At 37.6% G+C, this 72,089-nt stretch overlaps 1 protein-coding gene across 1 annotated transcript; it reads right to left on the bottom strand.

Annotated features, from left to right (window-relative positions):
* Positions 1-56,752: 56,752 nt before the first annotated feature.
* TBX22 (T-box transcription factor 22) lies at positions 56,753-65,012 on the bottom strand. Its single transcript, XM_066357373.1, has 8 exons — positions 64,841-65,012; positions 63,998-64,220; positions 63,090-63,191; positions 61,541-61,715; positions 60,562-60,726; positions 60,130-60,194; positions 59,659-59,744; positions 56,753-57,339 (listed from the first exon to the last, which is right to left on the bottom strand). Exons 1-8 carry the CDS (start codon positions 65,010-65,012, stop codon positions 56,753-56,755), a joined length of 1,575 nt encoding a protein of 524 aa, XP_066213470.1.
* Positions 65,013-72,089: the final 7,077 nt, after the last annotated feature.

Below are 72,089 nucleotides of genomic sequence, written 5' to 3'. Positions count from 1 at the left end.
CCCTCCTACCTTTAATTTTATATTGACATTTCTAGTATTTCTGTTTCACTCTGTTTTTAACCTCCCATACTCATTACTATAATTTTTGGTTTTGTCAAATGTTAATTCTTATTTCCATTTATCCATATATTTTCAACTTATTACTAATTGATTTGGCTCTCATCCTTTTCTTCTGAATTTGGTGTCTTATTGTAATATAACCTTCAATGGCTCTTTTAGCAAAGGTCTGTAAATGGTAAACTCTCTAATATTTTTATGTCTGAAAATGTTATTTAACAATCATTTTTTAATAGTATATCAGCTGGATATATAATTCTAGCTTTGTAATTGACTTCATTTTATGCCTTGGCAATACTATTCTATTTTCTTCTGTCAATTTTTTAATGATAAATATGCTCTTAGTCTAATTGTTCCTTTGTAGTAAACTATATTTTTATAATTGCTTTCAATATTTTCTTTATCATTTTTTTGTTCTGCAGTTATACCATAATATGTCTAAATTTATATTTATTTGTATTTATTCCACTCACAAATCAGTGTGCATTTTCAATTGGAGGACACACATCTTTCTTCAGGTTTGAAAAAGTCTAAATTTGTGCGTCTATTATTTATTAAACTTTTTTTATATACATTTTAGTTTGCTTGGACTACAGTAATAAAACACTACAGACTTAGTGACTTACACAACAGATTTTTTTTTTCCTCACAGTTCTAGAGCCTGGAAGTTCAAGATCAGGATGCCAGCATACTCAGACTCTGGAGAAAGTCCTTTTATTTGTTTGGAGATAGTTCCCTTCTCCCTGCATTTTTTTTATTTGTTTTGTTTTTGTTTTTGTTTTTGGTGAGAGAGAGAGAGAGACAAAGAGAGGGTCAGATAGGGAAATACAGATAGGAAGGGAGAGAGATGGAAGCATCAATTCTTCATTGCAGCACCTTAGTTATTCACTGATTGCTTTCTCATATGTGCCTTGACCAGGGGGCTACAGCCTGAGCCAATGACCTTGGGCTTCAAGTCAGTGACCTTTGGGCTCAAGCCAGTGACCATGGGGCTATGTCTATGATCGTACGCTCAAGCCAGTGAACCCACACTCCAGCTGGTGAGCCTGTGTTCAAGCTGAATGAGCCTGTGCTCAAGCCAGAGACCTAGGGGTTTTGAACCTGGGACCTCTGTGTTCCAGTTCAACGTTCTGTCCACTGCACCACTGCCTGGTTGGGCCTCACTGTGTGTTTACATGAAATTTTCAAGTACATTCACAGAGACAGAGAGGGAGAAAGAGAGAGAGAACTTTCCTCTTCTCATAAGAAAACTAATCCCATCATGAGAGTCTTACCTTCATGAACTAATCTAAACCTAATTATTTCCCAAAGTCCACACTTCCAAATACCATTAGGGCTTCAAAATATGAATTCTAAAGAACACAAACATTCAGTCTGTAACATGTATATTGAACTTTCTTTTATTTATTAAAAATATTATGCATATTTTTATTTTATTTTTATTTCTTTTATATATATATTTATTTAATTTATTGTACTTACATAGTTTCTAGTGTCACCCCAAATGCATCCCCCATCCCCTGTATTCCCCTTAACATCTCTCTAGCCCCCTCCCAACAATGCCCTCCCCCTTCCCTTCAAATTTATCGCCTCCTATCATCCCCTTCTGTCTGTCCTCTTTTCCTCTGGTCCCTTTGATTGCTCCTCTGTCTCAATTTCATTCCTCAGTTTACATTGTTTCTTGGATTCCTCAAATGAGTGAGGTCATATGATATTTTTCTTTCCCTGCCTCATTTATTTCACTTAACATAATAGTTTCCAGGTCCATCCATGTTGTTGCAAAAGGTAATATTTCCTTCTTTTTCATGGCCCCATAGTATTCCATTGTATATTTGTACCAAAGCTTTTTAATCCACTTGTCCACTGACGGACACTTGGGCTGTTTCCAGATCTTTGCTATTGTGAACAATGCTGCCATAAACATGGGGGTGCATTTCTCCTTTTGAAACAGTGCTATGGTGTTCTTAAGGTATATTCCTAAAAGTGGGATCGCTGGGTCAAAATGCAGTTTGATTTTTAATTTTTTGAGGAATCTCCATACTGTTTTTTTTAAATTTTATTTATTCATTTTTTAGAGAGGGGAGAGAGAAAGGGAGAGAGAGAGACAGAGAGGGAGAGAGAGAGGAGAGAGAGACATAGAGAGAAGGTGGGGAGGAGCTGGAAGCATCAACTTCCATATGTGCCTTGACAAGGCAAGCCCAGGGTTTTGAACCAGTGACCTCAGCATTTCCAGGTCGATGCTTTATCCCTGTGCCACCACAGGTCAGGCATCTCCATACTGTTTTCCACAGTGGCTGCACCAGTCTGCGTTCCCATCAGCAGTGCAGGAGGGTTCCCTTTCTCCACATCCTTGCCTGTTTATTTCTTTGTGTTGCAGTGTATCTTATTTAAAAAATTTCTCTTTCAAATTATTTCTTTTTTTCTCCAACTCTGTCAAACTGTTATTTATCATGTTTATTGAGTTGAATTTTGATGACAGTCATTTCTACAATTTCTATTTTGTTCGTTTTTAAAATCGCTCTTTTTTATAGTATTCTTCTATTTCATTTTGCTTGTATTCCTTCTTTATTCTCTTTATAATTTTAAGCATATTCACGTCAAAGTTCCTTTTAAAATATTCTGTTATCTCAAATTGTTGTCATTAATTTGTGTGTTTGTATGTCTACTCACTCTAACTCATTGTAGTTATTTTACTTATCAAATTAAAATTTTTTAAATGTAAGCTCACATTATTTATGGTTATTTTTTCTTATGCATGCCCACAGAGACCTAGATTGTTGAATAGTCCCAAAATAATGCTTCTGTTTTTTGTTTCTGCAATAGTTTCAGCAATTTCATTGTTTTCAGGTCAATATTTATTTATTTATTTATTTATTTATTTATTTATTTATTTTTGAGAGAGAGCCAGACAGAAAGGGACAGACAAACAGGAAGGGAGAGAGATGAGAACCATCAACTCATAGTTCTAGCACCTTAATTGTTCATTGGTTGATTTCTCATACATGCCTTGACCAGGCAATTCAGTCAAGCCAGTGACCTTTGGGCTCAAGCCAGTGACCATAGAGTTACATCTATGATCCTATCCTCAAGCCGGCGACTCTGCACTCAAGCTGATGAGCCAGCACTTAAGCTGGCAACTTCAGCGGTTTCAAACCTGGATCCTCAGCATCTCTGGGTAATGCTCTATCCCCTGCTCTTCCACCTGGTCAAGCTTAGGTCAGTTTTCATATTGATTTCTTGCATTTGGTTTCTGAAACTATAAATGTAATTTACATATTAATTCTATATTCAATCATAGCATAGCTTTGGGCATTCATTTATTGCAAGGGCCTTTCCACCTCTTTTACAGTAGTGATCCGATAGCTTCATGGCTGATTCCGTGACAAGTATGGGTAGGGTGTTTTAATCTGCTTTTCATAAAGGTAGTGGTCCTTCAATTTCTCAACTTTAGGCCAATGACTTCAGTTTTAGTTGTTAGTACCAATGCAAAGCCACTTTAGAACAATAGATTCTAGTTTTCTATGCTATTACAACACCAACTCATATTATGTATCCACCACCCTGGTTTTGAAATCCCTATTTATCCCTATCATTTGAGGATTTTATTTCTTATCTTTTCAGCTAACCTGTATCTTGAAATTTTTATTTGATAAAATTGTGTTGAATAGTTCTATGTTTGGAGAGTTAAAATTAATCACCTGATAGGCAGTCAACCTCTACTAAGGACACCCTGCTACCATTTAGTGACTCAATTAATTCTTTCTCCAGAGTAAAGGTAAGCTTTTAAAAATTCAAATAAAATAACAGTACAACACCATTTTTACACCATCAGATTGACAATATTAAAATGTTTAATATATTTAGAGTTCTCTCACTGTGTATTCTGTTCACCCAAAATTTTAAAGTATATATCTTTGAAACAGAAATTAATTACACTACTAAAATTTTATTTATGCATATACTCACTGAAGTACCCAATTATACAAATACAAACATGTCTATTTATAGTAAAATCATAGCAAAAAGTAGAATTGATATAATTATTATTCAAGGAGTGATGGCTTGAATCTTTGTGATATATTTACATTGTGGAATATGAAGCACCTATTAAAAAGTGTTAGGTTCATTTCTGTGATAGAAAATGTGGAAGATATAGTTTAAAAGAAAAAAAGGTGAGGTACATACCAAAATATGTACCATGATTCCTTTTTAAATTTTATCTATTGATTTTATTATTTTTTATTAGTTTTACTAGGGTGATATCAATAAATCAGGGTACATATGTTCAAAGAAAACATGTCCAGGTTATCTTGTCGATCAATCATGTTGCATACCCATCACCCAAAGTCAGATTATCCTCTGTCACCTTCTATCTAGTTTTCTTTGTGCCCCTCCCCCTCACCCTTCCCCTCTCCCTCCCCCCCCCAACCACCACACTCTTGTCAATGTCTCTTAGTCTTGTTTTTATGTCCCATGTATGGAATAATGCAGTTCTTGTTTTTTTCTGTTTTACTTATTTCATTCCGTATAATGTTATCAAGATCCCACCATTTTGTTGTAAATGATCCAATGTCATCATTTCTTATGGCTGAGTAGTATTCCATAGTGTATATGTGCCACATCTTCCTTATCCAGTCTTCTATTGAAGGGCTTTTTGGTTGTTTCCATGTCTTGGCCACTGTGAATAATGCTGCAATGAAAATGGGGCTGCATGTGTCTTTACGTATCAATGTTTCTGAGTTTTGGGGTTATATACCCAGTAGAGGGATTGCTGGATCATGAGGTCGTTCTATTTTCAGTTTTTTGAGGAACCACCATACCTTCTTCCATAATGGTTGTACTACTTTACATTCCCACCAACAGTGAATGAGGGTTCCTTTTTCTCCACAGCCTCTCCAACATTTGCTATTACCTATCTTGTCAATAATAGCTAATCTAACAGGTGTGAGGTGGTATCTCATTGCAGTTTTGATTTGCATTTCTCTAATAACTAATGAAGATGAGCATCTTTTCATATATCTGTTGGCCATTTGTATTTCTTCCTGGGAGAACTGTCTGTTCATGTCCTCTTCCCATTGTTTTATTGGATTGTTAGTTTGTTTGTTGTTGAGTTTTATGAGTTCTTTGTATATTTTGGATATTAGGCCCTTATCTGAGCTGTTGTTTGAAAATATCATTTCCCATTTAGTTGGCTGTCTGTTTATTTTGTTGTCAGTTTCTCTTGCTGAGCAAAAACTTCTTAGTCTGGTGTAGTCCCATTCATTTATTTTTGCCTTCACTTCCCTTGCCTTTGGAGTCAAATTCATAAAATGCTCTTTAAAACCAAGGTCCATGAATTTAGAACCTATGTCTTCTTCTATGTACTTTATTGTTTCAGGTCTTATTATTTAGGTCTTTGATCCATTTTGAATTAATTTTAGTACAAGAGGACAAACTGTAGTCCAGTTTCATTCTTTTGCATGCAGCTTTCCAGTTTTCCCAGCACCATTTGTTGAAGAGGCTTTCTTTTCTCCATTGTGTGTTGTTGGCCCCTTTATCAAAAATTTTTGACCACATATATGTGGTTTTATTTCTGGACTTTCTATTCTGTTTCATTGGTCTGAGTGTCTATTTTTCTGCCAATACCATGCTGTTTTGATTGTCGTGGCTCTATAGTATAGTTTGAAGTCAGGTATTGTAATGCCCCCAGCTTCATTCTTTTTCTTTAGGATTGCTTTGGCTACTCAGGGTTTTTTATAGTTTCATATAAATCTGATGATTTTTTGTTCCATTTCTTTAAACAATGTAATTGGAATTTTGATGAGAATTGCATTAAATTTGTATATTGCTTTGGGTAATATGGCCATCTTGATTATATTTATTCTTCCTATCCAAGAACAAGGAATATTCTTCCATCTCATTGTATCTTTTTCAATTTCCCTTAACAATGTTTTGTAGTTTTCATTATATAGGTCCTTTACATTCTTTGTTATGTTTATTCCTAGGTATTTTATTATTTTTTTGCAATCATGAAGGGGATTATTTTTTTGAGTTCGTTCTCAAATGTTTCATTGTTGGCATATAGAAAGGCTATGGACTTTTGTATGTTAATTTTGTATCCTGCGACCTTACTGTATTGGCTTACTGTTTCTAGTAGTCTTTTTGTAGATTCTTTGGAGTTTTCGATGTATAGGATCATGTCATCTGCAAAAAGTGATACCTTTACTTCTTCTTTTCCAATATGGATGCCTTTTATTTCTTTGTCTTGTCTGATTGCTCTGGCTAGAACCTCTAGCATCACATTAAATAAGAGTGGAGAGAGTGGACAACCCTGTCTTGTTCCTGATTTAAGGTGGTAAGCCTTCAGTTTTGTACTATTTAAAATGATGTTAGCTGATGGTTTATCAGATATGGCCTTTATCATGTTAAGATATTTTCCTTCAATACACATTTTGTTGAATGTTTTAAACATAAAGTTGTGTTGTATTTTATAGAATGCCTTTTCTGCATCTATTGATAAGATCATGTGGTTTTTCTTCTTTGTTTTGTTGATATGGTGTATTATGTTAACCGTTTTACCTATGTTGAACCATCCTTGAGATTCTTGGATGAATCCCACTTGATCATGATGTATTATTTTTTTAATATGTTGTTGTATTCAATTTGCTAGTATTTTGTTTAATATTTTAGCATCTGTATTCATTAGAGATATTCGTCTGTAGTTTCCTTTTTTCGTGTGCCGTCCTTGCCAGGTTTCGGTATGAGGGTTATATTGGCCTCATAAAATGTGTTTGGAAGTATTACTGCTTCTTCAATTTTTTGGAAGACTTTGAGTAGAATAGGAACCAAGTCTTTTTTGAATGTTTGATAGAATTCACTAGTATAACCATCTGGGTCTGGACTTTTATTTTTGGGGAGGTTTTTAATCATTTTCTCTATTTCCTCCCTGCTAATTGGTCTGTTTAGGCTTTCTGCTTCTTCTTGACTCAGTCTAGGAAGGTTGTATTGTTCTGGGAATTTATGCATTTCTTTTAGATTGTTGAATTTAGTGGCATAAAGTTTTTCATAGTATTCTACAATAATTCTTTGTATATCTATGATATCCATGGTGATTTCTCCTCTTTCATTTTGGATTTTGTTTATATAAGTCCTCTCTCTTTTTTCCTTGGTAAGTCTTGCCAAGGGTTTGTCAATTTTGTTGATCTTTTCAAAGAACCAGCTCCTTGTTCTATTAATTTTTTCTATAGTTTTTCTGTTCTCTATTTCATTTATTTCTGCTCTGATTTTTATTATCTCCTTCCTTCGGCTGGTTTTGGGTTGTCTTTGTTCTTTTTTTCCAGTTCCTTAAGGTGTGAAGTTAAGTGGTTACTTGGACTCTCTCTTGTTTGTTCATATATGCCTGAAGTGATATGAACCTCCCTCTTATCACTGCTTTTGCTACATCCCATAGATTCTGATATGTTGTATTTTTATTTTCATTTGTCTGTATATATCTTTTGATCTCTGTGCTTATTTTTTCTTTGACCCATTCATTTTTTAAAAGTATGTTGTTTAGTTTCCACATTTTTGTGGGGTTTTTTCCCTCTTTTTTGCAGTTGAGTTCTAGTTTCAAGGCTTTATGATCAGAAAATATGCTTGGTAAAATTTTGATTTTTCTGAATTTGCTGATGTTATTTTTGTGGCCCAACATTTGGTCAATTCTTGAGAATGATTCATGTACACTGGAGAGAAATGTATACTCTGTCACTTTGGGATGAAATGTCCTGTAGATGTCTATCATATCCAGGTGCTCTAGTGTTTTGTTTAAGGCCAATATATCTTTACTGATTCTCTGTTTGGATGACTGATCTAGAGCCGTCAGCGGTGTATTGAGGTCTCCAAGTATGATTGTATTTTTGTCAGTTTTTGTTTAAGGTCAATAAGTAGCTGTCTGATATATTTTGGTGCACCTTGGTTTGGTGCATATATATTAAGAATTGTTATGTCTTCTTGATTCAGCGTCCCCTTAATCATTATGAAATGATCATTTTTGTCTCTGAGAACTTTTGCTGTCTTGTAGTCAGCATTATCAGATATGAGTATTTCTATGCCTGCTTTTTTTTTGATGTTATTTGCTTGAAGTATTGTTTTCTAGCCTTTCACTTTGAATTTGTTTTTATCCTTGTTGCTTAGATGTATTTCTTGTAGGCAACATACAGTTGGATTTTCTTTTTTAATCCATTCTGCTACTCTGTGCCTTTTTATTGGTGAGTTTAATTCGTTTACATTTAGTGTAATTATTGATACTTGTGGGTTCCCTATTGCCATTTTATACATTGCTTTCTGTCAGTTTTGTGTCTTGTTTGATTCTTCTCTTTTGTTTTTCTATGCTTCATTTTTATTTCATTGTATTCCATACTTTTTTCCTTTATTGCTGTCTTTTTTAAATCATATGCTTCTGTGGTGGTTTTTTCAATGGTGGTTACCATTAAGTAATGAAAAGCGTTCCTACCCTGTTCATTGTAATGCACTATCTTGTAAGTACTGCTGTACTCCATTGTCCTTTGCTGTTAGTTTCCGTCCTCTCCCCCCACCTTTTTTTTGTTTTTGTTTTTGTTGTCACAGTTTAAATTTGGTTTTATTGTTTTCTTGGTGGAGCTTTTACTTGTGGTTTTGTTTTGTTTTGTTCCTTGAATCTGGTTGGAAAACTCCCTTTAGTAATGCTTGGAGTGGGGATTTTCTGATAATAAATTTCCTCATCTTTTCTGTATCTGTGAATGTTTTTATTTCTCCTTTGTATTTGAAGGATAGCTTTGATGGGTATAGTATTCATGGCTGAAAGTTCCTCTCTTTCAGGACTTTAAATATTGGGGTTCATTCTCTTCTAGCTTGTAGAGTTTCTGTTGAGAAAACCGAAGATAATCTAATGGGCCTTCCTTTATATGTTGTATTCTTCTTTTCCCTGGCTGCCTTGAGAATTTTTTCTTTGTTGTTGGTTTGTGCCAATTTTATTATGATGTGCCTTGGAGTAGGTTTGTTGGGGTTAAGAAAACTCGGTGTTCTGTTTGCTTCTTGAATTTGAGACTTTAATTCTTTCCACAGTCTTAGGAAGTTCTCATTTATTATTTGTTTGAATATGTTCTCTATTCCATTTTCTCTCTCTTCTCATTCTGATATACCTATTATTCTTATATTATTCTTTTTGATGGAGTCAGACAATTCCTGTAGGACTTTCTCATTTTTTAAAATTTTTGAGTCTCTTTCTTCTTCTCTCTCTTGTGCCTCAAGTTACTTGAGTTCTATTTCACTAATCCTACCTTCTATCTGGCCTGTTCTATTAACTAAGCTTGTTACCTCGTCTTTCAGCTCGTGAATTGAGTTTTTTATCTCTGTTTGATTTGTTTTTATAGTTTCAATTTCCTTGGTAATATATTCTTTGTGTTCATTGAGTTGTTTTCTGAGCTCCCTAAATTGCCTTTCTGTGTTTTCTTGTATATCCCTGAGTATTTTTAGAATTTGTATTTTAAATTCTCTGTCATTTAGCTCCAAGGTTTCCAATATATTAAATTTTTTCTCCATAGATTTTTCCTCATCTATCTGTGCTACCTCTCTGTCTTTTGTATCCATGATATTCGATTTCCTTCTCCTTAATGGCATCTGAGGATGGTTTTGTTGATAATACTAATGAGAATTAATAAAGAATTAAAAGTTAAAAAAAATAAAAAAATTATTATTTTCTTTTTTTTTTCACTCCTCTCCTCTCCCCTCCTTCTTGAAAAAATCTTGTAAACTGTGAATTATATTGTGCTAAATAGAACAAAAACTACCTATAATGGAAGGCCTAAATTGGGGAGAAGTGATAAAGGGGCAAAGAAGGGGGTATGGTTCCACAAAATGCAAAACAGGAAAATATTTGGGTCAAGAATAAAATGATTTGCTTTTAGGTGATGGTTAACTAAGAGATATAATGAGAGGAATAAGAAGGAAACAGGAAAAATGGAAAAAATTAAAAAATTACTATTGTATTTAGTGGAGCAAAAACTAGATAAAATGGACAGCCAGGGTTGGGAACACTGCTAGTGAGTTTAAAAAGTGAAGTAAAAAAAACCCCAAAGCACCACAAAGAAAAATTTGAGTCTCAAATAAAATAATTTGTTCGTAATTGAGGATTGAATGAGAGGAAAAGTAAAGGAGAAAAAAAGAAACTAATATAGAGGGGAAAAAAAAGAAAAAGGAAAACACAAAAAGAAGAAAAAAGAAAAAAGAACAAAAGGAGAGAGAGAATGTTAAGGGTTTTGGAGTGCAACCCTCATAGAGAGAAAGGAAGAGGAAATGAAAGATAATGGGAGATATAACACTTATGGGTAGTGTAGTTCAAGGAGAGGAGAGAGTAAGACTGGCAGAGTATTAAGTGACCAATTTGGAAAAGGAAAAAAATAATCAAGACAAGACGATAAGAGAAAGAAACGAACAAATATACTAAAATGGGATAGATTATAAAGTCTGTGGATTATTCTTGATTTTGAGAGGTTATCTTCTTGCTCTTTCTTTTCTCTCCCTCTTCTGGTCGGTGACTGTGTACCCTGAGTTCTGCCCCTGTGGCACACTCAGGTAGAGGTTTGCAGTTTTTAAGTCTCTATGGCGATGTCATATATTGGACTTCAGTCTTGTTGGCAGTCGAGGCTCATTAGCATTTGCAGGCTCCGACAATGAGAGAGTCTGTTTTCCTGAAGCCTCTCTCCTAGTTTTTCCTTCCTCAATTAGCAGCCTGATAATCCAGCTATGGAGTTGCTGCTGCCTCTGCCTGGAGAGTAAGAGGCTCAAAGAGCTGGCAAATCCCTACTCTATTCCCACTCAGTGCAGGGCTCTGGGTAAGGCTCAATCAGTCAGAGCCGCTAGCATAATCAGGCAGGGCTGGGAGCCTATTGTTTTCAAGGTGCCTTTCTATGCACCTCTAGACACCTCCTGAATACCTCAGCACTTTGTGGGACCCCTTTCCCCAGGCTTTTGGCACTTTGTAACCTGTTTTGGCTGGATAGAAGATGCTCTAGTCACTGTTTGCAAAGCAGGAGGACTTACAAGCTGCCAAATCCCTCTTTTTAACATATAGCCCTGAGTATGAAAGCTCTGCCAATCAGAGGTTGCCCTCACCCCTATGTGCATAGCATAACAAGAGGTACTAAAACATATTTCGCCTCTTGTCTTAGATCGCTGACCTGAGAAAGATCTTGTCAGTTAGGGTCGCATAGGTCAGTTAGGAGGCAAGCAGACTGTGGGTTAAGCTAATCCTTCACGGGTCTGTTAGCTTATATGGCTGGGTGAGGCACCCCATCCACCTGGAGAAGTTCAAGCATAGGGAATCTCACTTTCACGCACCGCTCTTCAGGGCACAGGGTCAGTGACACTGAGACTTCGGTCACAGCCCACGCAAAGGCCTCTGACTCTGCCCTTCTGTCCAGGAACATGGGCGCCCACTCCCAGGAGAATCTCTTGCCCACTATCTGCACTCACCAACCAGGATATTAGGCTGGCCGCCTCTCACTCTGGGTGAAGTGCTCCGCCCACACGGAAAAGTTCAAGCGTAGGGAATTTCGCTCCCGCTCACTACTCACGTGCCACTTTTCAGGGTGCAGGGGTGACCCTGAGACTCTGGTTTCGGCCCACACAAAGGCCTCTGACTCTGCCCCTCTGTCCGGTAACACAGGTGCCCACTCCCGGGACTCGAGGAAGAATCTTTTGTACACTACCTGTGTGCGCTGACCAGGAGATCAGGGTAGATGGCTGCCCCCCTTGTTTTTCTTTGTCTGGATTTGGCATGAGCCTTAGCTTGTGTTGACTGGGTTGCCACAAGCACAGTTTTTCCTCGGCTTGGATGTCCGTGCCACAGCCTGGTTCGGACGTTTGTGCTGCAGCCTGGTACTATTCACACCCTATGCCCGCCTCAGTTCCTATACTCTCAGTTCCCAGTGAAAGCAGCCCTTATTTAGGTTAGTGAGGAAGGCGGAGTGTTTCTTCCTCCGTCTTATTTCCTTCGGGGTTGATTATATATTTAGTCAATTTTTTGCTCGATCATACCTTTGCGTTTAGTTTGGAACTGCTGGAGGCTCCAAGGATAGATTTTTCTGTCTCTGGTTGAAGATCTTGTTGAATTTTTGGGGAGATTTATCGGTATCACTCCTTACAGAGCATTTCTCTGACGTCACTTATCTATCTATTGATTTTAGAGAGGGGGTGGGTAGGAGCAGGAAGCATTAACTTGCAGTAGCTTCTTCTTGTATGTGCCTTGACTGGGCAAGCCTGGGATTTCAGACTAGTGACCTCAGCATTCCAGGTCGACATTCTATCCACTTCACAACCACAGGTCTGGCCCATAATTCCTTTTTAATTGTTGTGGAAAATGATTGTAGCTGGCACGCTCCAAGGTGTCCACGATGATCTCTCTGCTTCCTGGTAATCAGGCTTTTGTTCAATCCCCTCCCTTTAAGTATGGAGAAGACTTGTAATGTACTTCTATTTAATAGAATATGGCAAAGGCCATTGGATGTAGCTGATTACATGTACACAATTACATTATATCAGATTGTAAGACTCATCCTGTAAAGGAATAGTCTCTCTCTTTCTGCTTTTGAGGAAGCAAGCAGCCATACTGGGATGATGCTGTGGACTGCATGTTTTTGTCTTTACAAAATATATGTTTTGAAATCCTACTCCCCCAGAAGGTGATGCTATTTAGAGGCAGGGCTTTGATTAGAGTGATTAAATCATAAGGGCATAACCTTCGTGATTGGGATATAGTGAGATAACAAATGTATATTGTTCTAAACCACTAAGTTTTTTGGTAATATTGCTATTGAGCAATAGCTAACTAAGTTGACAATGCATATGTTTCTTTATAAATCTGTACATAGAACATTTCTCAATGGATAAATAAGAAGTTGTAGTGGCTACCTTTGAAGAGTGGGAATTAAGAATCAAAGGTTTTTCTACTTTACACATTATTCTAAGATTTGAAAATGGTAATCATGAATCTGTATTAATTTATTTTAAAAATAAAAACAAGGCAAAAATAATATCAAAGGAAACCTTAAATCTTTATAATTACAAGATATCTACTAATACTTTATCTTACCCATCAAGTCAAATGACTTACTTATACTCTATATACTTCCAAAACATCTTTGTGCAGCATAAAATAACAGAGACAAGCATAATAATACAATTAGAAAAGAGCACAAGGCCCTGGCCAGTTGGCTCAGCGGTAGAGCATTAGTCTGGCATATGGAAGTCACAGATTTGATTCCCGGCCAGGGCACACAGGAGAAGCGTCCATCTGCTTCTCCACCCCTCCCCCTTTCCTTCCTCTCTGTCTCTCTCTTCCCCTCCCGCAGCCAGGGGTCCATTGGAGCAAAGTTGGCCCAGATGCTGAGGAGGTCTCCATAGTCTCTGCCTCAGGTGCTAGAATTGCTCTGGCCAAAACAGAGCAACACCCCAGATGGGCAGAGCATCGCCCCCTGGTGGGCATGCCGGGTGGATCCCAGTTGGTCATGTGGGAGTTTGTCTGCCTCTCCTGCTTCTCACTTCAGAAAAATACAAAAAAAAAAAAAGAAAGAAAGGAAAAAAGCACGAGCTATGTAATGGAAGAGGAAAGGACAGAAAATCAGGAACTGACTAAAAAGTAGTTGCTAAAACTCAGTATAAACCTTAGCTTTGAATTTCTAATAAGACAAAGTAAAAAAGGAAGTATTCTGTGTTATATAGTTCTTATTATCTGATAAAAATACCTCTTTGGGATCCAGAGGAAGTGCCCTCCTTCATAATATAAAACTCAAAAACACTTATGAATTCTTATAAACAGAACAACTATACCCACCACAAAACAGTGGGTAAGAATGTAGAATTTGCTGTTGGCAGAGCCAGAGTAAAAATCCAGCAACATCACATAGTGTTTCTTTTACATCTCAGTTTCATTTGTAATAATCAACATTATAATACATCTATCATAGTATATATTTAAGGATTAAATAAAATAATATAGGTAAGCATCTTAACACAGTGTTTGATTTATATTAATTATTCATTAAGTATTGAGATTTTGTATATGTGTTTTTAAAATGGAGGGCTTACAAAACATAAATATATTTTTATATGGCCATTTGTCATATTGATCTCCAGTAAAAGTTAAGGACATGATATTAAAATGTATTTTGTGCAGTAATATCAAAGAAAGACAAAGCTCACAGTCACAGAGTCAGAATATGATAAAGCCTGAACTAAATCATGATTTCTAGTTCAGTGCTCTTTTCAACATGCTTCTTGCCATTACTTGATGACATCATAACTTGACTGGATGTTGGAAATTGCTTTGCCTGCAAAAGTTGTCTCCACTCAAGCATTTGTTTCTGATTATTCCTAGTTGTGCAACAAGCAAAGATGATATTATAATTACTTATTATTGTAACAGTATTACAACCTGACTAGAGAAGGAATTTCCACTTGCTATACAGCCATTTTATTAGCTGTTTCTTCTCTGCAGTTCTGTGTCTGCCACGTTACACTATTTTACGCTGTTTTCTGTTAAACTGGTTCCAAAGCTTGTAATCTGAGGCTGCTTAAACCCCCCCCCCACACACACACAGGTAGAGTGTCAGGAGGGTACTCATTTGCCATGTGCCTTCCTTTTTGACAAATTCTTGTCAAACTGTCACTTAACCTTTCAGACCTTTAATTTGTTAGCAGATTTTCAACAAGCCTTATAAGGGCATAACATCCCTGATGGACCTACACATTTCTAGGGAGATTTTCAACTAAAGGAGCTTTATATCTGGAGGAACTAAGGACTGAATATTTTGTGCTCTTATTTGTGCTCTTATTACAGGTGGCTGGAGTATGTATGTACAGAAAACAGGCCTCTACACAAGGCCCAGAGGTCTAATAGTCAAAAGCAGCTTAGGCAAAGAGAGCATCTATAATAAAATGCTGCTTTAAGACAGCTAAGTGTAGTTATGCATGCATTTATTATTTGACAGATACCAAGGAAAGTTTCAGTGGAGAAGAATGGAGAGGGGTTGGAAACAGGGAGCATGGGATGTAGAAGTTAATGTAATGAAACAGTATTAGGCAGCATGATCAAAATAAGATTCATACCTGACAACTTGAATGCTTTACTGCAATCTATTTTCAACTACCAGCACGGATGGTAAGAGAACTTTAAATGGTAACGAGGCAAAGGACAAAATTTTTGAAAGTAGAACTTCTGCATAGGACATTGGAGTTACTGAAGATATTTGTAGGAAAGCATTCTACTCGAATTTAAGTCTTCTTTTTTAACAAGTGACACAGTTTATTTAATATATATTTATGTAGGTTTATATTCTGTTATTTTCCCAAAGAATTTAAAGTAGCTTATGAACTAAAACATAATACAAAGTAAAACATTAAAAAAAAAAAGCAGAACAGAATTATCTATATCTGTAATTCTCAAATTTGTGTTTCTACCAGAATCTTCTGAAGGGCATATTAAAATCCAAATTGTGGGTCCCATCTCCAAAGTATCTAATTTGGAATGTCTGGGGAAATTCGTGGGAGTCTGCATTTCTAATAATCTCACAGATTATTTTTGAAAAATAAGTAAGGGAGTTTATTGAGCCATGCAACTAAATGGTCCAAAAGAAGGGTGAGTTTTGCATGATGCTTTGTTTAGTAATTTAGCAGTGCTATCAAAGACAATCTCTTTACTTTATCCATGGTGTTGACTTCATCCAAAGGCTTGCACCTCTAGTATGGCATCCAGCAACTTCCAAAGCAACAATCTCTCTCCTCTCCAAAGGGAAATAGAGGATCTTTTTTTCACTTTTAATTTTCAATTACAGTTCGTGTGTAATATTATTTTGTATTAGTGTCAGGTGTACAGCATAGTGGTTAGACAATCATATATTTTACAAATTACTCCCCCAACCCCAATATTTCCAGTACCCACCTGGCACAATACATGGTTATTACAATATTACTGACTTTATTCCCGATGCTGTACTTGACATCCCCCCTATTTCATAACTACCAATTTGTACTTCTTAATCTGTTTAACTTTATCATCCAGTCTCCTAAATCCCCTCCCATCTGACAACCATAAGTTATTTCTCTGTATCTGAGGTTGTTTCTATTTTGTTTGTTTATATTGTTCTTTAGATTCCACATAAGAGTGAAACAATGTGGTATTTGTCTTTATCTGAATGACTTATTTCACTGAGCATAACATCCTAGGTCTATCCATATGATCACAAATAGTAAAATTTCATTTTTTATGGCTGAGTAATATTTTGTTGTATATATTACCACAGCATTTTTTTAATCTACTTGTCTATTGATAGGTACTTGGGCTGCTTCCATACCATGGCTATTGGTTTTTGTTTTTGTTGTGTTTTTTTTTTTTTCAGTGAGAGGAGGGAGGCAGAGACAGACTCTCACATGTGCCCTGACTGGGATCCACCCAACAAACCCACTAGGGAGTGATATTCTGCCCATCTAGGAGTTGTTCCATTGCTCAGCAACTAAGCTCTTCTTAGCACCTGAGGTGGAGGCCATGGAGGCATCCTCAGTGCCCAGGACCAACTTGGTACAATTGAGCCATGGCTGCAGGAGGGGAAGAGAAAGAGAGAGAAGAGGGGAAGGGCTGGAGAAGCAGGTGAGCACCTCTACTGTGTGAACTGACTGGGAATACAACCCAGAACATCCACACGCTGGGTCAATGCTCTACCACTGAGCCAACTGGCCAGGATCTTACCATGGCTATTGCAAATAATGCTATAATAAACATAGGTGTGTATAAATTCTTTGAAATTTGTGTTTTGGGTTTTTTTTTTTTTTTTGTATTTTTCTGAAGCTGGAAACAGGGAGAGACAGACAGACTCCCGCATGCGCCTGACCGGGATCCACCCGGCACGCCCACCAGGGGTGACGCTCTGCCCACCAGGGGGTGATGCTCTGCCCCTCCGGGGCGTCGCTCCACCGCGACCAGAGCCACTCCAGCGCCCGAGGCAGAGGCCAAGGAGCCATCCCCAGCGCCCGGGCCATCCTTGCTCCAATGGAGCCTTGGCTGCGGGAGGGGAAGAGAGAGACAGAGAGGAAGGGGGGGTGGAGAAGCAAATGGGTGCCTCTCCCATGTGCCCTGGCCGGGAATCGAACCCGGGTCCCCCGCACGCCAGGCCGACGCTCTACCGCTGAGCCAACCGGCCAGGGCCGTGTTTTGGGTTCTTTTGATATTTACTCAGAAGTGGAATTGCTGGGTCACAAAACAGTTGCATTTTCAATTTTTTGAAGAGCCACCACACTGCTTTCTATAGAGTGCACCAATCTGCATTCTCACCAACAGTGCATATAGGTAGGAATGTGGAAAAAAAAGAGAACCCTTGTTTCTTCACATCTTCACCAACAGTTGTTTGTTGATTTATTGATGCTAGGCACTCTGATTGGTGTGAGGTGATAGCTCACTTTGGTTTTAATTTGCATTTCTCTGCTGATTAGTGACATTGTGCATCTTTTCATATGTGTATGGATTATCTGTATATTCTCTTTGGAGAAGTGTTTGTTCAGGTTTTTTGCCCATTTTTAAATTTGATTGTTTGCTTTTTTATTGTTGTTGAGCTGTATGAGTTCCTTATAAATTTTGGATATTAAGCCCTTACTGGATGTATTATTTGCAAATACCTTCTTCCATTCAGAAAGGTGTCTTTTCATTTTGTGGATGATTTCCTTTGTTGTGAAAAAACTTTTTAGTCTGATATAGTTCCATCTGTTTATTTTTTTCTTTTGTTTCCTTTGCTCGAGGAGATATATCAGAAAAAATATTGCTAACAGAAATTTTTGACATTTTACTGCCTGTGTTTTTCTCTAGGAATTTTATGGTTTTGAGCCTTACATTTAAGTCTTCCATCCATTTTTATTTCATTCCTGTATCTGTTATAAAAAGTTAGTCTAATTTTATTTTTTGCACCTAACTGTTCAATTTTGTCAACACTTTTTATTGAACAGACAGTTTTTAACCCATTATATGCTCCTGCCTCCTTTGTTAAGTATTAATTAATCATATAGGTTTCTAGGATTTCTATTCTGTTCTATTGATCTATGTCTTTATTTTGCCAGTTCCATGCTTTTTAAATTACTATAGCTTGTAATATAGTTTGATATTAGGTAGCATGATACCTCTATCTTTCCAATAAGCCCTCAAGTGATTTTTATGCCTCTCGCCCAGCGACCAAAACTTAAGAAACACTGCTCTTACAGAAACAGAAGAGATGTTACTTAAGTCTCTAACATTAGTCAGTTACTAGAAGTTGATTCCAATTTTGAATAAAATTAATATTTATTGAGTATCTTTTTTGAGACAGGACTGGTTTGGATACTTTATCTTATTTTATATACTTTAACTTATCTCTAAGATTCTAGACATCTAAGTAAAAAGTAAAAATATTGTATTAAGTCATTTTTAATATCTAATGAAGAGACAGTTTGTCTTCATGTGCAGAGATTTGAAGCAATTTTTATTTTGAAATTGGTGACAAATGTTCCCTGGGAGAAACAGAATAATAAAGTTGGAGAAATTAGTCTTGGTTATAACACTATAACACTATTTCTCAATTTATATCTCCTAACCATATGTTTTCCTGCTGTAGGCCTTTTTCTAAAAATAGTCTGGCTTTCAGAAAGCTATCAACTACTTCATAATAAGGTATTAAATGATATAATTTAATTTATTAATAACATTTAATATGTAACTATTGTGGGGAAGAAGAAACTTTCCTCAACTGTTCTAGGTTTTTGTTTTCCTTTTGGTCAATATAATAATTACATTTAGAAGAGATATATTATATTAAAGAGAAAAATAACCAATTTTTATTATATATGTATTCCTAGAAATTTCACATAGATGAGAGAGTCAGAGGCTCTACATACATGAGAGGTTCAAAAACAGAGAATTAAAATTAGTTATATTTGGTATTCTAAGCTAAAGATGAGGCAAATCATCTTGGAGCTTCAGAGGGTAAGAAGCTCATTTTTAGGATGATAAGAATTGATGTTCTATAATTAGAACTTTATACTTCCATAAAGATAGTATATAGAAAGTTATTTCTGCTGACAACTGTTATCATGGGAAAGGGCCCTAATTTAAATTCTTTAAGAGAGATGTAAAAATTTCTTGTGAGCCTACAATACCTTCAATTCAAAATTATTTACATGCCAAAATGGCAAATCTTGGGGAGGCATGGTATGAGCCCTACTTTGTGGTAATCTCAATATTATGAGATGGCTACATAATAGATAATATAAGCCTATTTTTTAGGAAGAGAGGCATAAATAGAAGAAAAATCTGTTAAATGGGTCATGTTGATCAAAAGAAAAATATATTATCCTAGGGGAGGTAATGTTATCCAAGTTAGATTGTAGAAATAAATTGAGTTAAACTAGCAAATATAGAAGTGTGTGTAAATCAATGAGACTATATTTAAAAAATAAATAAAACAAGAAAACTATAGAACATTTTGCATTATTTAACCACAATAGTGAGGAAAGCAAAGAATACAGTGGAAGTTGGACAAAGAAAGTTGGACCAAATTGATCAGAAATGATTCCTGAGTACCCTGATAATAAGGTTTAACTTGTGATTATAGTCATAAAGTGTAAAACCATAGGCAAATAAAGTCAGCAGTAAGTACAAATAGAGCCATGTATAACTGAGCTAACTTTATCTTGAGAACAGGTATGGTAAGAAGTCTGAGAGCAGTTTGTGCCATAGACAATAGATGAAGTCACTAAAGAAATAATTGATTAATATGAAAGGATTAAATTAAGCTCACACTCTTGAAAGATTCTAAGTATGGTGATTACCAATTGATCCTGTCACTGACCTTGGGAAAATTCAATACATCTTATAAATCATGTGTTACATATTATTGCCTTGAAAGAATTTTGAAGTGGGGAATACCAGAAGCTCACTGTCTTGATGATTTTTAGAATCTCTTCTGGGAGCATAGCAACTTGGGCAGCTGGTTCTCAAAGCACTTTCTATGAGGCAGGATGATTGGCTTTACTTACATGAAGTAGTGGAAGGATAACAAAGAACCAAAAAGATAGCCTGTATATTTGAATAATGCCTTCTCCAGGGGTATTTTTATTTTAATTAAGAGTTTTTTTTAACTGACATTTTCTAGACTCCCTAAAATGTCTAATGCTGGTATTTCAAACACCCCAAGAGGGCACACAAATGATTCCTCTCAATTTATAAAAAAATGTAAGAGGCTGACATTCTTCTCCTCAGACTCTTTTTCTCCTAGATTTGCCTTTCTCATTTATTGATTGTATCATTGTTTTTTTGGGGTTTTTTTTTTTTTACCTCTTTCTTCACTAGTTTGTAAACACCATAATTGTAGATACCATGTATATCCCAAGTGCCTAGCACTTTACCTGACTTATAGCAGGTTTCCAAAAAATATATGTTTCAACAATAAATAAATTATCAAAAAGAAAAATAGAAAAAGCATTCTAAATCCATGACTATTGGCTGAGTCTTTTCTTTAAGATCTGGTCCCCATGTTCTTTAGTCTTAGTATGGTTTTTTGTTTTCATTATTTTGTTTTATATATATATATATATATATATATTTTTTTTTACAGAGGCAGAGATAGACAGGGACAGACAGACAAGAACGGAGAGAGATGAGAAGCATCAATCATCAGTTTCTCCTTGCGCGTTGCGACTTCTTAGTTGTTCATTGATTGGGTCTTCAGCAGACCGAGGAACCCCCTGCTGGAGCCAGCGACCTTGGGTCTAAGCTGGTGAGCTCTTTGCTCAAGCCAGATGAGCCCACACTCAAGCTGGCGACCTCGGGGTCTCGAACCTGGTTCCTTCCGCATCCCAGTCTGACGCTCTATCCACTGCGCCACCACCTGGTCAGGCTATTTTGTTTGTTTTTAAACGTACTACCAGATGACATCAGTGTAATGGCAGTGTGAGAGATACTCTTGATCACTCCCCCTGAATTTTCAACAACTCAAACACTTATAACTCAGCAAAGGAACCCCAGCTGGGCTCACAGGCTTGCCTAAAAGATCTACGTATCAAGTCAATCAAAGGTAGAAATGGTAAAGGCAAAGGGGGGGGGCGAGGGTGAAAGATAAGAAGCACTCTGGTGGGGCTCTGAAGAGGGGAGAAACCAGTCTGCCTGGATATACACTTGCAGGGGTTCTGAAGAGGGGAGAAACCCAGAGTGTCTGGATCTTCTGCCAGGAAGAAAGGAGAGATTAAGGGCACTTAAGTACTAAATCAAAGCAGCAGTGGAGAGCAGGGATTCTACCAGTGCCCCCACGGTCTGCCTGCAGCCCACATTCAGGACAGAGACAGAGAAATACAAAGTGCATCCCCTAACCTTCCAGATCTCGCCTCCCTCCCCTCATGTAGTACAGAGAGTAACAGTGGCAACCCTAGAATGAATTCTACAAAACCATAGTTTCACCTGAAGAACAGAGGTGCTCACTGCCTAGTCCCTGGTCTGTTGGAATATGGCAAGGATAGCCAGAAGGCTTGAGATTGCCATTACAAAGAAAGCTATAAGCCCTTGCAGCAAGCCTCACCCCATCATTGCAACAGCAGATCTGGCTCCATCATCCCATCTACAGCTTCTGAAGAGGGCATCCTGGGGATTTTACAGAGCTAAAATTTATAATCAAGTGCCACCAACTGGAAAATAATAGAAAAAACTCTTACAGCTATAATACCACATGCTTGTTTTTTTGTCTTTGTATTTTTTTATTTTATATTATTTTTTGTTTTAATTTGTTTTGTATTTTACTTTTGGTGGTTTTCCTTTTTATTCTTTATTTTTATTTATTTTTCTTTTTTTGAGCTTTTAGGTGGATTTATTTATTTCTATTTAGAAATTAAATTTAAAGGTGTGAGATTGATCAATAAGAGTTCATAAGTGTGAGGTAAACATCTCTATAACATTTGAACTGTTGATTGTGTTGTATATTCTGGGCTTGCCCGGTCAAAGCACATATGGGCGTTGATGCTTCCTGCTCCTTCCCCTCCTCACCTTTTCTCTCTCTCACTTTCCTCTCTAAAATGAATGGATAAAGTCTTAAAATACTTTTAAAAGAAGAAGAAGAAACTGGAAAGAAATGGAATACCAGCAAATAAAAACAAATGACAGAAATACAAAAAAGAACAAAATGAGACACAGAGCTACTGGAAAACAAAACATAAAATGGCTATAGGAAATTCTTAAGTGTCAATAATTACCCTAAATGTAAAGGGACTTAACTCACAAATAGAGGCACAGAGTAGTAGATTGGATCAAAAAGCAAAACCCAATCGTATGCTGCCATCAAGAAACACATCCAAGCTGCAAGGACAAAAGTAGACTCAAAGTGAAAGATTGGAAAACAATTCTCCAATCAAATAATACCAAAAGAAAAGTGGGTGTAATCATACAAATATCTTAAAAGGCTGCCTTCAAGACAACAACGGTAATAAGAGATAAAGTTGGATATATCACCGATATTTTCCTCTATCTGGTCTGTCCAATTAATTGAACTTGCTACCTCAGTTTTCAATTCATATATTGAGTTCTTCATTTCTGTTTTTATAGTTTCAATCTCTTTTGTGAAGTAATCATTTTGTTCATTAATTTGTTTTTTGAGGTCATTAAATTGCCTATCTGTTTTCTTGCATCTCACTGAGTACTTTAAGAACTTCAATTTTGAATTCTCTATCATTTAACTCCAAGCTTTCCAAGTGATTGAGCTTGCTGAAGACTTTTCATTTTCATTCTGAACTACATCCCTCTCTTGTCTAGCCATGGTATTTGATTTCTTCTTTGTTGATGACATTTGAGAGTGATTTTGTTAAGAACTCTAATAATAAAAAACAACTAAAAATGAAAAATATAATAAAAATATACCAAGTTTAAAAGTAATGACAAATGAAAAACCCACAAAAATAATAAAAATGTAAAAATTAAAGATGAAATTCAAAAGAGAAAAAATATATATTTTAAAAATATTTCAGTTTTGAGAGATTGTTCTAATTTTCTCCCAGTAGGCAGCACTGTATTACAAGTTTTAGCTCTGTGAAATTCCTGGGTCGACCTCCACTGAGATGTTGGTATTGAAATGATGTAGGTGAGGCTGCAATTGTGTTGGTGGGTGGGGCATGTTTTGAGGGCTTTATGGCTTTATAGCTTTAACAATGGCAATCTTAGGCCTCCTGGAGCTCTTCCTCTCATCACAAAAGACCAGGGGAGTAGACATGGAGCACCACTATTCTTTAGGGGAGAGAATGGCTCTGGAGAGTTAGCTGTGGGGTCTGTCTCTGCCACTCTCTGTACACCACAGGGTGAAGGAGGTGGGATCTGGGAATCTGAGGAGCTGCATTTTGGTTTTCTCTGTTGCTGCACCTAGTGTGGGTTGTAGGCAGGCCATGGGTACACTGATCATGACCTCTTGTTTTGCTGCCACTTTAGTTTAGCATCTCCCCCTCTTCACCTTAACCTCTTTGCTCCTCCCATAAGAAGGAGATCAGTCACCAGGTTTCTCCCCTCTGCATAGCCCTGGCAGAGAAAAACCCAGACAGGCCAGACTTCTCCCCACTCTTGAGCCCCTGTAGACAGAATCCAGACAATTTGACCTTCCTTCCTCTTTGGATCCCCAGCAGAAGGGGACCCAGTCACTCCAGGCTCCCTCTCCATAGCCCCAGTAGAGAAAAACCAAGTCAATCTGGGTTTCTCCCCTTTCTGGAGCCCTGGCAGAAAAATAACTGAGTCACTCCAGGCTTCTTTTCTCTCTGTACCCCCAGTGGATGAAACCTCAGACAGTTCATGCGTTTCTCCTTTCTGGAGCTCACTGTGTATCGTATCTTCTGACCCTTCTCAATGCTTCCCATTAGTTGTGTGGATTTTTCAGGCAAGCCCGTGAGCCCAGCGGGGGTTGCTTTGCTGCATTATAACTATTCAATTTGTTGAAATTTCAAGGGGAGAGATCAGGAGTATCTCTCACACTGTGAAGTCATTCATATTTGTTATTTTTTAGTGCAAGCTGAGAATAGCCCTCTTACCCTTTCACTTTGCCTATATTACCATGTTGCTTTTCCCAGAATGTCACAGAGTCTCCCTTAGCATCCCCAATTCATGAAGCTGTAGGACCGGTTCCAGGGAACTCAGGACTCAGTAAGGTCCAGAATTCTTTAGACCTCAGTGAAGCACCGCATGGCACTCTGAAACATTTTGCCTGTATTCTTAATCTTGTTTATAAAGGAATAAGATATAGTACACACAGGAAAGTTAGTTCAACTCTCTGCCAATCCCTCTAACCTTCTCTAAACATTCCTTTAATCTTTCATTTCCAATAGTCCTGCCTTTTGCTACATGTCAAAGATGCTGTCCAGGATATTTTGGACTACTTCCTATTGTTTTAGCAACAGTGCTTTATTGGTATACAAATGGAATTGGAAAGCAAATTAAGAACGCTTTGAGCTCTTGTAGTTCTTGATTCCCCATAGTGGTGCCCTTCCCTTCTCCCAAAGATGTTGAACATCTTAAAGGTCAATTTGCAGATACAAGTCAGCAAGTCATCCCTATGCAGTTATGACATTTCCTCATGCACATTGTTGATTGGCATGTGCCTGTTGAAGTAGAAGTATCTTATTACAAACAAAATACATGTCAGGTGTGCTTGTTGGAATAAGGAAGTTATCCAATTCAGAATTAACAACCTTTAATAATTTGATTTGGTTCAACTTATCAATTGGTACAAACAAGCCAAAAGAAATGTTGAGATGATTAAATATGATAGGTCATTTTTTTAGACAGGGAAAAATTACCATCAGCCTGACCAAATAATTAGCATGCAACTGCTACATTACATGCAAAAGGCTCCCAGGAAAACTCAAAAGAGAAGCCACAACAGCCAAAACAACCCAAAATAGCCTTACCAAAAATGTCTCATGAAGAAAGCAACAGCCTGACCAGGTGCTGGTGCAGTAAATAGAGCATCAAACTGGGACACAGAAGACTCAGGTTCGAGACCCTGAGGTTGCCAGCTTGAGTGTGGGGCCATCTGGTTTGAGCAAAGCTCAGCAGCTTGAGCCCAAGGTCACTAGCTCGAGCAAGGGGTCACTCGGTCTGCTGTAGCCCCTCGGTCAAGGCACATATGAGAAAGCAATCAATGAACAACTAAGGTACAGCAAGGAAGAATTGATGCTTCTCATCTCTCTACCTTCCTGTCTGTTTCTATCTGTCCCTCTCTCTGACTCTCTGTCTCTGTTGCAAAAAGGAAAAAAAATCAAGCAACAAACTTCCATTGAAGGCAAACAGTTTATAAATTTTTTTGATCTAAATAAGCACAATGTCACATATTAAAATTACACATATTCTTTTTTTTTACACTAGAAGAACAGACTTTTCTTGGTTTTCACATATTGTGTAACTCCATAATTTTGAAATCACATTAACAACAGACATTATACAGTTCTTGTGGTCTTCAGTATATAAATTTATTTTATTTGGCAAAAAAAAGAAAGAAAGAAAGAAAAACTATCTTTAGATAAACACAACCAATTGGAGTGAGCTCACACAACTAACATGTGAAATAGAGCTTCATTTTCCATGGTACCTGGGAATTCCAGTTATAAATAACTGCCGCTAATGAAGATACTGCTATGAGACTGAGTTGCTAAATGGGATGGTCAGCTGTTTCTGCCTATTCACATGAGCTTGGCATTGGATTACCTGAGTTTAGTTGAATGAGAGACCTCTTTTTGCTTTCAAGCAAATTGTTAGATTTTATTATCTGTGTCAAGTGTTGGCTGCTGTTTATGGAATAAACATTTCATCTTTAATATCATATCATATGAGAATAACAAAGGCAGTACAGTTATTGGTCACAGTTGTGTTAATATGTTACATGTAACAATAAGAATTATTCTGTCAAGTCCACAAAGTCAGAGTTTCTGGTTTTCCCTTATAATCTGGCAATAAGATAAAGAGATTTTATTTAATATTTAAGTATTCAGAATTGTGAATGGCATGTAGTAATTTAAAGACTTTTAAGTTTAGCTTTTGAGTAATCACATGTATTATGTTGGTCAAATAATAACTAATATTTATTGAACACTTAGTACATGCCAGCTCCCTTTCTGAGGGATCACTGCAGAATATCTGGGTCCTTGCCCACAGGTCTTTGTTCCTCGTAAACTGGCCTATTCTACATGATTATCTCCTGCATTCTGGTAATACTTCTTCACTTTTTATTTATAAAACCAAAGGTGGTGCCACTTCTATTGCTTCTCCTTTTTTTCTTTTTACTTTTTTTTTAAAGAGAGATAGAGAAGCTTTGTCTTGTTTTTCTACTTGGTTGTTGTAATGCTGGTAGCCGAGGCCAGGCAGGTTCACATTGGATTTGAGCAGACAATAGAAGAACTGTGGAACTGGAAAGCATTGGGCCATTTCCATTATTAGATTCTCACAGCAGCAGGTAAGCAAACAGGCAGGGAAAACTGCTTCTCAGGGCAGTAGGTGAACAAAGAGGAAAATTACTCCTTGCGGCAGTGGGTGAGCTAACAGGAAAATGGCCCCTCGTGGTGATGGACAAGCAATCCTGTCCAAGGGAAAGTGCCTGTAGCTACACACACGTGACTCTGCCATGTGCTCACATACTAATCACGTGAAGTGCAAGCGAGCAAGCCTAACACAGCTGTTTTTCCAACACTCCACTCCTTTAGGGTTGCTCATCTCACAGTCTATGTGACAGATATCTTCGACAATAGTCCCTGTGAAAGCAGTGAGGTACATTACATAAACAGAGACTACAGCAACAGCACAAGCTATACCAAAATTGACAATAATTATAAAGGTGCCCTAGACAATGCTCCCTGAGCACTCAAGAGATAATACACTTCTATCTTAGGTGGCCAGGTGCCAGTTGCCCAGGAAATTGACTAGAGGCCCACCTCCAGTCCCCTACCCCACAGTGCCAACAAGGCCATCTATCCTATCATAGGTAGGGGGCCTGTACAGTCCGGGACCATGTCCATTGGTACATCTCTGCAACTGGATGGGAGCAGCTGCACAGTAGAGGAGGGCCTCCAAAGGTGCTGCCCCCCATCAGATTCTCTTCTAATATTGTTTACAAGTGGGGTGTCCATCCAGCAGAGGAACCAGTGCTCCCCTCTTGTTACTGTCCCAGCTTAAAGAGTCCATTGCACTGCTCAATGATCAGTCCAAAGTAGACAGACCAGCTGTCTGCAAATCACCCAAGATGAAAGTCCATTATAGGCAACTAGCCGTATAGTTCTTTGATAACAGAACTCAGAACCTTTCCATAGGTGCTCTGTCCATTACCACAAGCCCCATCCAAACCCCTCAGAGGTCACATGAATGTCAAGCTCACAGGGCCTGGTGGAGTCAAACACATTCAAGGCCTATGCTGCCATGACAGTTCTCTTAGCTGCTGCAAAAGCATCTATTATCTTTTAAGGTCAATACATGCTGCACATCAGAAGGGACCAGTGGATTGTCAATTCCACATGCGGCCTCGGGTCCCTGCCCTTCCCCATTAGATAGGTCCCTTGGCCTTCCCCTTATTCAAACTGGAACAACAGGTCTTAGGGATCCTCCTCTCCTTCAATTGTCTCAATCATATAAACTTGCCACTGTGCAACACAAGCACTGACCTTTTTCTTGGCAACTGCCTCTAATGTGGAATCTTGCCACCATGCTGTGTGAATACCAGCTATTTTCTTGGCAGCTGTTGGGGCCACTCACTTCCACCATTCATTCAGTGGCTGGAACTTCTGTCCCAGGTTAGGCTGCTGCCAATGTGAGCCTGCTTCGCCTCAACCACCAGCATTACACTTATTTTATTGTATAACTGGATATTGGAATGATTGATGTGATCAAAGGAGAAACAGTGAAAAGTTTGTCAGTTAAGATGGTTGCTAAGGCAATAGAAGGCTTATATTATTTATGCTTTTGAAAATCAAATGCTTTGGATCAACACTGAAGTTCTGTTCTGACTGGTTGCCAAATCCTAGTGTATCTGGACATAGTATTTGCAATGCTGATTGTCAAGATCAGTCAGGTTCTGACTGGATTTGAGCAGATGTAAGGCCAGGAGCCACCGCTGTCGTGGCCATTCAGGTGCAGGTTCCCATTAGATTCGGGCAGACAGTAAAGAAACAGTGGAGCCAAGAAATGGTGGGCAATTCCTTTATTAAAGTCTCGCACCAGCTAACATGCACCACACAGGAAAAACACTTCCCTGTTCATTCAATCAGAGCTCACAAAGCCACTGACACATTCTCTGGTTCTACAACCTGGAGAATCTTCTTCGAATTTTCCTAGAATCAAAGGCCCCACCAGTCTCAAAGTCCCACAGCTCTGGTTCCCCATCTGTACATCGTTGCCTCTCTGCAAAGAACTAGCTTCTTCTTTCCCTGTCATCTTGGCTTCTCCTTCCTCCTCCTTCTTCCTCTCCTTCTCTTCACAAACTGGATTCTCTTTCAGCCCTCATTAGCAAAACAATGGCCCCTCCCAAGCAGGAAAGTAATTTGCAATTTCACATATCATATACCTGGCGCTGCCCAGCACCATTTTTTAACACTAAAAGTGAGCAAATTCAAAAAATACAAATTTTACAAACTCCTTTGCCCAACAGCAGACCACAGAAGAACCACAGAGCTGAAAGGCGTTGTGCCACTCCTGCTTATTGGATTCTTGCAGAGGCAAACTAGAGAACAGGCAGGGGAAAACTGTTCCTAGCGGCAGTGGGCAAGCAAACAGGAAAAGCACCCCTCATGGTGGAGGGCAAGTGATCACCGTTGAGGGAAAGTACCTGTATCCTTATATAGATTGTTGGGCATATAAAATATATTATGCTCACTTTGTTAAAGATGGCGCTGCCCACGTGGAGGCCCGTCACCCAGGTGATATTAATGTGTGTTGGGGGCAGGCTGTGGGCAGGCAGGATCCTTGTAGCCTGGGGCTTGGTTTTAGGACTAAGCCTTTCCCACCCTTTTTGATGTGGGGTGGTGCAATCCTATCATGTCTCAGATAAGTGACTTTGTATTAGGGACTTCCCTATTTTGTATATTGGATTAAAGGTTTTGATTTCTATACTATAAAATGGGGGTAGACCGGGAGTTTGCTCTCTCTCTGTTCCTGAGATTAGCATTAGAGAGGAGAGGAGAGAGAGGAGAGCAGAGAGAGGCCATGTGGAGGAGGCCAGGAGAAGCAGCCAAGAAGGCAGAGTGCTGAAGGAAAAGCCAGTTTGTTCAGAGAGAAGGAGATGGGGAACAGAGGTGAATAAGTCTGGTGAGCTAGAAACCTTTGATTCTAGGAAAACTCGGATAAGTCAGTAGCTTTGTGAACACTGAATGAATGGGTTTTGGAGCCCAGTGTGTTTTTACTTGCCCGCCGGGTGCAAGCTTGGATTAAAGATGATGGCCCACCAGTTTTTGGCTCCATTGTTTCTTTACCGACTGTCTGAATCCAATGCGAAACTTCATGGGCCAGGCTGCTGTGATGGTGGCCCTGGCTACTGGCTTTACATAGGTTGTACATACATGGCTTTCTGCCATGTGCTTATGTGCTAATCCTGCAAAGTGCTTGCAACCGAGAAATCAGCGAGCAAGCCTAACCACAGCTGTTTTCCCTACAGTCTTTGTTTGAGGAGTCCTTTTTTTTCTAAAATAAAAACTACTTTCTACAGATTTATCAGGTCACTTCAGTGCCTAAATAGTAATAATAATGTCTGTAAGGCCAGGAGCTGCCATCGTGGCCATTCACATGCAGGTTCCCATTGGATTCAGGCCATCCTGTTTATTGGTGTCTCACCAAGACAGGCAAACCACAAAGGAAGACAAGGTAAAAGCAGAAAACCAGCTTTTCCCATGAAAGACAAGGGATCAGGGAAGCCCCTGCAATCGTGATAGCAGGAACTGAGAGAATAAGCTCCTGGTCTGTCCCACTTTATAGTGTAGAAACCAAAACCCCTTAATCCAATATACAAACAAGGAAGTCTCTGATACAAAGTCACCCATCTGAGGCATAATTGGACTCCTCAATGGAGTGCACCTCCCAGATCATGCAATCAGTCAAGGGTGTGGGGAAAGGCCCAATCTTAAAACTAATCCTTAGGCTACAACGAGCCGGCCCACTCACAGCCTGTCGCCCACACCCAATACAAATCACTAGCAAGCAAACATATATATCATATTTACAAACCCATTTGACCAACAATGTCATATTTATGCAGGTAATCTACAGTGCAAGGCTCTGTCTTTTAGGCTTATGGAGATTACTTTCCTGTAAAAACTTCAGTGGCATTAGCAGAAATCAATTCCAGGAAACCTTGGGCCAGTCTATGTACTACTCTTTACCTCAGTTTTCCCATCTGTACAATAAAGGATGGACTTAACTAAGTAATATTTAATGGGCTCTGTCCTACAGTTCTTTGAAATTCAGGCAACTGACTGAAGAGCTCGTTCTTTCAACCTGGCATTTATGCCCACCCTAATTCTATCTGAAAATTCAGAATGAGGGAAGAGTAGAGCTCTCTTTGGTCTGGTGCTGTTAACCTTCTGTTAGTTCTGGCCCTACGATTTAATGGGTAGCAGCTGGACCTTAGATCAAGCCAAGCAATCTCCCCCTGACTCTCACTAACTCTAAGAAACACAACTGAGGCTTTGTTCTTTGATTTAGTAATTAAACAATTAGGCTTACCAACGCAGGGCTTTTATAAAGGGAAATGAATGAATAGCTGATAAGAGGGTGAAGCTTTTCAATTGTAAAGTTTTATTAAAATAACAGTAGGTTCTTATATACAGCTGGGTGTGAGTGTATGTAAAATGTATTTTATAGTCAATAGCTCTACATTATTCTTCTGGTGAAATCAAGCTTTTATTGGCTGAGTGAGGTTTATGATATTTTTATTAGATGTTAGCTCCCACACAGAAGAAATGTGGATCAATATCAAAGGATGCACGTGAGAGTAAGAGCAGGTTGTACATTTTCCATGCCCTCACTAGCTTCCTGATACCTTGAAAAGCTACATTCTTTTCTACATAGTAATGTTAAGGGCACTGTTTCGTTCTTCAATAATCTTCTCAGTCACCACATCCATCCATGCCTAATACAATATTAGCCTCATTGTAAGTATTAAAGACCTTCTTATTCTTTTAGGTGATTTGGCATTTACATGAGCTAATATGGTAATTTCTGTCACATTACAGGGTTTCTATAAATGTTTTATATATTTCAAAAGGCTTAGAGCCAAACTTTTTATTTTTAACATTTTTTTTCCAATTTTTGCAGTAGGAGCCTTTAACTATTTGTGCTGGAATCCACATCTGATTTTCTGGTTATTTGTGCTGTATTCATTGCTAATAGTATTTATCGTTAACAATATGGTAGTCATTTGTTGATCAGATATATTCATTAAAGTAAGTATATATTTAAAAACATTTAGTACCTTGAACAACATTCAAAATAACTGAAAATAATCTTTAAAGTTCATTAGTTTTTTTCTCTTTAAGTCTTTTACAAAAAAAAAATAATAAAAACCACTGACTCAAAGCAGATGGAGCTGTCAAGGATTACTCACACAGGTGAGCTGAATTGAGCTGATTAGTTGTTAAGTGCTTACAGCTGTTAAGTTAGACTGTGAGGAAATTGTAGAAGATCAGGGCCTCCCCTTATGAGAGAAGATTTGGAGCAAGCATCATAGAAAATGGAATTGTTATGAGAATTATGTTTCTTGGACTTGAAATGTAAAGTAAAGGAAAAATAAAAAGCAAAAACACAAAGTGCCTTATGTTAAGATTTCTTAAATTAACAAATACAACACAAAATTTTGAATAGCTTGTTGTCTTAAAAGTGAGTTTAGAGTGAGAGATAATTCAAATATCTTAAAGCAGACTTAATGACTTGAAAAGTTCAAATATTTTTCCCTCATAAATTTTGGTGACTGCCTGAAATATAAAATACTGTACTGAAAATTGAAATCTTGTATGTTCTATATACACTGGGGCCTCTTAAACATTTTATAGACAAATGTATTTCTATATATGGCAAACATCCTCAGTTTAAAATGTTAGGTCCATAAAGCATGTTGATGGGTACCTTCTTACATCATATAAAAAATAAACTGAAAATATATTAAAGACTTAAATGTAAAACTCAAAACAATGAATACCCTAGAAGAAAACACAGTCCGTAAAATTTCTGATGTTTCTCTTAGCTGTATTGGCTTCTTATATACATCTTTGGGAAGAAAAAAAAAAGAAAAAATAAACAAATGGGGTTCTATCAAACTAAAACGTTTCTGCACAACAAAAGAAACCACCAATAAAACAAAAAGACAATCTTTTAAATGGGAAAACATATTTGCCAATGATGCATATGATAGGAGTTAATATCCAAAATTTACAAAGAACTCATACTACTCAACACCAAAAATATGAAAATTTAATAAGTGGGAAAAAGACTTGAATAAAAACTTCTCCAAAGAGGACATACAGATGGCCAGTAGACACATGAAAAGACATTCAACATTCCTATATGTCAGAGAAATGGAAATTAAACCTCAACAATGATATATTACTACACACCTGTCACAATGGCTACCACCAACAAATCCACAAAGAAGTGTTGGTGAGGACGTGGAAAAAGGGAAACCCATGTGCACTGTTGGTGAGAATGCGGATTGGTGCAGCCACTATGAAAGACAGTATGGACTTTTCTCGAAAAACTAAAAATGACCCTGCATTGTGACCCAGTGATCCTACTTCTGAGGATTTATTCAAAGAAACCAAAACACCCATTTGAAAAAATATATGCACCCTAATGTTTATTGTAGCATTATTTATAATAGCCAAGATTTGAAAGTAGCCCAAATACCCATCAGTAGATGAGTGGATTAAAAAAACGGTGGTAGATTTACACAATGGAATACTAGGCAGACATAAAAAAGGAAGTATTATCTTTTACAACAGAATGGATGGATCATGAATGTAATATGCTCAGAGAAATAGGCCAGAGGAACACAAATACTATATGATTTTATTTCTGTGTGGAATCAAAAGAAAAATAAAATTAAAACAGACTTATAGACACAGAGAGCATACCAGTGGTTGCCAGAAGGGAGAGGGTTTTGGGAACTGAGAAAAAGAGGTGAAGGGATTAAGAAGTAGAAATTGGTAGTTACAAAATAGTCATGGGGATGTAAAGTAGGGCATAGGGAATATAGTCAATAATATTGTGATATATGTATGGTGCCAGGTGGGTACTGGCAATATCAAGGGGAACACTACGTAAAGTATATGATTGTGAAACTGTGCTGTACACCTGAGACCATTACAAAATAATATTCAAAGTAAACTATAATTGAAAAATAAAAAAAATAAAAAGCATGTTGATATGTAAGTTGAAAAGTAAAAAGAAAAGTTTCAAAACCTTAGAATTCCTTTTCATTTTTTTAAAGATTTTATTCATTTTAGACAGAAGAGGGAGAGAGAGACAGAGACAGAGAGAGAGAAAGAGAGAGAGAGAAGGGGGGAGGAACAGTAAGCATCAATTCCCTTATGTGCCTTGACCGGGCAAGCCCAGGGTTTCAAACTGGCAACCTCAGCGTTCTAGGCTTACACTTTATCCACTACGCCACCACAGGTCAGAATTTCTTGATCATACAGTTTTATTGCCTAAAAGGAGAAAGAAGCCTGGCAAAGAAAACTCTGTATAGTTGTTCATTTCTGGAAACTGATCTCACATTATCCAATCTAACCTGCATGAAATTGACAGATGAAATATCACAATTATTGCAATGTTCTCTTTCTCAAACACATCCAATAGCTCTGTGTCATGAGCTATTAAAGTCAGGTAAACTTCTAAGCCTTGATTCCAAAGGCAAGACCCTGAAAGATCCAGTTATAACTCACTTAATACTAGATATGGTGCAACCTGAGGGATTTGTTAACCATCATAATTTAAGCATCTAAATTGTAAAGGCAAAGTTACTGACACCTATAAAGTAAGACAAACACAACACATCCGGACAGCCTCCTTCTAAACCCAAAAAATTATAGTTAGAGAAAATAACTGACAAATAGGGTTGATAAAATTTAGTCATTGGGTGTTTGCATAGCATTGGCAACCTTGGGCAATAGGCATTAATTGTAACTAGATGTGGTGAAAACCCCTTATTTCAAAAGAAGCAAAGACAAAGTTAGCAGAAACACATCAATTTTTATTATCAAATTCAGCCCTCTCTTTAGTCTACTCATTGAATTTAGTATACCTTACTGGACTTTAGTTCATTTGCTTCAGACGTCCTAGAATATCATAAATAGTACAGTATAGTGGCTAAAACACAGACTGCTTGTGTTTTATTCTAACACTTACTATATACATTACCTTAGGCAAATTACTAAAACTCTCTGTGTTTCCTAGCATGTTTGTGAGTATTAAAAGAACTGGTATATAAAATGCTAAAGAAGGTACCCAGTACAGAGTAGCTGCTATGTTAAGTGCTTGTTGTTAACACTGTTCTTCTTCCTTTCTTTTTTTTTTTTTTTTTTTTTTTTTTAAATAAATTTTTATTAATGGTAATGGGATGACATTAATAAATCAGGGTACATATATTCAAAGAAAACATGTCTAGGTTATTTTGTCATTAAACTATGTTGCATACCCCTCGCCCAAAGTCAGATTGTCCTTCGCCACCCTCTATCTAGTTCTCTGTGCCCCTCCCCCTCCCCCTAACTCTCCCCCTGCCCTCCCTCCCCCCACCCCTGGTAACCACCACACTCTTGTCCATGTCTCTTAGTCTCATTTTTATGTTCCACCAATGTATGGAATCATGTAGTTCTTGTTTTTTTCTGATTTACTTATTTCACTCCTTATAATGTTATCAAGATCCCACCATTTTGCTGTAAATGATCTGATGTCATCGTTTCTTATGGCTGAGTAGTATTCCATAGTGTATATGTGCCACATCTTCTTTATCCAGTCTTCTATTGAAGGGCTTTTTGGTTGTTTCCATGTCTTGGCCACTGTGAACAGTGCTGCAATGAACATGGGGCTACATGTGTCTTCACGTATCAATGTTTCTGAGTTTTGGGGGTATATACCCAGTAGAGGGATTGCTGGGTCATAAGGTAGTTCTATTTGCAGTTTTTTGAGGAACCACCATACTTTCCTCCATAATGGTTGTACTACCTTACAGTCCCACCAACAGTGAATGAGGGTTCCTTTTTCTCCACAGCCTCTCCAACATTTGCTATTACCCGTCTTGTTGATCATAGCTAATCTAACAGGTGTGAGGTGGTATCTCATTGTAGTTTTGATTTGCATTTCCCTAATAACTAATGAAGCTGAGCATTTTTTCATATATCTGTTGGCCATTTGTATCTCTTCCTGGGAGAAGTGTCTATTCATGTCTTCTTCCCATTTTTTTATTGGATTGTTTGTTTGTTTGTTGTTGAGTTTTATGAGTTCTTTGTAAATTTTGGAAATTAGGCCCTTATCGGAGCTGTTGTTTGAAAATATCATTTCCCATTTAGTTGGCTGTCTGTTTATTTTTATATCAGTTTCTCTTGCTGAGCAAAAACTTTTTATTCTGATGTAGTCCCATTCATTTATCTTTGCCTTCACTTCTCTTGCCATTGGAGTCAAGTTCATAAAATGTTCTTTAAAACCTAGGTCCATGAGTTTAGTACCTATGTCTTCTTCTATGTACTTTATTGTTTCAGGTCTTATATTTAGGTCTTTGATCCATTTTGAATTAATTTTAGTACACGGGGACAGGCTGTAGTCGAGTTTCATTCTTTTGCATGTGGCTTTCCAGTTTTCCCAACACCATTTGTTGAAGAGGCTTTCTTTTCTCCATTGTGTGTTGTTGGCCCCTTTATCAAAGATTATTTGACCATATATATGTGGTTTTATTTCTGGGCTTTCTATTCTGTTCCATTGGTCTGAGTGTCTATTTTTCTGCCAATACCATGCTGTTTTGATTATTGTGGCCCTATAATATAGTTTAAAGTCAGGTATTGTAATGCCCCCAGCTTCATTCTTTTTCCTTAGGATTGTTTTGGCTATTCGGGGTTTTTTATAGTTCCATATAAATCTGATGATTTTTTGTTCCATTTCTTTAAAAAATCTCATAGGAATTTTGATGGGAATTGCATTAAATTTGTATATTGCTTTGGGTAATATGGCCATTTTGATTATATTTATTCTTCCTATCCAAGAGCAAGGAATATTTTTCCATCTCATTGTATCTTTTTCGATTTCCCTTAACAATGCTTTGTAATTTTCATTATATAGGTCCTTTACATTCTTTGTTATGTTTATTCCTAGGTATTTTATTTTTTTTGTTGCAATCGTGAAGGGGATTATTTTTTTGAGTTCGTTTTCTAATATTTCATTGTTGGCATAGAGAAAGGCTATGGACTTCTGTATGTTAATTTTGTATCCTGCGACCTTACTGTATTGGTTTATTGTTTCTAATAATCTTTTTGTGGAGTCCTTCGGGTTTTCGATGTATAGGATCATATCATCAGCAAAAAGTGATACCTTTACTTCTTCTTTTCCAATATGGATGCCTTTTATTTCTTTGTCTTGTCTGATTGCTCTGGCCAGAACTTCTAGCACCACGTTAAATAAGAGTGGAGAGAGTGGACAACCCTGTCTTGTTCCTGATTTAAGGGGGAAAGCCTTCAGTTTAGTGCCATTTAATATGATGTTAGCTGATGGTTTATCATATATGGCCTTTATCATGTTGAGATATTTTCCTTCTATACCCATTTTGTTGAGAGTCTTAAACATAAAATTGTGTTGTATTTTATCAAAAGCCTTTTCTGCATCTATTGATAAGATCATGTGGTTTTTGTTCTTTGTTTTGTTGATATGGTGTATTACGTTAACCGTTTTGCGTATGTTGAACCATCCTTGAGATTCTGGGATGAATCCCACTTGATCATGATGTATTATTTTTTTAATATGTTGTTGTATTCGGTTTGCCAGTATTTTGTTTAGAATTTTAGCATCTGTATTCATTAGAGATATTGGTCTGTAGTTTTCTTTCTTTGTGCCATCCTTGCCAGGTTTTGGTATGAGGGTTATGTTGGCCTCATAAAATGTGTTCGGAAGTATTGCTTCTTCTTCAATTTTTTGGAAGACTTTGAGTAGAATAGGAACCAAGTCTTCTTTGAATGTTTGATAGAATTCACTAGTATAACCGTCTGGGCCTGGACTTTTATTTTTGGGGAGGTTTTTAATAGTTTTTTCTATTTCCTCCCTGCTGATTGGTCTGTTTAGGCTTTCTGCTTCTTCATGACTCAGTCTAGGAAGGTTGTATTGTTCTAGGAATTTATCCATTTCTTCTAGATTGTTGTATTTGGTGGCATATAATTTTTCATAGTATTCTACAATAATTCTTTGTATATCTATGATGTCTGTGGTGATCTCTCCTCTTTCATTTTGGATTTTATTTATTTGAGTCCTGTGCCTTTTTTCCTTGGTGAGTCTTGCCAAGGGTTTGTCAATTTTGTTGACCTTTTCAAAGAACCAGCTCCTTGTTTTATTGATTTTTTCTATAGTTTTTCTGTTCTCTATTTCATTTATTTCTGCTCTGATTTTTATTATCTCCTTTCTTCGGCTGGTTTTGGGTTGTCTTTGTTCTTCTTTTTCTAGTTCCTTAAGGTGTGAAGTTAAGTGGTTTACTTCGGCTCTCTCTTGTTTGTTCATATAGGCCTGAAGTGATATGAACTTTCCTCTTATTACTGCTTTTGCCGCATCCCAGAGATTCTGATATGTCGTATTTTCATTTTCATTTGTCTGTATGTATCTTTTGATCTCTGCGCTTATTTCTTCTTTGACCCATTCATTTTTTAGAAGTATGTTGTTTAGTTTCCACATTTTTGTGGGTTTTTCCCCCTCTTTTTTGCCGTTGAATTCTAGTTTCAAGGCTTTATGATCAGAAAATATGCTTGGTACAATTTCAATTTTTCTAAATTTGCTGATATTGTCTTTGTGGCCCAACATATGGTCAATTCTTGAGAATGTTCCATGTACACTAGAGAAAAATGTATACTCTGTCGCTTTGGGATGAAGTGTCCTGTAGATGTCTATCATATCCAGGTGTTCTAGTATTTCGTTCAAGGCCACTATATCTTTATTGATTCTCTGTTTGGATGACCGATCTAGAGCCGTCAGCGGAGTATTGAGGTCTCCAAGTATGATTGTATTTTTGTTAGTTTTTGTTTTAAGGTCAATAAGTAGCTGTCTTATATATTTTGGTGCTCCTTGGTTTGGTGCATATATATTAAGGATTGTTATGTCTTCTTGATTCAGTGTCCCCTTAATCATTATGAAGTGACCATTTTTGTCTCTGAGTACTTTTTCTGTCTTGTAGTCAGCATTATCAGATATGAGTATTGCTACACCTGCTTTTTTTTGGGTGTTGTTTGCTTGGAGTATTGTTTTCCAGCCTTTCACTTTGAATTTGTTTTTATCCTTGTTGCTTAGATGTGTTTCTTGTAGGCAGCATATAGTTGGATTTTGTTTTTTAATCCATTCTGCTACTCTGTGTCTTTTTATTGGTAAGTTTAATCCATTTACATTTAGTGTAATTATTGACACTTGTGGGTTCCCTACTACCATTTTATAAATTGCTTTCTGTTAGTTTTGTATCTAGTTTGATTCTTCTCTTTTGTTTTTCTATCATTTGTTTCTGTTTGTTTGTGTTCCATACTTCTTTCCTCTGTTGCTACCTTTTTTAAGTCATGTGTTTTTGTGGTGGTTTTTTCAAGGGTGGTTACCATTAAGTAATGAAAAGGGTACCTACCATATTCATTGTAGTACCCTATCTTATAAGTATTTCTGCACTTCATCGTCCTTTGCTACTGTTAATCTCCATTCTCTCCCCCCCTTTTTTTTTTCCTTTGTTGTCACAGTTTAAGTTTGGTTTTATTGTGTTCTTGGTGGAGCTGTTACTTGTGGTGTTGTTTTCTTTTGTTCTTTGAATCTGGTTGGAAAACCCCCTTTAGTATTTCCTGGAGTGGGGGCTTTCTCGTGATAAATTCTCTCATCTTTTCTGTATTTGTGAATGTTTTTATATCTCCTTCATACTTGAAGGATAGCTTTGATGGGTATAGTATTCTTGGCTGAAAGTTCCTCTCTTTCAGGGCCTTAAATATTGGGGTCCACTCTCTTCTAGCTTGTAGAGTTTCTGCTGAGAAATCTGATGATAATCTAATAGGCCTTCCTTTATATGTTGTACTCTTCTTTTCCCTGGCTGCCTTGAGAATTTTTTCTTTGTCACTGGTTTGTGTCATCTTTATTATGATGTGCCTTGGAGTGGGTTTGTTGGGGTTAAGAAAACTCGGTGTTCTGTTTGCTTCTTGAACTTGAGGCTTTAGTTCTTTCCACAGGCTTGGGAAGTTCTCGTCTATTATTTGTTTGAGTATATTCTCCATTCCATTTTCTTTCTCTTCTCCCTCTGATATACCTATTATTCTTATGTTATTCTTTCTGATGGAGTCAGATAATTCCTGTAGGGCTTTCTCGTTTTTTATTATTTTTGAGTCTCTTTCTTCTTCTCTCTGTTGTGCCTCAAGTTGTTTGTCTTCTATTTCACTAATCCTATCTTCAATCTGGGTTGTTCTGCTAGCTAAGCTTGTTACCTCGTTTTTCAGCTCGTGAATTGAGTTTTTCATTTCTGTTTGATTTGTTTTTATAGTTTCAATTTCCTTGGTAATATATTCTTTGTGTTCATTGAGTTGTTTTCTAATCTCCCTATATTGCCTTTCCGTGTTTTCTTGTATATCTCTGAGTATTTTTAAGATTTCTATTTTAAATTCTCTGTCATTTAGCTCCAAGGCTTCCAATATGTTAAGTCTTTTCTCCATAGATTTTTCCACATCTATTTGTGTTACCTCTCTTTCTTTTGTATCCATAATATTCGATTTCCTCTTTCTTATTGGCATCTGCGGGTGGTCTTGTTGATAGCACTGATTAGAATTAATAAAGAGTAAAAAGTAAAAAACAAAAACAAAAACAAAAACAAAAACAAACAAAAAAAAACAAACAAACAAACAAACAAAAAAAAAAAAAAAAAAAAAAAAAAAAAAAACCAAAGGGTAAAACACCCCACAAAACAAAAAAAAAAAAGCAGTAATAATTTATTATTTCCCCCTTTTTTTTTTTTTTTTTCTTTGTTCTCCTTCCCTCCTCTCCCCTCCTCAGGGAAATATCGTGCCTATAATGGAGGGCCTGGTTTGCGGTGAAGAGTTCAAGGGGGCAAAAAAAAATAAATAAATTAAAAAAAAAAAAAAAAAAAAAAAAAGGGAAGAAAATCTTAGACAAGCATAAGTTGATCTGCCTGCGGGTGACGGTCAACCAAGAGATATAATGAGAGGGACAAGAGGGAACCAGAAAAAAGGATAAAAAAAAGGAATGATCAAGAAGAAAAAATAAAAATAATAAGTAAAAATACGTTGTATTAAGTGGAGCAAAGACCAAATACAATGGAGACCTTGGGTTGGGAGGACCCAAAATGCCACAAAAACAAACCAACCAGAAAAAAACAAAAACAAAACCGAAAAAGAAAAACAAAGCCAAAAAAAAACCTTGAGTCCCAAATTAACTAATTTGTTCGTGATTGAGGATTAAATGGGAGGAAAGTAAAACGAGAAAAGAAAAAACGAATAGAAAGGAAAAAATAAGAAAAAGTGAAAAACGAAGGAAGAAATAAAAAAGGAAGAGAAAAAAACAAAATAAGGCAAAAAAAACAAAAGAGGAGAGAGTGAGAATTAAGTGTCCTGGAGTATAACCCCAAAGGAGGGTGAGGATGAAGGTTAGAAATAAAATGTAACACTTATGGGTAGTGTAGTTCAAGAAAAGGGAAGCATAAGATGGGCAGAGAATAGAAGGGCTGAGGTGGAGGAAATAAAGGCAATAAGATAGAAGGAACAAACAACAACAATTACAAAAAAAAAAAAAAAACCCAACAAACAGTGGAACAAGCTGCAAAGTCTGTGGATTTTTCCTGATTTTGAGATGTCAACCTCTTCCTCCTTCTCCTCTCTCCCTCTTCCCGGTCGGCGACTCTGCACCCCAGGCCCTGCCCCTGCGCCACACCCAGGCAGGGACTTCCAGTTGATGGGGTTCTATGGCAATGTCACACAATTGGCTTTAGTCTTGTTGGTAGTCAAGGCCTGCCGGCGTCTGCAGGGTCTAACGACGAGAGAGTTCGCCTTCGTGGATTTTCTCTCCCAGTCCCCCCCTCCCGAACCAGCAGCCTGGCGATCCAGCCCCAAGGCTGCCACTGCTTCTGCCTGGGGAGTAAGAGGCTCAAAAAGCTGGGAAATCCCCACTCTATCCCAACTCAGTGTAAGGCTCTGGGAAGGGCTCTGACAGTCAGGGCCTCCAGTGTAATCAGGCGGGGGTGGGAGTCAATTGTTGTCAAGGTGATTGTTCAGTGCCTAGCATTCCGTTGGACCTCTCAACCCAGGCTTTCCACACTTTGTAGCCTGTTTTGGCCGGTAAAAAGAGGCACTAGTCTCTGCTTGCGACTAGTGTGGTATAGATCTTATTATCTGCCAAGTCCTTCTTGTTAGCGTTTATCCCTGAATATGGAGGCTCTATCAATCAGAAGTTGCCCCCGCCCCTTTAGCGAGAGGCACCAAAAAATATCACGCCTCTTGTCTTGGGTCGGTGAACTGAGAGAGATCTTATCAATTAGAACCGAGGGTGCGCAGATTTCACGGGTTAAGTTAATTTTAGTAATTGGGTCGCAGCTGTGCTCCCGAAGGTATTTCAGGCTGCCTGCGCGCGCCCCTCCCCCAACGCTTGATTGTTAGCTTGAATGGCTGGGTGAGGTGCCCCGCCCGCGGAGAGAATCTCCCAAGTAGGGAATACCGCCCTGGGGCCTCTCCCGCTCCCCGTGCGCGGGCCGCTGGGAACGTTAGCGGTGCTTGGTCTGCAATGCTCCGTCTGCAATCAGACCGGGAGCGCGCCAGCGGCTGTTTGCTGCTGGCTCTGCAACCGACCCACTGCTCGCGGCGGCGGCGGCGGCGGCGGCGGCGGCGGCGGTTTTCGAGTGCGGGAATGACTTACCACCGGCGCACTTTCTCGCAGCTTGAATGAACGTCCCTGCGTTTGCTTCCTCCACACCCTCGTCTCTCAGATTCGAGTGATAACAGTCCTTTTGCTTTCAGTTTGCTCCGAAGATAAATTTTCCTGTTTCTAGTTGATAAATTTGTTGTGATTTTGGGGAGATCTGTCGGACGCGCTGCTCACGGCGCCATTTCCATGACGTCACCCTTCTTCCTTTCTTTAATGCCTAGTTTAGCTTCCAACATCTCCAGCAAGTTACAAAACATTCTTGTGCTTCTTTGAGCTCTTATATAACTTATAATCATTATAAATCCTTTGGTGTTTTATTTTATTCCACCATGAGAATTAGTTTATACTGTTCTGAATTTATTTTTAACTTTTCAAAATGTTTAAGTTATGCCTCTCCAAATGGACTATGGACTTTAAAACAAAACAAAACAAAACAAAAAACAGAAAATCATGCCTTATACTTATTTTCCTGCCTCTCAACAAATTTTTCCAAAGCAGATACTCAGAAATATTTGCCAAATAAATGAATCAATAAGTGATTTTCAAAAGTGGAAAATTTCACAGATTTTTCTGTAGAATCAAACATTGTAACCACAAGAAAGAATTAAGTATTTCTCCTTTGAAGTGTTGTAGCAGAAAATGCTGGGTTGTTATAGTTTTACTCTGAGAAGAGCATGAGCTTACATTCTAATTGCAGTTCCTTGGCCTGTTTTAGAGCAGATTTATTCCATTATAGCCAATGTAAAATGTTTTGTGATAGGAGAGTAACCATTAAAATTTCACAGCTTCATTAAGATTGTAACACAGTTTGACACATTTTATTGAGTGAAAAATACAAGTAAAACAGTAAATATAAATTTCCAGGAAAGTTATCTAAGATATTTTATAAGCATATACAAAACTCAGTGAAGCTACTGACCCACAATATTGGACTTGATTAAAAATTACACATTACAATGCTCACAAAAATACTCAAGATTATACTGTGCCCAGGACTTACCAGCCACTTCACATCATGGGACATGAAAAATAATAATGCTTATATGGCACATTGAGTAAGCAGATAGGGGTAACTGGTACTAGGACTCTAGTAACTTCATCCCTAAAACCCTGGCCACTTCAAGTCCTGGTCTACCACTTTGAGGAATGAGATAACACAAATTTCAACATACCTGTACTCATGTACAACACATATATCAGTTGGGGAAAATGCTACTGCTTTTCTTTTTTTAAAAATTTTTTATTTTATCTTATTTATTCATTTTTAGAGAGGAGAGAGAGAGGAGAGACAGAGACAGAGAGCGAGAAGGGGGGAGGAGCTGGAAGCATCAACTCCCATATGTGCCTTGACAAGGCAAGCCCAGGGTTGCAAACCGGCGACCTCAACATTTCCCAGTCGACGCTTTATCCACTGCGCCACCACAGGTCAGGCACTACTGCTTTTCAATATGAAGTGCTTCAGTCTGTACTGATCAATACAAAACAAGGAAGACATGATAAAAACTATGTCAACTCAGATGCGGCATGCACTCTCTTGCATTAACGTCTGCAAAAGCTTCTGAAACTTGCTCAATTCAACAGTTGAATACACTACTACCAAGGCCTGTTCCTAGCAGAGACTGCATTTAGTGTAAGTCATATTATATACCTTTTCCTTTTATCTAGTTTATTCATTTCTTTTCTTTCTTTTTTTTTTTTTCATTTTTCTGAAGCTGGAAACAGGGAGAGACAGTCAGACAGACTCCCGCATGCGCCCGACCGGGATCCACCCGGCACGCCCACCATGGGGCGACGCTCTGCCCACCAGGGGGCGATGCTCTGCCCATCCTGGGCGTCGCCATGTTGCGACCAGAGCCACTCTAGCGCCTGAGGCAGAGGCCACAGAGCCATCCCCAGCGCCCGGGCCATCTTTGCTCCAATGGAGCCTTGGCTGCGGGAGGGGAAGAGAGAGACAGAGAGGAAGGAGAGGGAGAGGGGTGGAGAAGCAAATGGGCACTTCTCCTGTGTGCCCTGGCCGGGAATCAAACCCAGGTCCTCCGCACACTAGGCCAACGCTCTACCGCTGAGCCAACCGGCCAGGGCTAGTTTATTCATTTCTTAATCTATTCAATGAGGATTTATTGAACACTAACTTTGTTATAGATTCTGTGCATGGTACATATACAAATGGTACCACTGAGTTTTGAAATATAGTGTGATGATAATTGCAGAATAACTTGCATCCCTGGAGCCATAGTGGCCACAAGCGGGGTGGTCTGGGTTAAATAGGGAACCTGCCATATGAAACTCTCACGTTATTTATACAACAGCTGAGACCCTCCCAGTTTCTGTAGGATGATGTGGCAGCATGTGTGCATGCGCAGATGATGACGTAACACGTGTATACAGCAGAGCAGCCCACGGCCATGCCAGTTGAGATGTGGACGGTACAGAGGAAAGTTCAGTGTGTTTTGTGGCTCGCTAAATTCGAATCCGTGACCAAGGTGCAACGTGAATATCAGCACATTTATAACGAAGCACCACCACATAGGAATAACATTACTCGGTGGGATAAGCAGTTGAAGGAAACCGGCAGTTTGGTAGAGAAACCCCATTCTGGTAGGCCATCAGTCAGTGACGAGTCTGTAGAGGCAATATTGGGATAGCTACCTAAAGAGCCCTAAAAAAATCTGTGCGTGTGAGTCCACATCGAACTGCACTGAATAGGTACGAAACTGGGAAAGTTTTCCTTTTATTTGGTGCAGATTTCACATTTCTATCGTCTTTTGTTGCTTTCCTGTGATTGGTCAAAAGTGCACCATGACTTTATGGACACACTGTATTTTTTGTTGTTCCATAGTCTGTGCAGATATAGAGATTGTCTGGTTTGCCAACTGTAGAACACGCAACATATAATTGTCCATGTGAGAAGCAATCCGTGTCTAGATTTAAACCGCACAATTCTAAAGATTGTCCCTGAGCTTTGTTGATGTTGATTGCAAATGCCAATTGAATTGGGAATTGCAATATCTTAATAGAAATGGCATATCCATATCCGTTGGAATCATAGGAAGGTGAGGAATGAGGGCATCTTCACCTTTGAAAGGTCTTGTCAAGATTGTTGCTTCTACAGCGTTGCTCATTAATTTTTTTTTACTTCAAACCACCTGCCGTTGTAAAGCTTTGGCTGGTTGATATTTTGCAACATGATAATTGGCACTCCAATTTTCAATCGCAGTACATGTGGTGGCATCCCTGGCAGATTGAGTGAATTCAAAAATTCTGTTGGATAATTAAACACTTTTCTGCTTCCACAACAGTGTTGAAGGACTTATATGTGACTGCCTCGCTTTGAATGTTAAACTGCATAATATTGTTAATTTCGTAGATGTCTTTGTTCTTGGCCGCAAAAATAGCTCATTCACTCAGCCAATCGTGATTCTTATAATAGGTTTGAATATTGGGAAATACTTTTGCAACCAATTCTTCTTTTGATGTCACTAAATTGCAGAAGTTATGATGCAATGAAATTCGTCCTGAGGTCAGATCAACTGGCACCTTTCCGTTCCCAATTTCCAGCAATTGATGTGAGAATATCTCAGCTGATCGATCATTTTGCAGCTGGACAGGCATATTTGTAGTTAATTTTAATGTCTTTACGTGTTGCCACAAAGTAGAGTATTTCAGGCAAGCATTTATTCATCTGCTGGTGTCAATCAAGGAATTACAGGTAATGTTTGCCTGAAATCTCCTGCAAGCAATATTAATGCATTCCCAAATGGTCTGATGTTTCCATGCAAATCTTGCAATGATCAATCAAGAGCTTTGAGCAATTTTTTGTGCGCCATTGTGTGTTCATCTCAAACAATAATTTTGCATTTTTGCAATACTTTTCCCATGCTGGATGCTTTGGAAATATTGCATGTGGGAGTTTCAATGAATTGCATGTTCAATGGCAATTTCAAAGCGGAGTGAGCAGTTCTTCCACCTGGTAGCAATGTCGCATGCAGCTATTCCAGACGATGCAAGAGCTAAGGCTATGTCATTTTGGGATCGAATTGCTGCCAGAATCAATCAGAAATGTTTTACCAGTTCCTCCTGGTGCATCGAAGAAGATTTCTCCAACCCCATTATTGAAAGTTTGCATTATTTGATCATAAATGCCTTTTTGCTCAAGTGTTAGCTTAGGAATATTTGATTGCACATACAACAAAAGATCACCCGTGTTGTAATTTTGTTCACAACGCAATTCTACATCAAACGAAGCAGCAGCAGACTGATTTGGTGATGGCATACCCAATTGATTGAAAACTTTGTTTGCAATTTCTAAGCACAAATCTTCAATCATTATCAATGCTTTGTTGTAGATTTCTGCTGTGAAATCCATGTTCATATTTTAATTTCCCTTGCATAGTCAACGGAAAATATCTTCAGCCATGTGTGATTTATATTTCTCCCATAACTCTGTTGGAGATGAAGGAGAGCAGGCGGTCAATATGATTGTAAACAATGCATGAATTTGATTTGGATGTGACGTGTTGCACACGTCATTAATGCATACATCCTAGTGTTGGTTGTTCTCCAATAAATTCAGAGCTTGCCATGCACTGCAGAAAGTGGCATGTGTAATGCCATTGACAATTCTCAATTGCTGGAAAGATGTTGGACCGGGCATATTTACCAACAGCATGTGAAGAAAGAAGCATTCATCTTGATTGGGATGCATGGTGTACAGTCTGCCTATCATAGTTTCTTTGAATATGCCAAGTTGTTTGTCAACTCGCTCTCCTCATTTGCATCATTCAAATGGTTTTCTACTAGCATTCCATATGTAATATGTAGGCACTTCCGAATACAGCAGTGTTTTTGCAAATGTATCATTTGACATAACATGATTTACCTGCCACAAGTGTGACAGCTATATAATAGTAGGTATATAAAAACACATGCAACATTGTGTGAAAATTTCAAAGCAATCGGTGAAGAACTTTTGGAGATTTAAGATTTTGAACAAACGGACATTTACATTTTGATTTATATAGATTTGTATATACAACATGAACATGGGGTGGTATGATAAAGTTGAGTTGGAAAAAAATTATAGAAATGTCTTTTGGAAATGACATTTTTATGAGATAGAGAAGAAGGAACGTAGAGAGAGAAGAATCAATGTGTTGTTCCACTTAGTTTTATATCTCCATTGATTGCTTCTCATATGTGCCCTGACCAGGGTTCCAATGGGCACACTGGGCTCTAGCTGGCACCCTTGAGATTGAGTTGCTACCCTCAGTATTGAGTTGGTAACTCAAGGATTGAGCCAATGACCTTGAGATCAGTGACCCTGGGATTGATCTGGTGGTACTAGTATTGAGCCAGTGACATCGGCATTCTGGGATGACGGCTGGAAATGACTTTTAGAAATTGATTTGTTAGGCCAATTCCAGAGTGACATACATTTGTGTTTTTGAATCCATGAGACAAAGAGGAAATCTCAAAGCAAAGAAAAAATAAAGAGAATGGAATGAAAATAAATTTTCAATACAGGGTGGGGCAAAAGCAGTTTTACAGTTGTATGTGAAATAGAGTTTATTCTTGTATTATTATTTATTAAATATTGCATTATTTTCAATATGAATAACATATATTAAAATATGTGGGATGCAACTAAATCAATGCTGAAAAGTAAATTTATAGCACTAAGTGCTTACATTGGGACTAAAGTAATTTCTTAAATTAGTAATGTTAGTGGCAACATTAAGAAACTAGAAAAAGAAAAAATAATTCCAAAATGTACACAGAAATAAAAAATACATAAATAAGAATGAATATTATTAAGTAGAAAAAATTTTAAGTTAGAGTAATAACAATAAAACCAAACCCAGCAATCCTTCTACTGGGTATCTACCTGAAAAACTCAAAAACATTGATATACAAAGACACATATATCCCCATGTTCATCACAGCATTATTCATGGTGACCAAGACATGGAAACATCTAAAGTGTTCGCTGATAAGAGGATTGTATAAAAAAGATGTGGTACATACACGTTGTGGAGATAATGATTACTCGGAGTCCAGATGAAATGCACTGAGAGGCTGAGGGAAGGCAACAACCCTGGTCAGCAGATCAAAGGACAGAAGCCTCACCCCCAGCCTTACTCAGGTATTTATTAGCCAGTACAAATAACTCAAGGAAGCAGAAAGAAGTTTTTAGGGGGTGAAGTAAAGGACAAGGAACATGCTGACTCCCAGTTCCTGTTCAGAGAACCTAAACATTTTTGTTTGTAAATCTTATCCTGATGTTTTGCTATTTTTAGCTTGCACTGCTTTCAGTACAAGGTCAGAGAAGCCCTTGGACTTACCAGCTTGAGCACAGGGTCGCTGGCTTGAGCATGGGATCATAAACATGATCCTATGGTTGCTGGACCTAGTGACCCCTTGCTCAAGCCAAGGACCTTGGACTAAAGCTGATGAGCCTTGCTCAAACCAGATGAGCCTGCACTCAAGCTGGTGACTTTGGGGTTTTGAACCTGTCCAAGTCCCAGTCTGACACTCTAACCACTGTGCCATCACCTGGCCAGGCTAAAATGCAGCAGTTTAAAAACAAATGCAATATAGCTAAAATAGGCAAAAGACACAAACAGACAATTTATGGAAGAGAACATACAAGTAGTAAATATACTCTAACCATATGAAAAGATGTTCAATATCATTAGTCATCAAAGACATGCAAATTAAAATAACAATGATTTACCACTGCAAGCTCATAAGACTAGCACACACACACACAACAACACCCTATTCTGGCCAGGTAGAAGATGAACTGAAGATTATGAATATAATGCTGGCAATGTAAATTTGTACAGCTACTGTGCAAAAACAGTTTGGCAGTTTTCTAAATACTTACATGTGCAACTACCATACAACCTAGAGATCACACTCTTGGGCACTGACCCAGAGGAATAAAAACTTACCTTCACACAAAAACCTGTACATAAATCATCATAACAGCTTTATTTCTAATAGCCCCAAACTGGAAATACTCATATGTCCATCCAAGATTCAACAAACTGCTGCATCTGTACCATGAAATATACGATTCAATGGAAACATGCCTTCTATTTTTTTCTAGCTTGATAACAAACAGCATCTAAATTTGGAAGCAGAGCTATCTCTGCTTTCTAATATTTTAATAGTATAGATCTGATAGTGACTTGTCTTAGAAGCATTATGCTACTTGTATTCTATTGACTTATGTCTAAATTTTAATTGAGAATAAGGGAATGCAATATTATAGGTGCAAATCTCCTAATATTCGTATCCAGAGGCCTATTGTCATATTTGTCTTTTAAAAAGTGGCTCTGTGAAAAACAAGATTATGTTTCTATTCTGTTAATTTAGTTCATTATATTTATGGTTATCAAAATACTAATGATTTTGGAGTTGGGCTTTCACTGCAATACACAGATGATGTATTATAGAATTATGACTGAATACTATATAATTTTATTAACCAATGTCACCACAACAAATTTAATTAAAAAAGAAAAAAATACTGATAGTTTTGGGACCTTGAATTACTAAATATTCATGATATATGGAAAAAAACATTATTAATACTGCATGACCACAGGCACATTTAAAAATTCATGCTCAGTTGTGTGTAGACATACACAATGACTCAAACTCAAATTATGAACTGCTTGTCATTATGGATCTTTTTGTTATGAGTTTTTAAATTTTTGAAAATACATATATAAACTTTTAAAAATTGGAAATAAATATTATTTAAAAATGTTATTTCTCTCCACACTCACAGTTTAGTAGGGGGTCCATGCATATAAACAATTAAATTAAATATAGCATAGTATGTGTGTATGAAGCTTCCCACCTTTGTTAGTATCAGCTGGGAACTTCACCCAATACTCACTAAAGGTTCTGTATATTGACTAGCTAAGAGCTCAGGACAATTGCCCTGATTCAGCGCACCCAATTAACTGCTGAATTTAGTTACAGCAATTGAGGGTAAATATTGAACCAGTTTATTTTAATCCCGTGTGTGGTACTAGGGCCCACAGCGTCTTTTTGAAATATGACACCACATCTGTATTCTCACTTCATGGATGTTTCAACTACAGAATATAATCACAGTGACATGTTAGAAAGTGATGGCATTTTTGCTCAATAGTTCTTTCTCCTGCCTGGTATCATGGTTTGAAGAAGATCCACCCTGGGTTTTACAAAACGTAGCTATTAATGTACCAGTTGAACATTAAGTATTTGACATGTGCAAGAATTCCCTTCAAGAAAGCCAAATATAGGCCCTGGCCGGTTGGCTCAGCGGTAGAGCGTCGGCCTAGCGTGCGGAGGACCCGGGTTCGATTCCCGGCCAGGGCACACAGGAGAAGCGCCCATTTGCTTCTCCACCCCTCCGCCGTGCCTTCCTCTCTGTCTCTCTCTTCCCCTCCCGCAGCCAAGGCTCCATTGGAGCAAAAGATGGCCCGGGCGCTGGGGATGGCTCTGTGGCCTCTGCCTCAGGCACTAGAGTGGCTCTGGTCGCAACATGGCGACGCCCAGGATGGGCAGAGCATCGCCCCCTGGTGGGCAGAGCATCGCCCCATGGTGGGCGTGCCGGGTGGATCCCGGTCAGGCGCATGCGGGAGTCTGTCTAACTGTCTCTCCCTGTTTCTAGCTTCAGAAAAATGAAAAAAAAAAAAAAAAAAAAAAAAAAAAAGAAAGCCAAACATAATGTCTGTGTAAGTGCAGTAGAGAGTAACTTTGCTACTTCAACTTGGGTCTTATTAAAAAATTATACATCTTTCAAGGGGCAATCTATTTATGGGTGTTTCTATAAAACAATTATTTTCTAAAATTTACAAAATTCAATAAAGAAAAAATTAGCATGATTAGATGTTGGAGTAAGTGATAAGAAGTCACAAAGTCTTTATGTTACAAAAGAAATATGAAAACTTAATTTCAATAAAGTTAAAATAACAAAACATCAACATTTTCTAAAAAATAACTATAAAATGAAAGATTTAATTAATTAGAAAATCTTAAAGATATTAATTGTAATCTGATACTTTAAATATAAGTATCCATGATTTTATTTTTCTTGTTCTAGTAAAATTTTGAATTCTTTATACCATTTTATATAGTTAAAATATTACATTTTATTTTAACTAACCTGTGCATAAATATATTATCTTAAATCTGAAATAAAAATTTTGTCGTCTTTTTTAATTTTTTTTATTTTTCTGAAGCTGGAAACGGGGAGAGACAGTCAGACAGACTCCCGCATGCACCCGACCGGGATCCACCCAGCACGCCCGCCAGGGGCGAAGCTCTACCCACCAAGAGGCGATGCTCTGCCCCTCCAGGGGGTCGCTCTGCCGCGACCAGAGCCACTATAGCGCCTGGGGCAGAGGCCGAGGAGCCATCCCCAGCGCCCGGGCCATCTTTGCTCCAATGGAGCCCTGGCTGCGGGAGGGGAAGAGAGAGACAGAGAGGAAGGAGGGGGGGGTGGAGAAGCAAATGGGCGCCTCTCCTATGTGCCCTGGCCGGGAATCGAACCCGGGTTCCCCGCACGCCAGGCTGACGTTCTACCGCTGAGCCAACCGGCCAGGGCCAATTTTGTCGTCTTTAACATTAACAAATATATGACAAATTGATGAAAGAAAGAGTTTAATGACAACTTATTGTACTATAAATTCAAGGTTTTCTATAACATTTAATTTTAAATTTTATAACTTTTAGGTATTTTAAAAATTTAATCCAGTAATGTGTGTAGGTTTCAGCTAAGTAAAAATATCCTATAATTATTCTCAGTACATCTGCTCACTAAATGTATGTTTACTTATTAATATTCAGTACAAATTTGTAAACATGAATATTTGATATTTTAAAAGGAAGTGATACTCGTCTTTTTTCTCTCAACATTTTATTGAAACAGCATGTTAAAAGTTGGTCAGCACCACTCATGTGAATCGTTTTAATACTGGATATGTTTCAGATGTTCTATATTGTTCTAAGTTATCATCCAAACCATGTTTATTCACACAGCTTTAATACAAATTATCATTTAATTGCAGACCAAACCTATAAAGATTAAATGTATACAAAGGCATTTATATCAAAACAACTGCCACCAGTGACTAAGATATGCTTAGTTTGTTTTAAACTGCTCCAATAAACATGTTAAAATCCAGTGAAATTAATTGGTGAAGGACTGCTGCATATGAGATACTATTGTTATTTTGGCTAATTGAAGACTTTTCACCAGAAAGACAACATATCTCTAAATCAAACTAAAAACATTGAACTTCCATCCTGTCAAGTCAATTCACAAAATATAGTACATGCAATTAGACATTTCTAGGTATATGTAAATCTACCTTTCATAAGTATATATAATTAATAGTATAAGAATGCAGTTAATAGGTCTTTGTAGCATGTTTTTTTTTGAGTAGAGGCAGGAGAAATAAACAAGGTTGTAGAAATTATTTTAAAACAAAACTAAGCTAAAATCACATTGTTTATAAATTACAACATGACATCTAGAATTTATCAAACTGCATATTCAGGTAAGGAAATGATTCATTATTGAGATTTAGGAAGGGTATAAGTATATATTACCCTATTGTATAGGTGGACATCTAACATTATTGTCTTAAAGCAATAAATTTGTCAACAATATATTTTCAGATTTTTCCACAACACATCATCTGTACACTGTGTTGTGTGTTCACTACCATAAGTCTTCTTCCATCTGCATAATTTTGTTAACTTGTGTCACTCCAATAAATTCAATAAAAAGGAAAAGAAAATATACATGTAGATTTTTGTAAAATGTATTTTAAATATTTATATAAATCATTTATTTCAGTCATGTTCAGTTTAGCATTATCCCAGGAACAATTGAAAGACACATTACCTGCGTTATGTACACTATGACATTCCCCAAGGTGCATAAAAAATGATTAGAAGAATGAAAAGTAAATTTCTCTGGCATGGTAGCCCAGTTGCTTAGTGTTGTCCTAGTACATCAAGGATGCAGGTTAGATTCCTGGTCAGAACACATACAAGAATCAACCAATGAATGTATGAGTAAGTGGAAAAACAAGTCAATGCTTCTCTCTTTCTCTTCCTCCTTTCCCCTCTCTCTAAAAAAACAATCAATTTTTTTTTAAAAAGGTAAACTCTTCCATATTGTCCAGTATAGATGCTTGTCTTTATTTGTTGTTGGCACATTATCAAATTGTCAGTAGTACATAAGGCACTGATTATTCATACACTAATTCACTGACATCACTTTCTGATTTTAATTGCTCATTTCTTGTCCTGCCATAGACACGCTCCAAACTTACAAAAGAATAATGAAGTCATGTCCTTTTTCAGACAATAGGTGGAACCCATGCCTTACAGTGAAATATCATGAATGCTTATCTTTATAGTAGGGAAAAATATAAATCTTTATTTATGTAGTACAGTGAATAGGAACAATGATATTAATGTTTGAAAACTCTAATATTATATTACCTAAAGTTATGTATTAGACTTTCAAATGCAATGTCTGCAGGGCCTAGCCCCTTTGTTTAATGAAAACAGATAATCAGTTTGATGTTCTGTTATGTTACCTAATTATATTTTGGTCATTTAAATGTAATGAATAATTTCCACTTAAAAATGTGCTCTGCAATGAGGTTTAAAAATAAGACCTTCTTGACAAGGGAATATAACTACAGATCTGAGCTTGACTGAAGGTCATGCAAAGATAAATTCAATTATTTCTGCCTAACCTGTGGTATAAAGCATAGACCTGGAACACTGAGGTCATTGGTTCGAAACCCTGGGCTTGCCTGGTCAAGGCACATATGGGAGTTGATGCTTCCTGCTTCTCCCTCTTCTGTCTGTCTGTCTCTCTCTCCCTCTTTCCTCCTCTCTGTCTCTCTCTCTCCTCTCTGAAAATTAAATTAATAAAGTCTTTTTAAAAAGTTATATTTTATCTTTTAAAAAAAATTCAATTATTTCCTGACTCAGCATACACATTTTACACAATTGATGAAAAGTTAATTTTCTCTATATTTATTTGAGGTAAGTTATATAACAAAGTCGGGTTAAGAATCAAATTTTTAATATAATCAGCTGAATTAAGAAGTTTTATTTTATAAAGGAAAAGGAGTGAATGTATATGTAGAATCAAACCAAATGGAAACAGAAGTTTTAATTATTAGACTTGCGAGTCTACTAAGTATTGTGACAACTTTCATTTGTTGTTTCACGCCTTGTCTAACTAGAGTGATATATTTAAAATTTTTGTATGTTTTTAAAGAAAGCCTACTATTTACTTGATGCAATTGAAATGAATACAATTCCATAGCATTTTGTCTTTTATTCCATAACCATAACCTCATTTCCCAAGCTACTCAAGTTTTGCACCATCCTATTAGGGAGTAAGACTTTATTAAATTTAAAATTATAAGGACACTAAATATTAATTGTACATGAATTAGTACTGTTAAAAGCTTTCTTCAGATGAGTAACTTGCTCAGAAAGTAAGGGACTACTTACTGGACTTCTTGAGATCTCTTCCAAGTCTGAATTTGTATTCAGGCCTCTATTAAAAATATAAAATAACAATTTATGAACATTATATAAAAAAACTTAAAATAAGTGTCTAGATAGTAGCATTTTATCTTTTGCTGCTTTATATTAATTACCTTTACCAATATAGTTCTTTATCCTCAATTTTATATGGACAATATATGCCATAATTATTTGAAATGTAAAGCATGGGGTACACGTGCTGGAGCAACTATAAAATTAATGCCTTCTCTTAAATATTATCATTTGAAAAGTTACCTAGAGATTTTCTGGATTTTTCAGTTAATTCTGATGTTAATTACTGAGTATCTGCCACAAAAGCCATCAGAATAAGTTTCATTATCACATGACATTGGCTTTTGTGCTTAAAAAATTAAAATTTATTTTATTAGTGAATGTTAGCTTACATATTTCTTGTTTTTTAATAGACAGTAATTTATGTACTTAATGCTTTAACCCCTGATTTGATAAACTTAGGTAATACAGGTGTTCTGGTTCAGATTTTACAACAGATACCTAATTAGTTTGGGCCACAAATAATATGTCATCATTACTAGAATACTCAGTTTGACTACAACCATATGCTGGTGTATTCTTACCCCAGAAATGATGGGGCATATAATTTTAATGCATATACTGGAATATATATATATATATATATATATATATATATATATATATATATATCACATATAAGGGGAAATAACCATTTTGAGCAAAATAAATAATAATGATATGTCCTTAATATGTTTTGAAAAAGTTAGAAAAAACAGTTTAAAAGTTTGGTTAGTTTGGCAAAAGTGAAGTCATGCCATTGGGATATGAAGGGTCTTGGGTTAATAAATTGTAGATCTAGTAGCATAAAATTAAAATCATATTAATCTTAAAAATATACAGGCTATATATAGGTGAGTTTCTATTTTAAAAAATTAGGACCAGGTGAAAGAAAATTTTCAACTTCATAAAGATTTTAGTTTAAAATAAGGTCTTGTTTATGCTAATTTTGTCTAGTGTAATTTACTGTGATTGTTGTATAGGAGTGGAATTAAATTGTAACAATGTAATGATATTTTCATATTTATGAACTCAAGTATATTATTCCCCTTTATATCTCAATTTCTTACTCTTTTTGGAGAACTACAATAATTTGCTTTTGTATACTGTATAAAATATCAAGGTCATTAAAGGAATAAGTAAACAAGTTTCACCTAGGAATCACTAAAAAATAAAAAGAAATAAAATATTGTATTTCTTTCGAATATTTTGCATTTTATTAAATCTTAGTTTTATTTCAGGATTAAGTGGTCTTTAGATTGCAAAGATTAATATTTGATAGTTTGTGTCCTTACTTGCACCTTAAAATTAATATTAGTAATCCCTTCATCAGCTACTAATGTAATACATAATTAGTATATACATATTATAGCACATATATATCATATATATATGATATATGTGTATATATACACATATATACTAGAGTATAAAAGTGTAAGAACAATGAAATTTTATCCTACAATTTATAATGGATAGATAATTACAATGAAGCCAATATTCATAGATAGATCTGAAATTGTTTCACTGTTTTCACAGGAATTAAATCCATCTTCCTTTAGTCATTATCAATGTGTAAGAGCAGTTGACATGGTACAGTGGCTTTACTTTAATTAAAGACTTTGTGACTTCATTACCTAGAGTCAATTTTCACTGGCAGTCTATCTCATCAAATAACACTTATTGAGTATCTTATTTTGAGGCCCAAGGTTGCTATTATCAGAGATCATGTTATAAGTCAAAAATGAATATAACTTCTTATGAACATTTAATAAGGCACTTTAAATGCATAACAGAGAAATACCCTCTGATAATGAAGCTTTTTAAGCTTGGTAGCTTTTGACTGTTCTTTGGGTACAAATGAAAAACTATGTGCTTATATGTAACTGTTTTAGTGATGTTACTATTTCATTAAAGGCAATGATTAATGGATGGTTACCAATAAGCATGATTGCATTTGCCATCTCTAAAAGAAACTTGAGTGCTTTCATTTGTTTTGAGGTGGGTGGAAGCATTTACCAGTTTAGATGGCACTGAGAAGTTGTACCTATAAAAGCCAAAGGAAGGATGGATAGAGCAATCAATTGTTTCCCAGACAATAGGGTTTGGTGATAAAATGCTTCCAGGTGCCTGTAATCCATATATTTGATTGGAGGAATCAGGTGCTTGTAGACACTGCCTGTTGAAGTCTATAGATGAACCATTTTTGGAATTGGCAACCCCCAAGGAAGATAGCATGGGCACTTCCATCAAAAGTGGGTTTAAAGACTGAGAACCACTGCTGTTTGCTAGCTTTTCAGCAGCAGGCAAGACAAGAGGCTGCTGTCGCCAGAAATTAGTCGGACACATCTTGTAGCAAAGAGGCAGGTTAATATTGTGCAGGTACACCTCCGGACAGGGCATTCCAAGGGAACTTGTAGGTAAGTGAAATGTAGGCGAAGAACAATGTGGAGAAAGCAAAGAGTTCAAAGGAGAGGGAGCCCGTCCATTAGAGGTCACTGGAGACAAGCCACTGCTTGGACCTGTGAATGACAGACAATTCAGTCAATGAGCAATGGATCTGATGTTCCTACTGAATCAGTAATCATATCCATAACTATTCTAGCTTCATTCTTAAATTAGCTTTTCTTACATGTTTTTTAACTTCTTTGGGAAAGAACATGCTTATTCTTCCAACCAAATTTGAATATGGTATCTCTAGTACTACGATTATTACTTTTGCCATGCTCCAAAACTGTGCTAGGTACTTGAACAGCATTTATCCAAAAAATTATAAAAGAAAAATAACCCAATTAAATATGACCTAGAGCCAGTTATATCTTTGAAATAAAAACTAGTTTTTTTATTTTTTAACCTTTAAAAATTACTGAAGTTTTACTTAATTTTGTTAAATTTATTGGGGTGACATTGATTCACAAAACCATACAGGTTTCAAGTGCACAACTCAATAAAACATCATCTGCACACTGCGTTGTGTGCCTATTACAAAGTCTCTTTTAGTCCCCATTTCCCTCCCTGCTTTGCTCACCTCCACTTTCCCCCTACCCCTCTTTCCCTCCGGCTATCACCCCACTGTTATCTTTCTCTATGTTTATATATATGTATAATTTTTTTAAAAAAAATCCCTTCACTTTCCTTCATCCAGGCCTTCAAGCCCCTCCCTCTTGATTAAATTGAACAAGTTGGTTGTTTGGGATTCTATAGAAAGCCTCAGTCTAAAAAATCAATGTACATAAAAATAATGTTTACAAATTAAAACAATACAATAGGCAGATGATGTATTATAGACCTATATACCTGAAACCAATAAGTTTCTTAACCAATGTCACTTTAATAAATTCAATAAAATAAGTAAATAAAAAATATTTTAATCTATTAGATGTTTTTCTTATATGAAAAGAAAGACTTCAATTTTGCATTACATCAACAGTTAAAGACAATTTTGCAGTTTGAAAAATATTAAGATGAAAATGAAAGTGTTCATATCAATGTTGTCAGGTGATCTTTTATAGTTGTCTAGCATCTACTAAAATTAGTAATACTTATAAGGTCCACAAACATCTAGCCTCTATACCTTATTTTTGTAAGTGTTTGAATTGAAAATATTTGTTATTAATTGAACTTGATCAAGGTTTTTTTTGTTGTTGTTGTTCTATTTTATGTATATGAGTTTAGCCTAATCCTTTATCAACAAGCTGGCAAATATCTTTTATAATTAAACATTCAAAATTATTTTAAATATTGGTACTCATTTTCTTTGTAATTTCAGAGCATTCTGGACATCTTAAATAATTATTAAAATGTGTATTTGAAATTATCAATTTAGTATCAATCAAAAGTCAGTTAAAATTATTAATTAATCTGTAGCTTTTTTCATTGTTAGTGCACTTATGTTGACTTGGATATTTTAAAAACATGCTGCCTCTATGCTGTTGAAGTGAGAATATCAAATAAGTGTTCATATGCAATTCTCCAGACCAAATTTAATACAGTGAACCCAGTGAAATTTTTTCCAAATAATTAGACTTTGACTTTTCACATTTTAACTGGTTGTTATGCTATTGTGTACAACTCAGGCTAACTGTAATATTGATAATTTTCTCATGGTAATTGTAACCTTGAGTTGATGTTCAAAGACAAACAACTTTAATGGAATAAAGACAAAAAGGGTAAAATAATTTCTTGTTACTTGCAAACAAACTCTTCTATATATTGTTAAATATCAGAATAAATGAAGATATATATTCTTCCATCAGAAATGCTGAATTTTCTAATTATGATTATTATTTAGTTGTGTAATGCCCTACCTGAGAACAAATACTTTACAAATATTTTAACTGCTTATGGTAATTAAGCTAATTGTGAAGGCTTAGTTTTTAACATTTATTTTTTCTACTTACAAAAAAATTTAGAGCTAAGTGTGGTAACATTTTAAATTAACTTACTTTAATGAAAGTTATTTTAATATGTGCTGAACATTTCTCATAAAACACAAAATATTTATTTCAATATCTAACATGCACCACAGGCAGATCCTAAAGAATACGAATAGTGAGATGTTAAAGAACCCAGTGTGATCTGGAGATCTCAGGATGCACTATAACTCAAGAAGACAGAAGTCAATAAATACAACATTACTTTGTACCTGCTTTTTTCCCTTTATACTAGTTCCTCTCCCTTTTTGCCTCTTTCCTCCTCATCAAGATAAATACACACCCACTTTCCTGCAAACACACATTTCTGGCTTATACTTATCCCCTTGTGTAGTATTTGGCATAAAGGCTCTGTCTGTAGTTATTTCATTAACATTTATAAGTAAATATTAATAAAAGTTTTCTTACTGTGTCTGTCTGTACCAAAAGTTTTAAAATCCAGGGTTAGAGAAGGCCTCCATGGATAATTCTCTAAAAGCCCTTCCAATACACCCCTGAAAAAGAGATTTAACTTTCAGCAAGTCCAGAATGCTATTTCCTAACAATAATGATTTATGGAAACTTGAGTTATTTTGTTATGATTTTGAGGGGTGAATATATGAAATATCATTCTTTTGTAGATAGACTTGTTTTTAAAAACCCCAAATAATTATCCCCTAAATAAAAAACTCAGGAAGTAAAATCAGCAATATCTTAAAAGTGGATTGGGGAGGGAGTAGGAGGAGGCAAGATTTTGGAGTAAAAAAATGTATGTCTATTTCCTACAGATGACTTGCTACAAAATTTAGGGCCTCCGCATCTCTGACCCACACTTTTCTTATCTGTGATACTTGTGGAAAGGGCTATATAAATATTACATATGATTGTTATGTTGCTTACCTGTTTCTTCCAGGATCTCTAAAGCCTTTAGCAAAAGGATTTCTGTCTATTTTCAGTTTGGTAATCTATGAATTCAAAATAGAGAGAAAAATAAATTCAGGGCCCTCAGGAATAACATTCACCATTGCTTTTAATGATATAACAACTACAAAACACTTTTCAATGTGTACTATGATACATTAAATAAATGCAAGCATATTTCTTAAATAATTTTTGGAATTTTCTTCTTCTCTCCTGGCACATTGTTTTGCTGCCCCCCCTTTTTTTTTTACCACAAGATTTATACAATTCACAATCAAACTTGCTTTGATAAAAGTGCAATGATTATTATTTTTTAATGAAGGAAAATTCAATCCATATAGTGCAACTTGCCTCTATTCCATAAGTCCCTCTGGGGCCATCACTGCTTGCGTGGGATCTAGTTAGCTTTACCTGCTGGTTTTGGTAAGCTGTTACAGTGGTGAACTCTGTTTCTTTAAAGGAGACTGTTTTAACCCCTTCAGCGGGCAGGCACTGAATCCGAGACAGGTTGACTCTGCTGTCCTGCTCCATCACGTGCACACGAGGTTTGTACTTGTGCATGGATTGAAGAATTATCTGGAAGAGAAATCATCAAATGCTGCCTAGAATTTGGCTTTCTCTCTCCAATACTGTCCCCTTCTTATTAGCACCCCCAACCTGCCTACACACAAAAGCAAAGCTAAACCAGAAAAACTAGGCTAGCCACACACAAGGAATTTTCCGTGCCATTTTGCTCCGGACAGAGGCCCTAAGGATTGAGGGGTTTCTGGTTTAGGGCACCACAACAGTGCCCCGCGGCAGCAGTGAGTCCATTTCCAGATGGCGCTGTTTCTACTTCTAAATGTCTGACGGTCTGCCATAAAGTCCTTGAGCTTATGATAACTGATGAACAAACATCTGACATCCCCCACCTCTTAATTTCTGAAGATTGCTTATTTCCTTGTGTGCTGGCACAGGGCCAGACCGAGCAGGCAACTTGAAAAGGCCATCCATGGAAGTCGTTGGGGAAGAGATTTCCACCAGCTATGCCACACAGAAGGTGCCCATATACTGAACGGAATCAGAGCCCACAGTGATTACCTGGTAGGCTGAGGTACCAGAGAGCTCTTTGAAACATTACCTTCCACTTCCCCAATCCAGGTGTCTTGGTTTAAACAACTGTCATTTGGTCCTCACACTCCCTTAGCTCAGCATACCCAACCCCCAGCACTCTCTGCCTCACCTGCCAAAGGCCTTAGGAACTACTCTGATTATAGGCCCGGAAGTCAGAGAGTTCTTAAAGACCACACCAGCTCATCTGGGGGTAGCTCCTTGGAATATCCGGGGCAACCTGCAGGGTGATGCCTTAGTATCTCCCTCCCTTCCTCAGAGCAAAGGATCGCACACTAACCTGGCCTTTGTCGTCCATTTCGTTGTTGGTGAGTTTCACACGATCAAAGCTGATGACCTGCCTCATCCAGGTCTCTCCGGAGCAGGGTGAATCCGGGTGAAGGTAGAACCTGGGAGTGATGCAAGAGTGGTCTGTATTCCCGGCGACCATCCACTGAGAGCTGTGGTACACATACCTGAAAAGACGTACGGAATGTAGCTTTATGCGCAGCCCGCCAAAGCCAGGGGCAGGAGCAGAAGGCAGCCAGGTTCTGGTCCAAATAGCCTCAGCCAAAGTTTGGTAGCTAATCCCCAAAGGAAAGTAGTAGAAGATCTAATGTGATTTCCAAAGAACGTTCAGGAGCAAAAAGTAAACTGTAAATAAGCATCTGCTATTAAAATGCAATGTAGTGCCAGGACAAGTGTAATGTCGTGGGACTTCAGAGTCTGGTGTGTTTTTCCGCAGAGAAACTGCAACAGGAATTGATCTAACTCATTTTACCACGCAGAGACAGCCAGAGCGATTCTGAGCCTGGAGGGAGGAAACAGCGGGCGAGGAGGGTGTCTGTTCCGCGCACCGCCACCAGTCATCTTCAAAGCCCCACTGCCAACAAGGCTTCACATCAGAATATACCCTCGAACTCTGTCCCGTGCGGTCTCTTGGCCGATTTTCACACTGTTTCGAATTTCAACCGCTCAGTTTCGCGCCGCAATCCCAAGACAGCTCAAACGCGAGAAGCAACTTGTTCAGCTATTTCCAGGCTTCAGTTCCAGCAGGCTCCCGAACTGCGCCTTCTCTTTGCCCCTCAAAACCGGCCATGGGCGTGAGGCCGACTGTCTCCTAGAAAGGCTAGATAGCCATTTCGGCGGAACACTCACAGCTCTCAGTTTATAGCCAGAGTGCCGGCGGCTCCGCACAGCGCCTCCCTCCCCGCCCCTGCTGCATAGCGCCTGAGCCAAAGCGCTTGCAGCCGCACTTCTGGCCTCTTTGTTTTCGGTTAATTCGGTCACTTTTAGCCTGCTCTAAGAAGATTGCTTGCAATAAGAGGGAAGATTTCTTGCACTCTCTGGGACCTGACCGCTGCCTTGGGAGAGAGGAAAACAAAAGATGGACCTAAGTGGGATAACTGCTAGACTAGCTTTGGATGGCAAATCAGGGCGTCACTCCAGGAACTGCTGCCAAGGTGGTACGTCCTAGAGCCCAGTATGGGCGCAGAAACCCAGGCATTTCTTCCCAGATCCTATCAGACTGTGTCCCCCTAGTCATCTGAGTCCACACCTTCTACAGTATGTGCCGACAAGGCCAGAACAGTGGGTACACTGGACGTTTAGGAGACACTGAAGCAGCAAATAGCACCTCTTTCCAGGAATGAGAGGGAAATGGAGGAAACCCGATCTTTTTCTCATTCTGAACCCCAGTTTGAGCAAGAAAAATTCAACTCCCAAAGCGCACAGAAAAACAACCCCACTTCCCCTACCTGTAGTGGTTTTCAAAATAGACTCTCAGGTGCCAAAGACCAGAACCCTTATTCCCAGTCTGAGTCTGTGGTATCTTCTTTGAGCCCGGTTACCTATAGCGCTTGGAATCCACGGGCACCACATCCAGGGCCACACAGTACTGCTTCCCTGGGTCCAGCCCTTTCACCTTGACCCGAACGGAGGGGAACATCCGCCTGTGGAAGAGAAAATAGCGACTCAACTCCTTGCTTTTAGAGACATTTCAAGTGTGGCAGGGTTGGAGTCGAAGGAGAAGTGAAGCAATTCATAACACCCTTCCCATTCTAGGACAGTTTAGGGAATGACATTTGCTACCGGAAGGCAGACTGTTGATTGTATACTTGATTGAATTAATTCAGGATTTCTGACTGGAGCAGAATTACCGAAAGACCCCACTCCCCACTACTACCATAACAAGAGCTATAGAAGAGAAAGGAAGAGAGATATAACCATGCCCCTCCCTCTAATTTTCAGCCAAACTTTTGTGAGGCAGATGTGAGAAAGACTGAAATTAGGAGGATTAACACACACAAAATAACCCAGCTGCCTCGAAACAGTTGCCCCACAGCGAAAGTTCAAAGCGATAAAAGCTTCACCTCTAACTGGCCTGGGGCTAACATGATGATTTGGGAGGCTGTTGGATGGGTTATTGTCCTGTAATACCAATGAGACTTGAACAGAGTAGCCTGGCTGTAGCTTAAAGTGTGGAGGTGGAATCTGGCACCTGACTTGACAGGTCTAATTTTTTTCATAGATCACACAAGTAGGATACATTTTTGGAGTGACAGTGTACAGGAAAAAAAAGACTGCGCGGTTAACATGGGTGAGGCACATCCTAGTCAACTGAGAGGCAGTGGTTTTCTAATACCTGTTGGGGGTGGAGACATGGGGGGATGGGTGAGAAAGCATAAAGCTGAGGCACCACGTTTTATGAGAGCGGTATACTGAGGGCCTACTGTGTGTCGCCCTTGTACAGCCGAACCTGCCGGCCTTCGTAATAATCATCTCAGTTCCAATGTCGTGAAATCTCTTCCACAGCTCAGATCCCTGAAGCTCCACTTGGATAGCACTTTGCCCTTCCGGACTTTCATCGCTGTTGAAGTCGTTCCCGCCGCCGGGGTCGCCGCCACCGCCACGGCTGCCGCCTCCAGAGTCGCCACAGCCTGAGAAAGTTGCTGAGGGCTCTGTCTTGGGTTGCTTTTCTGCTGGATACAGAGACGCCTAGAGTTTGCGAGAAAGCTTCATGGTTCGCATGCCTCCTTCAAGCTAATGCCTGTCTTAGAGTAGACCTGCCTTGTCTCTTGTCTCTACCCCAGGGAACCTCGGCTACTGATCCCCAAGTTCCCCACAACACCCACTGTAGCCCCCTGATGGAGAGAAATGGGTCCACGACACATCCTGCTAAAGGCACAATTCTTTATATTTGCCCATCCTCACTCTCTGGGAGACTTTCGGTCCCTGAGGCTGAATCTCCTCGGAATCTAGGTGCGTACCCTGTTTCCAGCCCTGAAAAACAGCCACCTTCTGGTTCTCAGGGATTCAGGGAGGTTGGAGAGTCTAACTTCTCCACAACCATGTGGGGACCTCCCCCTTTGCAGTAAATGAAGCACACAATTACTGACTGAACTCGGAGGCTCTGAAACTTCCCGACAGCCAAAAAGACAAGGTGTCCCTGTGGTCCCGATATTGGTCATCCGGCTAGCCCAGGATGTCCAAGAGTAGAACTAGCCGCCCTTCTGCAGCGTAGTAGGCCAGGCTGGGACTTGTGGACCCAGCAAGCGAGAGTTGCACGCCCAGAGCTTTGGGGTGCAGGAGGGATACTTACCCGGCTGCTTGCTCTTCGCGGCGCCGTTCTTTCTCTCTTTCTCCTTCTTTCCGTCCTCTTTCTCCAACAACACACACGGCACCTCCTCTCTGCTGTCCTGCAATTTTCTTTTGCTGGGTCTCCCCACCAAGGCTTCCACCGAGAAAGCGTGCGCCCGAGAGCTCAGAGCCATTCCTGGAGAGAGCGAGGGGAATGTGCGCTGCAAATTTTCAACCTGAGCTCGGTTAGGGAGGGAGAGGGAACGAGATCGCAGAGGACTAAAGCAAGCAAGCAAGCAAAAAGAATCCCCAAGTAATAATAATCAAAACAATTTCTAGGTCAGTATTCAAAGAAAAATGTATGTATGTATGTGTGTGTGTGTGTGTGTGTGTGTGTGTGTGTGCAAATTTATATATACATCTATATTTTTCTTTGAATAGGGTGAAAGGAAAGGAAGATCAACAAACTGGAGCCAAAGTCCTTTGGAGTCCAGTTCCCCTTCCCTTTGCGGTCTCCTCCTTCCCAATGGACATGTGCGGACCATCAGTCCTCAAATCCCTGATTCCAAGACATGGCAGAGTGCAGAGATTGGCAAGCCAGGGCCTCTCAGGGAGCGGACCTGCCGCCAATGGTGGCTCAGGCAGCTCAGATTGGGAGATATTGTTGCATCCGAATAAGTGAATACCCAGCTGGTTGCAGCTTCCACTGTTTGTTTTGGAAACACAAAAAACCACCTTGAGTGACACTTCAGAATCTGACAGAGAGCAGAGATGGAATGGAGTTGAAGGGTTAACTGGAAAGGGGCTCAGGATAGTGGGGAGGAGAGATATACAAAGTTACTGTTTTATATTAAATTGTGAAACTCAAAAACATGGGAAATAATTGCCCAAGAGGAGCCAGTCCCCTCCCCCCACCAAAGTGCAACTATTATTTAACCAGATCCAGAGAATTGAATCACAATTTTTTTGTTCTCTAGTGAGTGCACTAAATAAGGAAACATAGAACAGTGCAAGCTTTCTGAGGCCGTTTATTCAGCAGTTTGGGTCTCAAACTGTGTGGGAGATATGTTAGCCTGTTCTTTCAACCCAGGTGAGAAAGCAAGGGGCAGGCAGGAGGCTCCCAAATGCCTACTATCAATGATTAGGGCAATTTTACCTCCTCAAGTCCTGCCTGTACTGGACCTCTTCTTTCTTCCATGACTTAATCAGCAAACACAGACTAAGGACTTCAGGGTCACCAGCAGAGCACCAATGGGAATTTCGCTCTCAAAGATAGGGTACCTCAAAATGTTGGGCTCACATCATTGATCCCAGTGTTTCCTGGAATATTTTCCTGCACTGGGATTTGCTTTATTTTAAAACAGATAAAGACACCTTCTTTGTGTCAGGAAGAGACTTACCTATCACTTCTAAAAAGCATGTTAAGGTATGCAGATGTAAGATTCTGCCTGCATATGGGGGATTTGGTAATCCATTTTTCATCAGAAATAAGAAACCAGGCACCCTTAGACTCTCTTGAAGATGGCAATTTAGGTAATGACATTTGCACGTTTTCAGAAAGGTTTCCCTGTATTCCTCTAATACATTTGTTCAAAGAACACTTAAAGTCCATCTAACTCTCTAAAAATAGGATGGAATTTGAATGAACTGGTAGTATCTTGGTACTGGAGTTTCACAGTTCAAGACATTTTGTGACCTTCTTAGTTTCAGCTTCTTAGGTAAAAGTGTACACTGACAAATGTGGTGGTGGCGAAGAGTTGTGGTGGTGTGTACATCTGGTCCTTGTGAAGGAGATCTTCAAGCAACCAGGTATGACTTGAAGTAACTGATAATCTCAGGTAACACAGCAAAGGGTTAATTACAACCTGAATACTGTTGAAAGGTTTGGTTCAATAATCTATTATTCATTGCTCATCATGCAGAACTGGGAAAGACACTATCTATACCTTAGAGGTGCAGAGCAAAGGTCACTGTACAAGGCCTGTCTGCAAGACAATTGGGCTGGAAAACAACCAGGTCTAGCTGTGACATTGGACACACCTTCAAGGGCATTTGTTTTATTTCTGCAGCCATTAAAGGGAGGGGGTGATTATTAATGCAAATGTTCCTCCTCTCTTACTCAGAAGATATATTTTATTTATTGTATGTTTTTTTAACTAAAAGGCACAGCCCAGAGACAGAAAATTCAATAATTCATTTGTTAAATTTAAAGTGCCAATCCCAATGTAGCACTTGCACTAATATCTCCTAATATAAGAATTTTCATGCTTTTGAACCTTTATCATTTAACTGCAAAAAGCAGGAAATTACCTAAGGTAGCAAACAAAGTCTTTGCTTGGTAGCTTTGTTTAAAATCCAGTTTTCATAAAAATAAAGCAAAATATTTTAGTTACAATGTCTTTTGTAGTATTTCTGACTACTACATGATATAGTTTTTATCTCAAGGAAATAGCATAACATGGGATATAGGACAGGTTCCTTTCTTAGAAGAAACATCTTCCTCAATATTTATTACCTACATGGAATTTAGTCATCTGAGATTTATTTTGTAGTCTAACTTTTCCCATTCCCATTTCAGTATCTATCTGATGACATTGCTAGGAGAAATGGAGCTCAACTCTTCCTCATGTGTACTGGACTAAGGTGTAGTTAAGTTCTGTAAACTTTTATCTGAGAGAAAAGAAAATATTTCTAACCTCAGAACCAGCTTTTAATTGTTCAACTGCTGAAACACTGGGCTCTTGGAAACTGGGGCTTGAAGGACATACATTTATGCCAATGCCAGCAACTCATTTTTCACAGTGGTAAGACTCTGTTTCATCAAGTAACACCCATAAACCTTAATAGAACATTCTTCAACCACCTGGAACTGACAAAGGGAGGCCTACATGTACCTATATTAGAAAAAAGAATAATGTTATTGAAAAGTTTGATACTTGGAGAATCCTTACAGTGAAGCACTGAATTTAAATTGTCAAAAAAGTTGCAAATGAGAGCACACAGAGAATTTATAACTTATAGGGAAAATAAATTTGTGTTTAATGCAAATCCAAACTATTTAGTATATCTATGGGGATACAGATGATATAGATATGCCTTAAGAGATATAAGGTTTATTAGAATTCCTATTTAAAATGAAATATGGAACTCTTTTAAGGAAATGGGAAGCGATTTGTAACTCACTAATAAAAATTTATTATTTCATTAATCATTATAAATAGGTGTATAAATTAACACATGTGCAAAATGTGGCCAAGTCTAAAAATATTGCTTCTGGTGAATTGTATGTGCATTAAAGTAGATGTTCAGAATTAAGCCAATGTATCTTAGAATATATTTTTCAGAAATTTATGACAGTTTGAGAGCCAAAATGTATGGCCCCTCTAGCTTTCTATACAGACAATATGGTTTATTTGAAGAAAACCTTATGAATAAAAGTAATTAAGTCTGCTGGAGAAAATAAATACTGGCTCTGTTCTGCAGTGCTTACTAACTAGAGGGATGATTTCAAACTCATATGGAAGGATTCCAACTGCTACTCTTAATTTATAAAGGAAGGAATGAAACATGAAATGAAATAAATCAATACATATTTCAAATATATATACCTATGTTAAGTAGAAATGAAATATTTTGAGACTGACTGGATACCTAGCTCCACACTTTGCCCAAAGCACACCCAACTTTATTGTAAAGATTGTTTTCTCTGATTGTCATTCTCCCTTATTTATCTTGATCTTTATTCCTCATGGGTAGGCTATTTTGGCGCAGTTCTGAGCTTGTAGAATGTGAATGAAATAAGTTACTAATGATAATTTTTGCCATTGCTTTTTAAAATCCTACTTATAATGAACCCCCAGGAAAGCATAAATAAGAAATGCAAAGTTTCAGTTTCCCTACAACATCATTTTTAGTACCTGAATGAAACTTTGCCTGAAGTGGCTAAGTTACTTGAAAGAATAAATTATCATTGTCTGCTTAAGTGAGTTTCAGCTGGATTTTCACCACTTGCAACTAAATTAATCCTGACAAATACACCAACATTCATAAAAATTTAGAAGATCACCTTTTTTTCCTTCTAGTTTTTCTTCTTCCTCCTCCTTCTTCAACACTTCTGATTATATAAATAGAGAAATTATGTACTGTAGGCTATCTTACAATCATAAAACCTGAAAGCAAATTTTTAATGTCTCTACAAATTCTTAGGACTATGATAATTAACAAAATGCGGTAATCTTCAAGAAGTACATATAGGACAGACTTTGAATTCTGAGTGACCTGACTCAAATTGTAAATTACTACTTTCTGAGTGATCTTATACAGTCTGTTTTTGTTTGTTTCTTTGTTTTTTTTTTTGTTTTTTTTTTTTTTTTGTTTTTTTTTTTTTTGTTTTTTTTTTTTTTTAGTGAGAGAAAGAGAGAGACAGACAGAGAAAGACAGGAAGGGAGGGAGATGAGAAGCATCAGTTCTTCGTTGTTGAGGCACTGTAGTTGTTTATTGATTGCTTTCTCATACATGTCTTGACGGGGGTGGGGGATGCTCCAGCTGAGCTAGTGACTCCTTGCTCAAGCCAGCAACCTTGGGCTTCAGCCCGTGACCATGGGATCATGTCTATGATACTACGCTCAAGCCAGTGACCCTGCGCTCAAGCTGATGAGCCTGTGCTCAAGCCAGAAACTTCACGGTTTTGAACCTGGGTCCTCAGCATCTCAGGCCAACTGTCTTTCCACTGCATCACCACCTGGTCAGGCTTAAAATTTATTTTACTTTTCTTTTTTTACATATAATTTCTTTCTTCCAAGCTGTTATAATTTTACATTTAATATATCCATCATAATATGTTTCTGTAAGTCTGTGTATGTATCTGATGATTTAGGAAAATAATATATACATGCCACTTAGCATAATGTCTAGAATATAGTAAGCACTCAGTTATTTTTATCATTAAAGAGAAAATGAAACTTAATTTCAAGAATGTGTTATTTTTTTTAACATTTAAACATGACAGAATTTATTCTTTTTTATTAAAGTACACTTAAAACACAATATTCTATGAGTTTCACATAGTTCTACAACATTTATATACCATATGGAGCAATGTGTTAATCTTTATATTAACTCTACAGCTATAAATCCTTTGTGGTCAGACACTAGAAGGGGAAGGAAAGAAATTTCCCCAACTTTTAGTTAAATCTTAAAGCAGATTCAGTGGTTCAGAAAGGTAGAGTAATCACTTTTTTTAAATTTGAGAACTATTTTAAAAAATAGAAATAGTGAATTAAATCAAAATATTGCATTTGGGTCTTAAAAATCCATGAGAAATACACCTGATAGAATGTGTATTCTTATTTCATCAACTTGATCCTTGGAAAGATATTTTTGCTATTTTACTAATGTAATATATGCTCTTATTCTTATAATTAGTAGATAAAATTTATTAATTACAGGTGCTTAACATACAGCTTTGTTCTCACTCCAAGAAGTTAAGAGAACTGGCCTGGCCTGACCTGTGGTGGTGCAGTGGATAGAGCATGGACCTGGAATGCTGAGTCGCCAGTTAGAAACCCCGGCTTGCCTGGTCAGGGCACATGTGGGAGTTGATACTTCCTACTCCTCCCTGCCTTCTCTCTCTCTCTCTCTCTCTCTCTCTCTCCCTTCCTATCTCTCTCTCAAAATAAATAACTTAAAAAATTTTTAAAAAGAGAACTGGCCTGATTAATATTAAAAGTAATTCTCCTACTGAATGCTTCAACTTTTGGTTACCTTAATTCAATATACTCTCAAGAATTTCGTGCTTTAATGCATCTAGAAATTGAGTTCTGCATGTCGAACTTTATAATCCTTGTTCCTAGGTAGAATCAGGAGAGAAAAAGTAGAGAGACAAATTCTTACCTATGTTTATTATATTTTCTCATGGGAAGAATTAAGAAACTAAATGCCAATGCTTGCCAAAACATTAGCTGAAAAAAAAATTATTCCTTTGAATTTAATTGTGTGTTCATACTGCTGTCAAATGATAAAGGCCTCCGTATGACAATAATTATAACATGTCTGTTGAATTCATTATATTTCTCATTCTTACTGAAGTATATAAAGGCACACAAATATTTTCCCTATTTTATTTTACTCATTCTATAACTTATGGCTGGTGGATTTTTAAAAAAAATGTTTGGGTCTAGGTCATTTACCTCCAGAATTGTGAGGATTATTTTGTCCTTGGCTAATTTTGTATAGAGTAGACAAATTTAAGGGAAAAAACAAGGACATATACACTTTTCAGCTGTCTTTGACTGCCTGGCACAGTGTAAGCAATCAAGAACTTGTAAATGTGTACAGTATCTTTTCATCCTCCAACACAACCCATTGAAACAATGAGCTTTAGTAAAACCTAGTCCTTACTTATATAACTTGTTGGGCACTCCACTGGAATTTGTATACTCATATATTAACTTAAAGGCCCAATCAGGATTACTAAGATGTAATAATTTTCTATGGGTTGAGTTTGTGGTGTGTGAATTCTAATGTTGGACCATTCTAACTTGGATTTTATACCTTCTACACTCCCTTTACTTTCCCCACACTCAATCTTTCCTTTCTTTTATATTTTCTTTCATACTGCTTTACTTTTAAAATGAAAATAAGAGCCAGAATCACCTTCAAATATGTTTTATGCATCAGCCCAAAAGAATATGGGTTAGTATTTGTGAAATGGTTACAAGTTTGATAATTTTAAATAAATAATTCTGACAATTAGCAAAATATCACTAGCATAGATCATTTAAGCAAGGATATACCAAGTTTATACCATCAATGAATTGTTGGACAAAATACTATTTAAGAAGAATCACTGTATCTCTCTAAAACTAGATAAAGGGTTATTTTACACCCTTCCCCCAGTCTCTCACCAAATGACTCTGCATGCAGTCAACACCAGTCAAAACCCTTACATCAGGTCAGTGGGCCACCTTCCTTTAGCTCTATCTAATCTGGGCAGCCATGAGCTCAAGAGAAGCACATTCTGCCACTAGGAAGGAAATCTTCCTGAACTCTGTAGACTGGCTCACCAAATCTCAAACCTATTTAATTTCTTTTTATTTCCTTCTTGGTATTTTCAACATACATTCCCATCCTTACTTTGGCACCAGACTCCATCATTTCCAGGGCAAGTAAATAAAGCGTTAAACACTCCCTTCCTTATTTTCATAATGATCCTTCTCTCTTGGCTTTTTAAAACACTTTTATTATGGTAAAATGTGCATGTACATATATTT

This window comes from Saccopteryx leptura, chromosome X (assembly GCF_036850995.1).
Source record: "Saccopteryx leptura isolate mSacLep1 chromosome X, mSacLep1_pri_phased_curated, whole genome shotgun sequence".
Taxonomy (NCBI): domain Eukaryota; kingdom Metazoa; phylum Chordata; class Mammalia; order Chiroptera; family Emballonuridae; genus Saccopteryx; species Saccopteryx leptura.
This window is presented reverse-complemented; position numbering and strand designations above follow the sequence as displayed.

What these genes read in the sequence shown, in the direction of transcription:
- TBX22 (XM_066357373.1), bottom strand. Translation starts at nt 65,012, where the DNA reads ATGGCTCTGAGCTCTCGGGCGCACGCTTTCTCGGTGGAAGCCTTGGTG. An exon ending in AAATGGACGACAAAGGCCAG is followed by an intron (nt 60,727 to 61,540) that starts GTTAGTGTGCGA and finishes TTTCTCTTCCAG; the next exon opens with ATAATTCTTCAATCCATGCA. An exon ending in AGAGATCCTGGAAGAAACAG is followed by an intron (nt 59,745 to 60,129) that starts GTAAGCAACATA and finishes TCTCTTTTTCAG; the next exon opens with GGGTGTATTGGAAGGGCTTT.